The 72089-nt window shown below is 37.5% G+C and overlaps 1 long non-coding RNA gene across 2 annotated transcripts; it reads right to left on the bottom strand.

Annotated features, from left to right (window-relative positions):
* Window positions 1–41208: 41208 nt before the first annotated feature.
* LOC150012605 (uncharacterized) lies at window positions 41209–65032 on the bottom strand. Of its 2 annotated transcripts, XR_016510760.1 has the most exons (3): window positions 64986–65032; window positions 43979–46115; window positions 41209–42602 (listed from the first exon to the last, which is right to left on the bottom strand). It is a non-coding gene; the product is annotated as an uncharacterized LOC150012605 (long non-coding RNA). The 2 variants fall into 2 exon arrangements; XR_016510759.1 differs by having other exon boundaries at window positions 41209–46115.
* Between the last annotated feature and the right edge of the window lie 7057 nt (window positions 65033–72089).

The following is a 72089-nucleotide window of genomic DNA, read 5'->3' as shown; positions in this document are numbered from 1 at the left end:
TTCAAAACATGGACTATTGAGAAGCTCAATGAGCTCAGCGGAAACTACAAGAAACTCCAGAAAAACTACAAGAAACTTACTGAGAATTACACCAGCATGAAAAAGGACATAGAAGCTATCAATAAGAGCCAGGAGGAAATGAAGAATACGATCTCTGAATAGAAGAACACAGTAGAAGGAATTAAAAGCAGGCTAGAGGAAGCAGAAGATTGGATCAGCGAGCTGGAAGACAATGCAGACAAAATGTCCCAGACAGTGCAACAGAATGAAAAAAGACTGAACAAGACTGAAGAGGCTCTAAGACAGCTGCAGAACAACATGAAATGTAATAATATCCGTATCATAGGAATTCCAGAAGGAGAAGAAGAAGAGCAAGGGATAGAAAACCTCTTTGAAAAACTAATGACAGAAAACTTCCCTAACATGAGGAGAGAAAGAGTCATGCAAGTCCAGGAAGCACAAAGGGTCCCAAAGAAGATGAATCCCAACAGGCCCACTTCAAGACACATCGTAATTAAAATGGCAACATTCAAAGACAAAGAGAGAATCCTAAAAGCAGCAAGAGAGAAACAACTAATAACACACAAGGGAGCTCCAATAAGGCTATCATCAGATTTCTCAGCAGAAATACTATAAGCCAGAAGGGAATGGCAAAAGATTTTCCAGGCAATGAAAAAGAAAGGCCTACAACCAAGAATACTCTACCCAACAAGACTCTCATTCAAAATAGAAGGTGAAATAAGGAGTTTACAAGACAAAAGAAGGCTAAAAGAATACATCTCCACCAAACCAGAATTGAAGAGATGCTAAAGGGTCTGCTTTAAGAAGATGAAGAAACAGAGAGACACAAAGAGGAACACGAGTACAAAGGGGGAAAATGACAATGAATAAGTACTGAAAGAAAGAAGGAACTTCTACCATTTGCAACAACATGGATGGAACTAGAGAGAATTATGCTTAGCGAAATAAGCCAGGCAACAAAAGAAAATTACCTTATGCTATCACCTGTTACAGGAAACTAATGAACAACACAAACAAATGAGCAAAATTGAACCAGAGGTATGTAAACGAGGAATAAACTAACAGTAACAAAGGGGGAGATGGGAGGGAGAGAAGTGGTAAGAAGGGGAAGGGTCTAGTCAAAGAACATGTATAAATGGCCCATGGGCATGGACAACTGGGTGGGGACTGAATGTGGGAGAAGGGGGGGCAGGGTGCAGGGAAACAAGAGGGGGAAAAAAGAGGGACAACTGTAATGGAAAAACAAACAAAAATTTTTTTAGTGGGTGAAAAAATAAAAATATAAAGAATAGAAATGCATGTTCAGTGAATATTAGAAGGACAAGGATTTTCCTTCACACTATATATTTTTCTCCCTATCTGATCCCTCCAGAGTTTGGCATTCTGAGCAAGTAAGTAATGACATAAGTTTCTTTGCGTAAAACTAATAAGACCATTTGTCAATAGAGGTTTTTTTTTTTTGACTAAGACTTTGACTGGAATGTCATGCCTAAAGGAGACATGCCTGGGCTCTGGTTGTTACCAGAAAGCCTGGAGGAACTGGGATTGACTTTCAAAGGTAATAAAAGCCCACGAGATAAAAGGCCTGGTACCTTGGTTGGATTGCGGTCTATGGCAATCTTTCCAGGGAAGGAATGAAGGTTGTTTTCCTGAAAGATGGCTAGAAGGGACTTTAAGGCACAATGGAAAACCAGAAGGACTTGGAAAAGACAGGTGTGTACAGGCAAGGCTGAATGCCATGTATGTTGTTCTGCTTCTGTGCCCTGAAGGGCAGTCTGAAGGTCACCCTAAATGTTCCTTGCATAAGTTCCAGCAAAGCAGAACTAAAGATCATAAGTGATCATTTGCTGCTCTTGTTGTGTTTATGCAAATGAACAGGATAAATTAAAAATGGACTTAATGCAATTCCTTTAATGACAAGGAGGGTAATCTTAGGGAGAAAAATGACGATTCAAGGAAAATCACAATGCCCAGTGGTAGACTATAAAGTAGTGCAGCTAAACGTCTTTAAAGTTTATCTTCATTTAAAGTTTGTTTTGATTTGAAAATTAAACTATGTGGTATTATCAAAGATGTTTAATTTACAGGCAAAAAGAATGTCAAATGCCTTGCAACTGGCTGTCTTTCCGATAAGACAGTCCTACAGATTTAGAGACTTGTATGTGGGTTATGTTGCATAAATTAACATGTGTTTTCTGTTTTCAAAGGGCATAAACCTATGATCTCATTACCTGAGTGATTGTCTGTACGTATAGGCTTCACTTAATCCTGTCTGCAGCGCTGCCTCCTGAGACTCAATGGTTTGGCTGAACTAAGTGGCTGGGTTGGTGAAGAATGTGGTGGTCTGTGGACTTCACTTTAAAACTGGTTTCTCTTTTCTGTCCTAATGGCTTGGACAGAAAGAGCCCCAAGGTCTGAGAGGGGGGGAAACCTAAACTATTTCCCTCAGCCCAAACTAAGCATAATGGGCAAAAGGGTTTTGGACAGGTGAGCTGTGCCTGGCACATCTTCCTCTAAAGAAGCCCTTCTTTTCCTAATATGAGACATTGAAAAATTAATACCTGCCTTTTGTCATCTAGTGGTTATGGATTGAATGATGTCTTTTAACCCTGTTGCCAAATCTGTTGCCTCCAGAATACAACAAGGATGCCAGCCTGTTAAATCAAGCATGCCATTTTCCGGGGCAGTCCACCGACCTGGAGTCTGCATGATCCTTCTTCATGTGGGAAGGCCACCCCCGTCTCCACACCCCCACTCTTATTAGGGATTTCTGGCCCCAAGGGTAGGTAGGACGACGACCATGTCCAGCTTGAAGCAGCAAGAGGAGCTCGAGACCTTCGCCCATTGTCCTTTATAAGATTATAAAGGGTCTTAAGTCTGAGAGGGAGTGATTTTTATTTTTTATTGTTAAAATAATTAATTAATTAATTATTTTAAAAAAAGAAGAAGAAGAATATATGAAAGGGTGAGGCAGGAGAGCTTGTATGTATGACCCATGGGCATGGCCTTGGGGAGGGGGTATTGTTGGGGGAGGTCGGGTGCTGGGCAGAGGGGATCAAAGGGGAAAAATTTGGAACTATTGTAACAATATAATCAATAAAATATACTTATTTTAAAAAAAAGGAAGACTATTCAGAGTGTGCCTGACCTGATTAGGTGAATGTTTTAAGAAAAGGTGGACTATCAGACAGATGCTCTCATGTTTGCCTCAAAAATGAAGCAAACTAGTAAGCTATGACAGGGCCTACATAGGAGCTATGTGGCAAGGACCTGAAGCTGACTTGTAGAAGCTTACAGGGGTCTCCAGTTGACAGCCAACAAGAAAAAGTTTCCTCAAGCACAAAGCATGAAAGAACTGAATGCTGTCAATTATGTGAGCTTTGAAAGAGTTGTTGAGCCTCAAATAAGATCATAGCCTCAGCCAACTCTACAATTTCAGACTGGCAAACTCCTGACAACCCGGATAAGCCACAGAAATCTTGAGATGATACATATGTGTTATTTTAAGTCACTGATTTCATGTTATGCAGCAATAGAAAATGAACACATCCTCTCTTATTCTTTTTCTCCCTATTCCTCTCAATGCTTCAGTCACTCTGAACTTTCCTTAGTTTCGTAATTAAAACATTACTTCCACGGCTGTGGTTTTACAAGAAATATTCACTTTGCCTAGATCATTCTTTTCCTCTTTTCTTCCCATTAAATACTACCCATATTGACTCAGCCTCTTCTGGAACCCTTGACTGATTCTGTACTCTCACCATACCATATTTGTGTTCTCTGCCACTCTCCTCATGAATTAGTTGAGAGCAAGAATTTATATCATTCAAATTCACATCACTTACAACTAGGACAGTGCTTAGAACATAGTAGCTAATCAGTAAATAATTAATGGGTTAATACATCTGTTGTTTTCAATCTAAATGCTTTTAAAGTTTATTCAGTTTAACAAATATTTACTTTCAGGACCTTTTAGAGTTGCCATACACAATAAAAAAATTAGTAGGACATATTTCCTGTTTCAAATAAGCAGAATAAGAATTACACACTGATAATAATTGCAAGAGATGGAACAGGAGCCGTGGTACATAAAAAAACTGAAGCTGGTCCTTGGGGGTGACAGGGAGGGAGGGATCAGGGTCCACAGGGTGGAGGAAAGCATGCCTATGTCTTCCAGCCTCATTTGTATATTTTATGGAGAAACACTGGTCTATCATTGTCAAAGAGGTTGGGACAAGGAGGGAAAACAAGATGGCTGCTTCTATCTTTCAGGTAGCTGGATAGTGAGCATGTCTATCCCAGCAATTCACATTCTTCATGAGTAAATAAGAGCACAACAGTTATGAAAACAGAGGAAAAAGCAGGACACAAAGGAGGAGAGCATTGTTGAGCAATGTCAGCTTTTCCCTATGACCGATGGGAGGTGCTGAGCCACAGTCCTGCTTGATGCTTCATGTAGTGCTACTCACAGCAGCAGGCTCAGCTACTGGTTCAGCTGCCGTTGGTGTGAAACCCAAGGAAAATGGCCCTGCAGCTGCTGATGTCAACATTCACATCATGTGGCCTGCTTGCGGTGTGAGTCAGACACCCACATCCTGTTGCCTTACAATAACATTACTTCTTCTTTTAAATGATATATCAAGGAGGATATGTTTTACTATTTTTTTTTTCTCAATAGATGTCTATACTTTTCAGCAGAAAGGAGATATATGTATGGGTTGTAGAGGTCTTCCAAATGTGGGCCAGGCTCATTTCCTCTACAATGCTCTGAAGTTTGTGCCACACACAAAATGGTAACTGAACACACTTAATCATGTGGTATCAATTCTGCATTCTCTTTCAAAATTTTTCATCTACTTAGCTGGCACCATTCCAACAAACTTGCAGAGAATTACATAGAGTCTCTGTAATATTAAAATTCACTTAAACTTAAAACCAATAAAACATTTTGATCCAGCTGTTTCTCTGAGCTAACAAAATGTTGTGGATATAAAATCATGATTTATGTTTAACTTTGTCCCATGTTTTGGAACATCCATTTAATTAATGAGGCTGAAATAATCATCAGATTATTGGATTAATGTAGGTGTTTATATTGAGCTCTTTATTTTGAGTTAAGCATTTTTAGCTCTGGGGGGAATGGTAGAAAGGAAAAAAAAGCTCAATATTTTTTGGAAATAAACTAAGACTATTATTTTTATTTTGGACTATTACCTCTGTTACACTTCTTTGAATCATGTATGGACTAAATTTGATAATATCCTGGTTACCTGTGATAAGGGTCACAGAGAGGCGGCCTCTCCACTGTGGGACTTTCCAACCCTTTGCTCAGTCACTAATACATTCAATGTAATGAGGATGACACATGTCTTGGCAAAATGTTCCCATATGCAGAAGTAGAACAGCTCTGATGTTCTTGATTTTATTTTAGACTTCTACTAAAGTTATCTGCCCACCACAGTCTGACTTCTTTAAGCCTCATCTAATTTTTCCAGGCTTAGTTTAGTCAGCCATACTAATTTTCCAGGGTAGAGAAATAATATTTCCTTCCAGAGTTAAAGATAGATATTAGACACTCCAGTGTTAATCCATAAATCTCCAAACACTATGGTCTCATTTAATTTGGTGGATGCTTATGAGCCTATCATTGGTTTTCTCACAAAATTTCATGTGAAATATAGTTTATAAAAATATGCTCATGACTTGGAGGTATCAAGAAGCACTTAAAAATGGTCTATATTTTGCTTCTGTTCATTAACTGATTTTAACTTTTTTTTATGGACTTTTGTAATAAACCATGGGCTGACCAAGCTCAATTCCCAAAGTCTGAAAGATAATTAATTATTGGAAACAGGACAAACAAAAGAGATATTATGAAAAGCAGACAATTCTTAACTTTCACAGGTTAGTCGCTCCAAAATCATGTCAATGTACTTTCATTGGATATATATTAGCATCCTTTTTGGAAGTACATACACCAATTGGTAAATGAAGAAACACTGAATTCTCCAGTGATGGTACATGTTCGTTTGTCAACAGTTAAAATTTAGAAACACATACTTTTGTCTGTGTAGCTGAGCTTGTTTTACCACATTCTGTTCCTATTATTTTATTAAATGAATAAAAGTGAATAAGTGAAAATAATATTATGAATTATCAACTTTCTAACTCTAATATGAGTGAAAAGAGGTAAAATCGTTATGATAAAATAGCTTTGGATAGTTATACTAAATCAGACCAACTGTTTATTCAACTGTTAAAGTACAGAATTAAAGAATTACATAATATAATGAAAGAAGATCTCCAAGATTATTCTAATAGCAGAAAATTATTTATAAATATCATTATATTTATTTTAATCTCTGAAAATAAACTAGTGTTATTGAGTTTTTAATTTAGATTGCTGTGCTTATTTTCAGGAAATCATAATGTACAAAAAAGGATATTAACCATAGTTGTGTAAAAGATGGAGTTTGAAATCATACATATCTGGATTGAAATCCCAGGTCCTCTACTTACTTAATGAGAGGGACTAATTATCTTTGAGTCTCAGTTACTTCATCTAAAAAATTAGGATGACCACATCTTTTTTCTTAGAGTTGTTTATGAGAGGCAAAAAGTAATGTATCTTTTTGGATGCAAAAATGACTGACCATGGCACCTGGCATGTAATAAGCTTATACAAAATGTTAATTTTATATAAGAAGCTATAGAACATATATGTACTATCTGTGAACTGATATCTGTATATATTCTCAGGATAATCTGAAATGTATTTACTAAATACTAAATAACATGGCCCATCTTATGCTGGCAAACCAGGGAATAAGAAGTGTAGTCCTGCACAGGAAGAAAGGAGACACACTTGCTCTTAGCCACCACACCAACACCCTTACAAAAGCCCATGGAGGCCTTCATGCCCGCCTGGATTCCATGACCTACAGAGCCATACCAGGCAAACGTGCTCTGGCTCATCTCTTGACCGTCGTCGTCGGCAGCCGTCCGTCTCGAGAGACGATGGTGTAGCTTCTTAAGAGTCTATCTGCACCGCCGAGAATGGCTGTGCAGTCCGACTCGGGAGTGACACGGTATCTGTCTCCTCCCGTGTTGAATCGACATCTTGCGATGACGCTGGAGTGTCCTCTCCAGTGAAGCTGAAGCTACAGAGCCTGGGCAGGGTGATATGGAGGGTCTGCTGTTGCCCATGCAGCAGACCCCCCCTCTCTTCGCAGCTGAAGGGTCCAAGGGAAAGACGGAGTCAATACAGCTTGGCTTCAGGTGCGCCGCAGGAGTTGCCGGTGTTGACTACAACGTCAAACCGCCTTAGGGACTCCGGCTCCGGATTTTCTGTCGGGGTTTACTCCCTTAGCCTTTCCCCTGAAGAGGTATGCCGCAAGGCAGCGGAGGTTTTTTGGAGTCAGAGTTTTCCTTCTTTTCATCTCTTGACCAACTCACCTGAATTAAGAAGAGGAAGCATCCTGGGTTAGCCTGGGTTCTCCAGAGAAACAGAACGAATAGAATGTGTGTGTGCAGGAAGAGATTTATTTAAAGGAATTGGTTCACATGATTGTGGTGGCTGGAAAACCTAAAATCTGTACAGTAGGCCTGCAAGGTGGAGACCCAGGAAAAGTAGACGTCATTCAAGTCAGAGGGCTGTCTGCTGGCAGAATTTCTTCTTCAGTTCTTGTTCTATTAAGGCCTTCAACTGATTACATGAGGCCCACTTAAATTATGGAAAGTAATTTGATTTACTCAATGTCTACTGATTTAAATGTTAATATCATCTAAAAATACTTTCACAGAAACATCTAGAATAATGTTTGACCAAATATATGGGTACCAGAACCTATTCAAGTTGACATACAAAATTAACCACCACACATCCCATGAATACCATCCTCCACAGGCGCTGTTGAGTGCAGTGGTTAAGAGTTTCCGAGTCAAGCAAAAAATGTATTTAAACTGACTCTTCACCTTATTAGTTCTATGAAAACTATGTAAATTTTCAAAACTATCTGTAAAACAGGAACCAAGATACCCACAGCAAAGGATTTTTAGGATTGTTGCAGAAAGAAAATTAAATCATGAGGCAGTTGACATGTTTAGAATTTTACCAGGCATGCACTGTGCATTCAATAATGAATAGCATCTTTTTCTGGTGAAAGCAAAACAAGAAGTTTGGTTAAAAGAGGATTGGCCCAGATCTGTTGATGGCTCTGCCTTAGTTAGCTCCTCACCCATCTCAAATTATGTTTCCTTTAACACCCTTTGTTGTTGTTAAAGTAAATTTAAAAAGAGACTCCATTTTTACTTTGCAAAATGCACCACCCACTCAGTTTCTCTTCCAGTAGCCTTTCTCCCGTGTCTGTCTGCTCACTGCTATTCTCTTCTGCACATTTTTGTCACAGAGAATTGCCAGGTACAGGTCACTAGATGTCACAGGGATAACAAAGCAAAGAAAAATCTTTCTGCACTACCATCCTTGTAAGCACAAAAATCAATCACACTTTCTTTCTCAGTAAAGAAGCCAAGTTAGTCAGGCCTGCATTCAAACTTATTCTCCCAAAACAAATAATTGAGTTGGGAATGCTGGTTAATGCATTTGAACAGAAATATATTAGTGAAGCTTTTTTTTTTAAAAAAGGGTTTCTCTCTCCATTCTTGTACAATTAGACACACAAATAAATACACATTCACACACTCACAGTTCATACTAGTGTTGCAGAATATCCTGAGTGGCACATTTCCACACAAAGCAATAGCAGCCTTAATTTGCATGTTAATCCTCAAATTAACTTTGCAACAGTCTATTCTTCTTTCCAAACTATATCCTCAGAAAAACTTCCAAGTGTGAGTGACAGAGTAAAAAGTTTCAACTTTAGACCTTACCCAAGTTTACTGTAGTTTCTTTTTTTTTATGAATATGGACATTGCTCCTAGACCAAGTAGATCAGATAACAAATAATGATTATTCTTAGTAACCACATAGGTTAAAATAACAACAGCTACTACATCAACAGCAAAGTCTCCTAGAAAATCTTGTGAAGATTACAAAAGCTGGAGTATGAGCCATCAAAGACTAATTGTGTAGCAAATGTATTCTTATGTTTGTGTATCTGAAAGAACCCTGGACTAGGAGACTAGGGTGTGGGTTCTAGTTCTTCATTTGTCATGAACTGTTAATCTTAAATTAGTCAATTAATCTTTCTGGGCTTCAGTATTGATCCTGGTATCAGAATCCTTGTGAAGGTTAATTAAAATATTGTAAGTGCAAAGACTTTATACTGAAAGCACTTACAGACTAGTAAAAATGGCTAGTAATAATAGCTGATATTTATTGAACACTATGTATTACCAGATACTCTTTTAGTTTGTGGTGTGTGTGTGTGTGTGTGTGTGTGTGTGTGTGTGTGTGTGTGAATAAAGTAACTGAACAAGATCACAGCAATAGTAGGTGCTAGAAAGAGGCTTCAAACCCTGCATTCTGGCTGAAGGAGTCCAGGCTCTAATTTCTCCAATCTTTGAGGTCAAGAGATGGAAGACATTTACTCAATGTCTACTTGTTTAAATGTTAATCTCATCTAAATACTTTCACAGAAACATCTAGAATAATGTATGACCAAGTATCTGGGAACCACATGGAGAGCCCACCATGGCTCATTGTGCAGAAGATGACACTGAGGCAAAGTGAATGTGAGGTTCACACTGCAAAATGCTAGACACATACAAGACATTTCTCATACCATTGATGTCAATGTTTTCTTCTCTGAAGGGAGACAATAGCCAGGAGAATAATACTTAGGAAAGTGTTAACCAGAGTAGGGTGTCAGACCCATAGGAAGATTAAAAGGTGAGAGTTTACCAAGACAGATTGCAGGACAGATAGGGGGAAAAAACATGAACGATATAGAACCTTAGCGAGGTGGAGACTTTATTTCTTGGTCTGCTTTATCCCTGTGTTATTCTAGAAGGGATAGCAAAAAGCTAGAAAGTTCAGCATGAGTTTTGGAGTCAGGCTTGAGCCCAGATCCCCGGTTTATGTGGGTCATGGAGCATGACATAACCAACTTGCAGAATTTCCACTCTATGCTTAGATTAATAAATGGAACTTTTTTTCTTTCTGGATATACTCTTTTGAGCCCCTTCAGTACATATCTGTCACCACAAATACAATGAGAAATAATGAAAAATTAACAAGACAATGCTTTTAAGATTTTTCTGACAAGTTTCAAAAGCACATCTAACTGTAGATGCTTATCTGTAATGAACGATTGAACCCTGGAATGCGTGACTAGTTGAACCTTGTACATCGTGAACAGCAGCTTGAATAACCCAACAGTTGATGATTTACAAGGAAGTCCTATGGTAAAGGTAAGTATTAGCCTTCATTTAAAAAAATCTATTTTATATTTTGACCAATTCACTTTGAAAGGTTCTGTGTTTTACATGCAGGTCAGTAAAACATAACTCAAAAATTTAGAAAAATAAGTATCAGTTCTATTTTAAAACTTCAAAGGATGGAACTTTGACTAACATAATATATTAAGTATGGAGAAAAAAGTAGAAGAAATATTTTGATCACTACTTTTTAAATTTTGTTCCAAATATCCCAATCTAGGGAAGAATAAGTTATTTGTTTTAAGTTATTTATTCATTCCATTTTAAAATAATGCCTTTCTCAGTATATCCTTAAACATAAGTACAGAAAAAAAAATCAATTAAATTATACAGTAGCCAATACTGTTACAATTTTACAGCTTAAAGTAGTACATGAAAATAGCTTATTAAAATATTACTGTAGTAAAAGTTTCCTTCTTTTGAAAATTTAAAAAACTACTTAGCATTGGGCCTTGATGACCAGGAACTAGGTTTAAGTCAAACTGACCCAGGACTATAATCTTACTTCTGACAGAGAAAAATAAAAGCTTAGTAATAATTGGGACTATTTCACAAAGAGCAGCAGAGCTGTATTTATTACTATCCTAATGGAGAGTCATTCTGTGAGCAGTATTGTTTATTTCTTCTCAGGCTTGAACCCCCGGGGAAGGAGTTCCACTTGATCATATCTGTATTGCTCTCAAAGTAACAGAAGTTCTATGCAATGTAAAGGGATAATACTAATGAGAATATAACTATCATTTGGTAAGCACTATTATGGGCCTATAATTAAATAACATTTCTCATTTAATTTTAGTAACACTGTTTAAAAGGTCATAATTATTCTTATTATACAGATGGGGAAACTGAAACCTCAGGGAACCTATATAACTTGCTTACTGGTGGTATTGATCCTATAACTATTACAGTGATCATAGTCATTATCATTAAAAAGTGAAAGGGCTTGCTCCTGAAAATGTGTTGCAGCATGAAAGCTAGAAGCTCATTGTTTCACATTATGGAACATCTCATTCACTGAAATGTTAACACCCATCTGTGATTTTACAAAGTGAAAAACAGCTCTGGTAAACCAAGCAGGAATCTTAACATTTAGTCATTCAAATATACACTTTGATATGTTTCCTGGGAGTAGTAAACCTCAAAATTACGCTTTAAAGAAAATAGTTCATTCATGATATAAATGATTGTCTTCCAATAGGAGCCTCTGTATTCACAAATAATCTTTGCTCACTGTGCCTAAATGAACATATTTTTCAATCAGAATTGAACCATTGCCCAGGCAGTATCTAGTGGTAGGGACTTAAGTTCCCACTGAATGCTAGACAGGCAGGTCACCATTGAATAATAGATTCTGTGCTTATGACATAATTTGGCTGTTTAGAGTATTGGGCCTCAAACCTCCATGCCTTTCCCTGGAGGTTTGTAAAGAGATGGAATATTTTCCCTTTTTGAGGAACCTAAAAAAAAACCTAATTTGAGCATAAGTGAACCCCATGCCAGTTTAAAATAGCATCTGTGACCAGTTTGACATGGAACATACGACATGTCACGCGTGCTTCTTTCCTAATGACAAGTGCAGCACCATCCACCATGTACGGGATTCCATTCTTTTCTTCTTTTTCTTTTCTAGCTTTAATCTCCTTTGTGTCAGACCTCTCACTGTGCAATGGTAGGCTCACTAAAGTCATTGGGTGCTTATTGTTGTTTTTTACCATTTCAATAAAGCATCATGAAGGGAAAACATGTTTTCAAAAAACTAGGATCATTGATATTTACACATGCGCACACACACAGCAAATAAGTTTAATTGAAACCATTCTGTTTGCTGCTCAGATTGACTAACAAGAACCTATCTTGTAATTTTGTCTAATGATATTGATGAAAGCTTTTTTAAAAAATCCACTCCTTTCTAATTCTTAAGAATGAAAGACAAACACACAAATCTGTTTAAAAGGTTAAACTATAGAAACATTTAAATCTTCCTCCTAGAATATATTTAAAAACTAGTTTAAGAATGTTCTATTTAGAATCTTAAACTTGAATGTATGTTTAATATCTTAATTTCTGAAGAGAAGATATAATATTTAAATCTCAGCAAACCACTGAGAAATTATTCAGAGATATACTAAGTCCTAGGAATGCCAAATAAACTATACCTATTCCCACAGAGTGTTTCATCAAGTTTAGCAATGTATGTGCAGGAAGGAGAACCTGTCTGATAGGGTCTCTCTAAATTCTAAGATAAAATGAAATGTACCCCGGTGTAGTACAGAGCTCAAGCACCCTCCATTGTTCCATGGAACAGATGTTTTGGAATTTACATAATGACAGGCAGACTACCTTTTGGAAAGGTTTCTGGAATGAGAGCTTTGGTCAAACTGATCATGCCTGTATTAAAACTTTTCACTCATCAAGACAATTTCATTTTTACACTTATCTTGTCAATCTCATCTTGAGAAGAAGTCAAGTTTTTTTAACTAAATTATATACCCCATTTTTTTTCAAATCACATTCCTAGCATTTGAAACATTGAGTCACCAAGATTGAATGTAAACTTTAATATTTTTTTAGTTCCCATCTCCAAAAAAATAGGCAAATGAGGAAGTCTGTTCACTGGGATCCATTATAAGACAAAAAGCTTTGAATAACTGTCACTCCGACCTTTAAACAAGCAAGAAACAAACCAGTGAGGCTTCCTAGGTTCAGCTTCTTGTCCCAAGAGGGCATTCGGGGAGTCCAAGGGGTATGTGTCTATTGTGTGCCCTTAAGCAAGTGAGACAAATCATTCCTGCGTGTAGGCTGATGCTGACGCATCTCCTCACCAAGAATGCAACCTGTGAGCCAATCTCCTCCAGACTTTTTTGGCCTGGATTTTTGAGGAGACTGTTGAGAGTTTGGCTATTTTTTGTAATCGGATACTACTAATGTTTACTTAGCCTGACCCATACAGTTCCTGGGTGTGAGGTATTTTTGGAGACACACTGACTCATTCAGGCACTTTATGTACCATTTACAACATTGCAACACTAATCTATCAAATGCTACCTGGGACTGTGCTTAGTTTAGTAAATATCCCCAGTTCCTGTACTTGATTTCCTTGAACAGGAGGGACAAAGCATGGCCTTCACAATAAAAATGGTCTGTATAAAGTCTTGTTTGAGAATTAGAACTCAAAATTCTTGAAAGGCTTCTATTACCTAACTTTAACTCACATTACCCCAGTGGAATCAATAGATTATTTTCTGATTTTACACAATTCCAAGAATCAAGTGGATCAGGCTGTGCTCCTGGAGCTGAGTACAGAAGAAACTAGATCTTCAGAGGAAATTTGCTACTTTTAAGTCTTCTCTGGTCATAAAATAATTATCATTAAAACTGCTGTATGGGACCAGAGTCCTAGAAGTTTGTCATTTATCATTCCAGAGAATGGGTTGTAAATTCATCTGCTGGCTTCTAGAGATTTATTTAACACATTTTTATGAATGTGCATATTGTCATATTTGCATAGTATCTGAGATGCAGGAAAGCAATTGCAAAGAAGACATAATCCCTGTTTCTTAAAGAGATGACAATTTAATTGGAAATTATTTAACTCCATGTGATAGCTATTATCACGTTGGCACTAGAGCCCAGAAATTGGTTTTATGCAACCTTAGAGTATTTCAAATGGAAAAGATATTTATTTATTTATTTACTTAATTGTTGTTCTCTTAAAGTGGAGGAGATTTTCAGAGGAGTACTTCCTTACTAGTAAGATAATGTTTAAGGTAACTTTTACTGTATATAGCATGTCTACAAAAGACAAAAACAAAAATGAGCATTTATATCATTCAGGTTAATTACTCAGACACTTGCTCTGGGCTTTATATGGAATTTCTAGTTAGGTAAGCAGTCCTTAGCAGCAGATTTCCTATCAGAACCAAACTTAACCTTTGTCAGAAAATGGAAATCTTTAAACGATAAAAATTAATCTTGACTTTCTAATATATATGCATAGAGTTTACGGTAACAACTAAAAGATTGGAACTCTGAGTTTTAAGTTGCCATGACCAATGACTGTGGACAAGTCAATAGACTTCCTTTTCTTTTCAGTTTTCAAGGGGAAATTGCAAAATGTTTGAAATCAGAAATACCTAAGTTTTGAATCTCATCTCTGCCCTGTATTAGCTGCGTAAAGGTAAATAAGTTCAAAATGTGTGTTTGTTTTCTAATGTTTACCAGTGAGGTAACAGGAACTCTCTGAAGGAGTTTCTTTGTGAATGAAAAAGAAATAACATATAAAGTTCCTTACATCACTGGCACTCTAAATAAATGTTAACTTCCTCTTGAGAAAATCCAGATAAAAAAGACTTTGAAGAATGTATAAACTGTATTCAAACTTAAGAGGTTACTATTATGATTTAAAGCCTATACTTAATAACTAAAAATTAGTAACAACAGAAAACAATGTTCTTTTTTAAACTTTATTATTCAACTATAGTCCATATTCAATATTATTTTGTATTTGTGTCAGATGTATAGTGCAGTGATTAGACAATCATGTACCTGACAAAGTGTTCTCCCTGATATATTCAGTACCCACCTGGCCCCATACATAGTTATTACAATGTTATTGACTATTCCCTGTGCTGATTTTACATCTCTGAGACTACTCTGTAACTACCAATTTCTTTCTTAATCCCTTCACCTTTCTCACCCACCCTCCTGAACCCCTTCCCCTCTGGCAACCAACAGCCTGTTCTCTGTGTTTATGAGTCTATTTCTACTTTGTTTATTTATTTTGTTCTCTGGATTCAACATATAAATGAAATCATATGATATTTGCTTTTATCTGACCAACTTATTTCACTTAGCATGATACCCTCTAGGTCCATCCATGTTGTTGCAGAAGATAAGATTTCACTCTTTTTATGGCTGAGTAATATTCCATTGTATGTATGTATCACCACTTCTTTATTCACTCACCTATTGATAGGAACATGGGTTGCTTCTATATCTTTGCCATTGTAAATAATGCTACAGTGAACACAGGAGGTCATATATCCTTTTTAATTAGTGTTTTGGGTTTCTCCAGGTATATATCCAGAAGTAGAATTGCTGTGTCATAGGCAGTTACATTTTTCATTTTTTGAGGCCCCTCCATACTGTTTTCTGCAGTGGCTGCACTAATCTGCATTCCCACCAACAGTACATAGACATTTGAACATAATTCTAATTATTAAATACCACATGTCCTGTTATGGACCATGGTTAGTGTTTGATCTTTAAAGATGACTTTCATAAGATTCTTATTATTTTTTTTGGTCCAAATATATGTGTGTAATGTATACACATATACATATATAAAAAATAAGACAGTAATGGTATCCCTGATAATTAAATCACTTTATACTAAAATACATAGAATATATAGAATATCAGGTTAGAGTCAAGTATATCTGAGTTTGCAGCAAGCAGGACACTCTCAAGATTCCATATTTTTATATAATTTTGATTCATATTAGGCTTAAATGCTCCTGTTCCTAAGTGTTTTGACTCTATTTTTCTCATCTTCAGCCATTACAGCCAAAAAAAAAGCCCTGAAATGCTTTCTTTCATAAAAAGTAAGTAGAAACTACAAAGTGTTAAAGAGTTAGTAGTAAAATTTTCCTCCTAGATGAATTGAAAGAAAACTCTTAAAAGAGGAAAAACCTTCACAATAAATATTGGCAACATTCCCAAGCAGTTTATAACAGCAGCTGAAACATAACTAATTCTTTAATTGTGGGGAATCCCCAATTATCAACTCATCAATATATGGGACAATATCTCAAGCATGTCATCTGTCTGCAGTCTATTTTATTAAAAATAAAATTATTGCTGAGGTTGCTCGATGTGGCTCAGTAAGTGGCCAGAATGGAATTATATACTCCAATGTCAGTTAAGTACCTATGAGCATGTCTCTCTGCTAGGTGCCATGAGGGACACAAAGATGAACAAGCCTTGGAGTCTATGTTCCAGAGAGCTGGACCTTAACCACAATTAACTATTGTACCAGGTACAACATGGCACTCAATAGGTATTCTTTTAATGCATCTACTATTGCCAGTGTTCTGAAAGAAATATAAACACACCGAGGAAATGTAAGAAAGGTGAGGTGTATTAACTAGAAGATCAGAGAGAAAGTGGCACTTTGAATCGAGCCTTGGAGAATTAGTACAATTTTCAGTGGAAAGATCTACTGGAGGGAAGGTACGCAAAAGTAGGACTGTGAGAGAATCTGTCCACACGAGCCCTTCCACGGCAGTCCAGCACGGCTACTGTAGTTCTCAAGCTCCGTGTACCATTCACTCAGGGGAAAAAACCCTAATCTCCTCTCTGATTGTTAAAATGAAAGATGATTTGCCTGCTGATTTATTCAAACGTCCTTGAGTTCCAGTTTTCTCATGTACGCACTAAGGAGCATAACCCACATCATGTAAAGATGTCTCCGCATTAACTGAGGCACGCTGCCTGTCACGGTGTCCGGCACCTGCAAGGTTCCCAGTAAGATGAAAGAGTAGAAGTTGCAGCAATAACAGCTCTAGGTTGCTTGAAACTTTAGATTTGCTTCCAGAAATTAATTGTGGGAATGCCTGAACATAATCAAAGCAACTATTCTTTTCTTTGAATTCAGCTCAGCTGTACCATTTTTTTTTTTCTTTTTTTCCCTTTTAGATTTCCTCTGAAGTTCAGGGGCAACATCACATGTTAGTTTTGTTCTCTCAGAGTCTTACATGCATGTTCTTAGATTAACTGTTACACATCTTAAAGATTAAACATAATTCATGTAACACATGTAACACATAGAAGCAGCTTCATCTGATATTGGCATATTCATTCATGGTGTTACATTTCAGAGAACTTACAATGAAAGGCTTTCGGCTTCAAGTGTTTATGGTATAGATTATAAAAGAGCATAAAATATCTAGATTCCAGGCTTGGTTAGAATGGTAAAGTATGAAAAATATCACCTCAAAATGGCAGCAATTGGATAGCCAAGGCATTCTCTGATTCATTGTTTAGGACAAAATATCACTTTCATTATTAAATGCCTGCAAACACTACAAACTATATGTCAATTGTTTCATATACACTGGAGTATATAAACCCAAATAGATTGTTTTAAAAACTATTATTCTTTGTCAATCAAAAGAGTATTTTGATTTCAGCCTCATAATTAGAAAATATAAATCAAGAGCAGGAAATTTAAATTGAAAAAACTTGAATAGGGAACCATAATTTAAAAATTACCATCCTTATTAAAGAATACTCTTTTGGTTGAGTAAAAGAAACTGAAAATTCATTTATATACTCTCAAAGAATAAAAAATAAGAAGGGGGTGAATATCCCCCTACTCTCAGAAAATTTTATGTCATTTGGGAATGACACGACAAACATTTACACAGCAGTAAAAAAAAAAAAGTCATAATTAAGTGTCTAAAATTGTTATTGTTCCCATAGGTGAGAACAATAATGCTTACTGTGGGTAAGGCATCTTTACTAAATGTGGTGATTTTCTGCATTTTTTTTTCAATCTTTAACTTCCCCAGATTGTAGATATGGCTTGTCCTGAAGTCTTTGGCCAAAGCACAGGAGATTGCAAAACAAGATATTGGGTGAGTCATGAGAAATGAAGGAAAAAGCTTATCATGCTTTTTCTAAAATATCCTCTTCTTATGAAAACAGAAGGGAAATCAAAACTGAAGAGCCTTAGTCACAAAAGAATGGCATATGTAGGATTTAGTTTTCAAAACAAGATTGCCTTGTGTAGCTGCAGAGTGCGCTAAGACACACACTAATATTTCTGTGCGTTAATATGAAAGCGAATGCTAGTATGCTTGGTAGTACAAATTCTTCTTTTTTTAGAGTTATTTTACAATAAAAGGTGAAAACAGAGTTGTTCCTCCCCCTGTTACTGAAGCTCACACTGAATTACTTTGGAAAGATTACAGCATAGTGATAATATTAATTAAAATATCAACAGCTATCATCCATATAGTATTTTAAAGTGTTTGTTTCTATTTTATCTTGTTCAGTCTCAGAAACCCTGTAGGGCAGGTTGGGTAGGTGTTGTTATTTCCAACATACAGGTAAGGAACCAGGAATTTGGAGAGATTAAGTGACTTACTCAGGTCACATGCTATAGTGGCCCTAGAGTTCAGGACTCCGTCCCTGGATCCATCCTCTCCTAAGCCTCCAGTGAGCTTCCACATGAAGGATATATCACCTTCCCCATACATAAAACAAATTTTTTGAAGGAAAATATTTGAAGTACATGGATTATAATTGGGAACTTCTTTTCTTTTCCAGCAACTAAGTAATGTTCCTCTCTCATAGAGCTTATCAAGCTTTCAGGGTACCTCGAGAATTGTTGTCAAAGCAGTTCTCAAGTGGAAAACTTATGGGGAGGTATTCTAAGAAAATCAAATTAAGTTTATGTCTTCTGTCTGTTATCACTCAAGCATCATATACTAAGAGTAATATAAACCCCCATGTCAAAACCATGAGAGCAGATGCTCTAAATCGGCTTTGTCTGATACAGTAACAACTAACCACATGTAACTATTAAATTTTAAATTAATTTTAATAAGCAAATGAAATAAATGACTTCTTCTATCATATTAATCGTATTTCAAGAGCTTTATAGCCACAGGGGCTAATGACTATTGTATCGGACACTACAGTTATAAAACATTTCCATTATTGCAATAAATTTTATTGGATGTTGGCCTAAATTCTAGCTGTTGTTATTAGTGTCAGCCTGTATACTTCTCAATTCTAACTCTATGGAGCTGTCCTCTGGGGTCAGTGATATCAGCTGTGTGTGTGTGTAAAATGAACCATGATTCTATTCTCTCAGACAATACTAGGAAGACCAGCAAGTTACAAGCAATCATGAGCTACTTACATGGTTTCTCTTGATGTGGGAAGAACCCCAAATCTCTATCTTAATATCAGTCAACCCTTAAGACCATTTCAATGACACACTGTTGTATTAACAGCTCTGTGTGATAAGGAGGCTGAACAGAGCACCTCCAGTTCCTAGAGTTTTGTGGATACAGAGAGGTCAAATGAGAGGGATTAGCCTGTGGAGGTGAGGTACCTGGGACAGGGACAAGGAGAAAAGATCCATTGCACGAGAGAGGCCCATGAGAAAAAGCTAGAAGGTCTAGGAAGCACCAGGGAGTAAGTTCCATCAGCTGCACTGGGAAATTCTTTTTAAAGAACCAGACGGTTCGTTGCCTTCTCTGAGGGGGTGAAAGTAGAGAAAAAGAGGAAAAACTGAGGAGAAAAGACTGAATATTGTTCTTATTGAACTATCTGCCACAGATGGCCAGGCATTGCTGAACTTTTAAAGTAGGTTCATCTGAAAAGGCAATAGTTTGGGGAGAATATCCAGGCCAGGATCTTCCATCTGCCACTCCCCACCTCTCTAGCTTTTGTCACATTTAACTTCTATGGGCCTTAGTTTCAGATCTCATTTGTTCTACTGAAGGCTACCCATGAAAAGGGCATGATGTTTAGGGATGGTGACAAAGAATTCACACAAATAGATACTTATCACATAATTTCATAGATGCAATGACAAACACATGTACAAAGAAAGACTTGTGGTGGAGGATGTGAGGTCTCGGCTAAATGGTTAAGGATGAAGAGCAATTGAGGGAGGGAGGGATAGTTCATGGAGGGAAGGGAGCATGAATAAAAGAATGGAGGAAATCATATACATATGAAAAACATTTACATAAAAAAACTAGATCCTTTCTCAGTGTAAAAGGAGAGAGACATTTATAGAAGAGGAAAATACTTTCCGCCTAAACAGATAGAGTTAAATTAAGGAGAGAAAAATCATTGTTTGAAGAAGAAAGCACAAAAAGAGTGGCTGGAGATGCTGAAAAAAATCCTTTCTCACCAAGAAAGAAAAACTTTTTCCCCTTTACATGATGATGCCTCTGTCTGCAGTTTATTTGCATCTGTGCAAGACAAGGTAGCAGCTGTGTTCATGGCAACTCCCTCTCCTTACTGGTCAGAGAGTTTGCACCAGTGAACCCTTGATAACAGACACATAAGGCTGGCAAGCCTTCCAAATCTCAGGCAGCCAGCACTCCCTCACGGCAGGCTTCTCAGCGCCCTGCCTGCTGTCACCACCACCAGCACTAGAAATCCCCTCTCTCACTGCTCTCAACCTCAATGCTGTGCAGTGTTTTGCCCCTTTCTGTATGGCCAGATCAAACTATTGAGAGACAAGCTTTCCTTGGATTCCCTCAGTTTTAAATACTAACCAGAACCTACAAGCTCATTATTCACCTCCCTCTGATTCCAGATGTCTCACACAACTCCAGTTTTTGGTGTCTAGACATCTATTATTTGGAACCCAGACCCCCTGGGTGATATCCAGAGAACGACATCTCACTGTCTGACCCCTAGAGAAAGTCCCATGAGAGCCATTGGCCTATTCCCCTGAGGGGCTGTCCTTTCTGGAAGCAAGCGTTGAGATAATGTAGTCTCAAGGAGATTTCTCCCCCTCTCCATGATCTCCATTTTTTATTAACAACAAAATCTAGAAAACACTAAATGATTTCTGATACTATTTGCTATTGGTTATTTTTTTAATCCTCACCTGAGGACTTTTTCATTGCTTTTTAGAGAGAGAGAGGAAAAGAGAAAGGCAAGGGAGAGAAACATCAATGTGAGGTGGAAACATCAATTGGTTGCTTCCCAAACACGCTCTGACCAGGGATCGAACCTGCAACCGAGGTACGTGCCATGACCAGAAATCAAACCTATGAACTTTTGGTCCACTGGACCATACTCTAACCAACTAAGCCACAATGACCAGGGTGCTATTGTTTATTTTTGATACTTGAATTACAATTTTTAAATTAAGGCTCCCTGAGACTGTTAATAAGTTTGTGGATTAAGGGGAAGATTTACATAGTTTCTCTGGATTGTTGGTGGATAGGGAGTTGTAGGCAGAGAGGAGATTTTTATTTGTCATCACAAGTCTCTCCACTGTCCCCACCACCACTACCACTCAGAAGCAGTAGAGACAGATCAACATCCCATTCACATTTTGGAAGGAGACTTGGGTCTATGGGTGATGTCAGCAAACTTTGACCTGCAGGCCAAATCCAGCCTCTTACCTGTTTTTGTAAATAGCTTATGCAACACAGCCATACTCATTTGTTTACATATTGTCTATGGTTGCTATCATGCTGGTAAAACTAAACCATAGCAACAGGGACTAGATAGTCTATCAAGCCTAACATATTTACTATCTGGCCTTTTACAGAAAAGGTTTGACTTCATCCAAGGTAAAGCAGAGACTTAAATAGGGAAAAGTTTGCTCAATATTTATTATGTTTTAGTTCGTTTGACAAATACTTGTGGAGCACTTCCAGCATTCTAGGCTGTGAGGACACTACAGGGAACAGAACCAATATAGTCCTCTTCTTCTAATAGCTTACAATTTTCTTAGGTATTATTACAATGGCCCCTATTCAACTCTTATTCTTCTACTTATGTTTGGAGGGCAGAGACAAGTGTTACAATACAGTAATAAGCATAGAATAAGTTACTGAATAAAACACAGAACACCTTGTTAAATTTAGCAAATATGTACTAAGTTGTTTTTTCTTTTTAAGTTTAAATAACAACTATGAATGAAGTCAAATGCCCAAATGCTGTGAAATTATTCTCTCTCTAAATGGTGCATCAAGAAAGGGCCAAAGAGAACTACTCAATGGATTAAGAATGTTTTATTCTCATTATCAAGGCAATATAATGTAGCGATTGATAGAGGTGCTGGACTTTAAGCATTAGGACAAAGCCATCGCTGGTATCAAACATGTCAAACTCTCTAAAAAAGCTAACAAACAATTCATTTTTAAAAAGATTAACAATAAGGGGAAATATGCAAAAGAAGAGAAATTGCTTTATCCTTTCTGGATAAACCAAGTTGAATAATTCATGAGTGTTGAAAAATGTGATGAGTGCTCTGGGTACAAGTTCATATCTCCTACTAAAAATGCCTGGCTTAACAAATCCAGGCTTTTAGTCTTGTGATAACAAGAAAAGGGACAGAGACTATCTGGTGGTGGCTGAACTTGTCATGTCAGTGTAAAACCTAGACCCAGAGTATCACATGGGCAGAATGAAAACCATTCTCGCCGCATAAAAGTAAGTCCTGCACAGCCAGTCCCTAAAGACAGAGACACGCAAAAGGAGGTATGGTGTCTCCTGTCCAAAGCAGATGAAAGCATTAAGCCTTCTCATCAAGTTGGTATTTGTGTTTACAAGCAGCAGCAGATATTTAGCTCACAGAGATAATGGATAAAACCAAACAGAGAGACAGAGTTCACTGTGGGTGTTTTAAAGTCAAGCCTGGGCTCTATTAGCTAAATCTTAAGCAATCACTAAATTAAAAACATAAGTAAGAAATGGCTTGTTTTCAGGTCACTACTGAGGGGCCTTCATTGGGTCTTCAGTTTGTCACAGCATTTCCCATGAAGGATTTTCCAATTTGTCACACGTGTTCCCATTCATTGGGCCAGTGCCCTGGCAGAACCAGATTCTAAACTTGTCCGGAAAAGAGTTTCATAATTCATCATGCATACCACTCTGCTTGGCACTGAGAGCAGTGGACTGATCCAAGTGCATGCTCTTGGACATTCACGGTTGACTAAAGGGACCAGATTTGTGATCAACTAATGTAGGACAAAGGGAAAGAGCCTGATAGCATGGGCCGTGTGCTGGGATAGAGGAGGGAGAAAGATAGAAGGAATGAGGATTCAGGGGGTGGGGGGATCCCCATGAGACAAATGTTTGAGTGCACTGGCTGAGGAAGGTTGCTCCTTGCAGCAAGGAGGTTGGGGTGAGGGTATGCTAGAATAATGGCAAGAAGCGTGGAAGGATCAGAGGGGTGCCAACAGGAAAAAAGGGAAAAAAGGAGAGCCTGGTGAGAGAGCAAATGTTCCAGAACAGATCATTTTGGTAAACATGGTGCCTGCCAGCCATCCCAGGAAGTTCATGTTGAGGGCCATCCTCAATATAGGGCATTCGTTAACCTTGGCTTTGACAAGGCTGGAGGAGGAGGAAGAGAGGTAATGGAAATGATGCGTGGGGCCCACATCTTGCCAATATTCTCTGAAAGTGCTAATTTGTCTACAGAGGTAAAATATTCTGAAAAGTTTCCCATTTTCACTGTGTTCATAATGATTTCAGCAGTGAGCCAACTGAATTCAAAATTAAATTTTACTTTCTTTGAAATGTCTCACCTTAGAAAGATAGAGCAGAAACATAAGAAAGGAATATGTTTAACTATTGTTAAATCTAAGTATTCAGCCTTCTCCTGCTGAATATTCAAATTGAGAGCCACAGAGGACAAAGAGAAAAATAAATGCATTTCTGATTAGAAAAAGCAAATTAATGCCCGCATTCTGCCTAAATTTCTCCAATATATTCTTTCAGATGTTTTCTTTCATTATCATCTGACTAGAAAACTTACGTAATTTCTTTTGGTAGGTAGGTGAGTAGGAGTCTCTTTGTAAAATTTCTTATTTAAAAAAATGTTAATTAGAAAAATGCAAATTAAACCTAGAAAATAATAATTAAGCTCCAAGACACTGATAATTTCCCAGGTTGCTTAGTTGTGACAAAACAGAAACTCCAAATAATCTTGATGGCTTTATTAACTGATATTACAATTTGAAAGGACAATTTGGAAGTTTATCTACAGTTTAAATCCTTCTGTCCCAGGAATTTTACATCATTGGATATACTTTACTGAGATAGTAGCCTAACTGAACAAACATATGAAAAAGAATATTCACTACTGAATATTGCATAAGTGCAAAGAACTGGAAATAACTAAAAATGTCCACCATGAGAGAACTAGCTTATTAAACTCCTGAGCAGCATTTAAAGGAATAAGCTACATTTACATGGTTTAGCATATATCCTATGTTCTTTCAATATATTAAATGAGAGAACAAAGAGTCACAGAATAGCATTATGATATGATGATTCTAATCTTATTTTTAAAAACAAATCAATTGATAGATTTTATGAATATTTTATGGGACTGGTAAAAACATCTCACAATGAAGTGTAAGCAGTGGCTATTTCTGAAAAGCAGCAGGTTGAGTTTGGTAGAGATAGGAAACTTATTTTTTCTTCTATCTACACTGTATTTTTTCCTTTGTTTTTAAAGGCCTGTATTCCTTCATTAAAAAAAAAAAAAAAAAAAAGGTCAGTGTACTTTCTCAGATACTTTAGTTCCCTTTTCTTTTTTTTTTTTTTTCAGGAAAAGCCTAGGATTAGCAGATTCTCCCAGGTGTCATTCCTATCTGAAAAGTATAAGGTTTACCATTCAGTACTGATCCTGCCACTTTGTTTCAAATGACCTTTACTGTAGGCTCCCGAAAGGCCCTGGAATCCACAGCATCCTTTCAAGTCAGCTTTTCCATCTTGCTTCTTTTCTTCACCGTAGATCCCTCTACCAGCATCACACACAAGCTTCTAGGGATTCTCATAGAGAAAGCGAGGTGCAATTCCAATATCTCACCACGGAAAAACTCTGCAAATGTCATCTCCAATAATAAAGGTTGTTGACCAATGATTATATAAGAGATACTGTTGAATCTAGAAGTTAGAAGTATAACATTATCCAGTTGGGTGATTCACAACCTTGACTGTACAATAGAATCACCTGAGGAGCTTAGGGAGCATTGAGATGCTCTGGCTGTCCCCTGAGCAGCTGAAACCAAGTCTATTTTTAATGCATAGCAACCATTGAGAACCTTGTCTAATCCCTTATCAGAAAGATGAGGACACTGGCAGAGAGGATGGATGATTTGCCAAAGGTCATTCATGTGCCAGTGGGAAGATGTTATTGACAGGATTTTAATTGCTTGTCTAGGCTGTATGGTAATGAAAAACTTAGAAAGTGGAATGAAGCATAAATTGGTCATTAAAATTAGAATATAGAAAGGGATTTTTTATTTCAAGATATATATTGTTTGAAAAGTACCATTATTGATAACACTTGTCCAATATCAGGAAAACAGATCTCATGCTGCCTTGATTATAAGTAAATAATTTCTCAGAACACTGTGTCTAGGAGAGCTTAATAGCCTTAATTGCTTGCATCATAACTCATCAGCCCATCAAAAGCTTTGGTAGAAAGGCTCAACAGCAGATTTAAATGTCTTAATAAAACAATATTATAACAGCCTGTGTTGTCTGGTGTTAGCTCAGTATAAATTAGGTCAGAAGAGTAATTTTAAAAATTCCCTGTGGATCAAATTCCCACAAGGATTAATACACAAGTCTTAAGTTTTGAATTTTCTGCAAACAAATCCTAGGGTATGCCTAATTATTATGAATATTTTAAAGAATTCATTTTTCTTTCTGAAGTATATTTGTAATCTCAACCTTATAATCAATGAAGAATTTAAATGCACTTTAAGTTCTCAGGCTAAAGGTGAAGGCACCCCTCCCAGCCACACATACAAACATCACTGTTGCTCAATTCAGATATCATAGTTGTTCAGCTTTCAGGCTAAGTGAGTTTGGAAGTTAGAAACTAATATTCAGTGTTTCAGGAAAAAATCTAAAATTTTTCCTGTAGGAATCTCAGCTTCAAAATCTTAAATACCTCTACCATGAAGCCTGTGCCATAAAAGAGAATTGTAGAATAAATTCTAAGTTGTAGAATAAGTTCAATAATTGTGGAATAAATTCTAACCCTTTGGGTTATCTTCCATCAAATATGTCTTAATGTAATCATAGCTAGAGCTAGAACAAAAGCTAATAATAACACAAGAAAGGATGAAACTCTCTGGTGGAATTATAACACACTTAGAATTACAACTTTCCCTGGCTGGTTTGGCTCAGTGGATTGAGCGTCGGCCTGCGAGCTAAGTGTCGCTGGTTCGATCTTCCAGTCAGGGCACATCAGAGAAGGAAAACTCTGACTCCAAAAAACCTCCGCTGCCTTGCGGCATACCTCTTCAGGGGAAAGGCTAAGGGAGTAAACCCCGACAGAAAATCCGGAGCCGGAGTCCCTAAGGCGGTTTGACGTTGTAGTCAACACCGGCAACTCCTGCGGCGCACCTGAAGCCAAGCTGTGTTGACTCCGTCTTTCCCTTGGATCCTTCAGCTGCGAAGAGGGGGGTGTCTGCTGCATGGGCAACAGCAGACCCTCCATATCACCCTGCCCAGGCTCTGTAGCTTCAGCTTCACTGGAGAGGACACTCCAGCGTCATCGCAAGATGTCGATTCAACACGGGAGGAGACAGATACCGTGTCACTCCCGAGTCGGACTGCACAGCCATTCTCGGCGGTGCAGATAGACTCTTAAGAAGCTACACCATCGTCTCTCGAGATGGACGGCTGCCGACGACGAGAATTACAACACACCTAGAGAGGATATGTCTTTGATCTATTGTTGCTGTTGTTTTTTCTTTCCAGAGAAAACATGAATCCTAATAAACACTCCAAAATTCTCCACAAACAATATCAATAAATCTAGATTCCAGCTTTAAGCAGTAAGTACTTTAACTTTCCCCCTCTTTGAAAGGGACACTTTAGTCACTGGCTTAGGAGAACCCATTATCTTGCTCCTGTTTTGTTTCAAAAGTCATTGTTTTTATTTATCTTTACTTATATTTGTTTCTTGCTTTCTCACATGAGGAAATACTTTAAAAATGAGCCTCTATTTGTGTGTTTGGGTCAGCCTCATTAAATCTTTCCAAACATTAAATTCCTCATCTTTTATTTGCCTTTCAATAATATGATAAATCTTGTGGGTCTTTGCCTGAGCTAGACAATGTGGCATTTATTTATTCTGAAACATTTCCAAAGAACCACCTAAAATTTTTCTAAAATCCTTAATAATATTATCCTAATCCATCTTGCAGCTTGCTATTTGCATAGTCATTTCATTGGATAGTTTATGATAAATGAAAGTGAAAGGATTTTCTTACGCTGTCATTTCTCACTTTCTTACCAGAACACAAGAGGTGGTTTCCTCCTGAGACCCACTTAAGTTGGTCTCAACTTTCTGAAGGGATGTAGGGCTGCCCTGAGAACCTGCTGGTCTTGTATACTAATCTCTGTCCTCCTCATCCCACGATGACTCCCTGAAGACAATCTTCTGGGGGAAAAAATGGTCCTGAGATGTTTCATTTAAGTCTATGTAGCTGAGAGCACAGGACTCCAGATGCTGTCATACCGAAAGCTTCTATCAGTCAATGAATTTATAGTTCTTTTGTCACCTCTTTGCAAGTACCTTACAACCTTAACTTGGCCTGTCCAAACTTCCCAGAGCACATTCATCAACAGCTAAAGAACATTACTGTTACGGGCTGAATCATGTCCCTCTAAAATTTCTATGTTGAATCCTATTTTTTAGTACCTCAGAATGTGGCTACATATAGAGATAAGATCTTGAAAGTTAATTAAGATAAAATGAGATCAGTTGGATGGGCCCTAATCCAATATAACTGCTGTCTTTATAAGAAGAGGAGAATAGGACACAAACTTCCATAAAGGGAAGACCATGGGAAGACATAGAGAGAAGACAACCATCCACAAGCCAGAAAGAGAGGCCTCAGAAGAAACCCTGCCACCATCACTTTGATCCCAGACTTCTAGACTCCAGAACTCTGAAAACATAAACTTTGGTTGAGTAAGCCTCTCAGTCTATGGTATTTATTATAGCAGTTCTAACAAATCCGTACAACCATTTTTCTCTAATTTAACTTGGAGCACATATTAGAGGCCAAGGGGAACTATGGCAAGAAGTAAGACTGGAGAGAAAGGCTGGGTCAAGACCTTGTATAGTCTTAAAAGTATGGAAAAGGATTAGAATTTCATACTAAATGAGATGAAGAGCACTATGGAATTTCATATTAAGGACAAACACTTTGAGAAGGTATAATCAATCTGAGCAGCTTTCATACAGCAGTAGTGATATAAGCCAGACATGCAGTGAATTAAAACCTAAAGGGATAGAGGGAACATAAACTCTGGGAATGTAGGTGAAAAAACTACCTACATATTCCCTCTAAAGAGAACCCAAGTGATGGTAGCTGGTATGGGAAATTAAATACAAGTTTAATGTTTTGACTAAATACAATGGTTCTGCTTCTTCAATGGAGAAGGAACAGCAGTGCCCTGACAGATGATTTGCACCTACGACCTAAATATGCATGTTCTTTTCACTTGTAGAGTTGATTACTCATAAAACAAATTATAATTTCTCCACATCTTACACTTAGGATCATTGAAAAGCATGTTTTCCCTGGAAACTTGTATTTATGGACTTGTACTATTATGCTATATAGATGTAGAAAGTTAGAAAACAGTGGGTCAGGACACTTTTTTCTTTTTTTTTTGCCATCAGGCATTAGGTACCATATTCTTAGTCACTGATATTTCTTTCACAAGTGAAAGTTAAAAATCATATATGTGCTAAGTTGTGGTTTTTCTTTCTCACATCAAAATTCTCCAGTGTTATATAAAACTTTAACTTTAAGTAGATCATAATAACGACCAGAGATGATCATCTGCTTGCCTGGGCACTCTTGGAAAATAGCAATACATATTATAAATAGGAACTTTGTTTCAGCTCACCTAAGTGAGATCAGTCCTAATACAGTTGGAATTTCTCTTAAAAGTTTGAAGTGGTAGCCAGAATCAAGTCTTTAAGTTTTCATGAGATGTTGGTTGTGGTTTAGACATCTAATTAAAATTCAGGAAAACTACACAAAATACTTAGCAGAGTATTTAGTGGATATTCAAAATATGTATAATGACTGAGCTGTTGAATGAGTAACTGAACTATAATAGGGAAAAAATGCAATTGGTTATAAAGGAGACTAGAACCATGTTCTAGAAAGTTGCCAGGAATTCAAACCATATCTTTTTTTTAAAGTATATTTTATTTATTATGTTGTTATACTAGTCCCAATTTCTTTTCCCTTAGCTCCCCTCTTCCCACTACACCCCTTCCCTGCAGCAATCGCACCCCCCTTAATTCATGTCCATGGGTCACCCTTTCCTATATTATTCTTAATTTCTCCCTGTCTATTGTGTACCAACCAATTATGCTTCTTAGTCCTTGCACTATTTCCCCATTTTTCCCCTTCCCCCTCCCAGCTGGCAACCCTGCAAACAATCACCTATGATTCTGTTCCTGTTCTGGTTGTTCACTTAGTTTGTTTTTGTTTTTATATTTTAGATACAGTTGTTGATAGTTGTGAGTTTGTTGTCATTTTATTGTTCATAGTGTTGATCTTTTTCTTAAGTAGGTCTCTTTAACATTTCATACAATAATGGCTTAGTGATGATGGACTCCTTTAGCTTTACATTGTCTGGGAAGCACTTTATCTGCCCTTCCATTCTAAATGCTAGCTTTGCTAGATAGAGTAATCTTGGTTGTAAGTCCTTGCTTTTCATCACATTGAATACTTCTTGCTAGTCCCTTCTTGTCTGCAAAGTATCTTTTGAGAAATCAGCTGACAGTCTTATAGGCACCCCTCTGTAAGTAACTCATTGCTTTTCTCTTGCTGCTTTTAGGATTCTCTCTTTATCTTTCACCTTTGGCATTTTAATTATGATGTGTCTTGGTGTGGTCCTCTTTGGGTCTAGCTTCTTTGAAACTCTTCGTGCTTCCTGGACTTGTATGTCTATTTCCTTCACCAAATTTGAGAAGTTTTCCTTCATTATTTTTTCACATAAGATTTCGATTTCTTCCTCTTCCTCTTCTCCTTCTGGAAGCCCTATGATTTGGATGTTGGCATGTTTAAAGTTGTCCCAGAGGTTCCTAAGCCTCCCCTCATTTTTTTTCAATTCTTGTTTCCTCATTCTGTATTGGTTGACTGTTTTTTTCTTCCTTATATTCCAAATCATTAATTTGAACCCTGCTTTCCTTCTCTTCATCATTGGTTTTGTGTGGATTTTCCTTCGTTTCTTTTAGCATAGCCTTCACATCTTCTCTTATGCGTTTGCCATATTTAAGCATATCTGTCAAGTCTGTGAGCATCTTTATCATCAGTGTTTTGAACTCTACATCTGTTAGGTTGGCTATCTCCTCATTTGTTAGGTTAGTTATCTCCTCATCGCTTAGTTCTCCCACTGGAACCTTGATTCATTCCCTCTTTTGGACCATACTTCCCTGTCTCCTCATCTTGACAGGCTCCTGTGTTTGTTTGCCTCTGTGTCTTAGGTAGAGCTGTCACACCTGTTATGTTGTATGGGGTGGAGCCTTAGGTAGTCATCAGTACAGAGCAACTAGTTTCACCACGTTGTGGCACTGTGTGTCAGGGGGTGGCGTCTGAGAGGGAACAATGCCACTTGTTCAGCACTTGCCCCTTTTCCAGACACTTCTCCCACTTCCATATAGGCCCAGTGCCTCTCTAGCTGTTGCTCTGGCTGTTGTTCCCAGTGTGGGTGGGTCTGCAGACATTCTAGGACCGTGGGGACCCTTTAAACAAGTGACTCTGCTGAGAGGCCAGCAGTTTCTGCCTCACCCCAACCCCCACTGGTCTGCATAGTCAGAAACAATGAGGCCTATTTTCCCTGGCGCTGGTACCATGAGCTGTGCGGTCTAGTCTGGTGCTGAGAACACTCCCCAGGTGTCCCTCCCCTAGGTTTTAAAACATGTGACTGCACTTCTCGCTGGCCTGCTGCTGCTGTCACTGCTGCTGCCACCACACCGCGTCCTCTCTGCCCTGGCTCCACCCCTCCTAACTGTCTGGGTGAGTATTTCTTCTTTATATCTTTGTTTGTTGGACTTCAATGCAGCTCAATTTCCTGGAACTTCCAGTTGTTTCTAGTTTTGAGGTAGTTGTATTCCTTCTTAAGTTGTGGAGGGAAACGTAGCATGTCTGTCTAGGCCTCAATCTTGGCTGGAAGTCCTCAAACCATATCTTTTATCTGCCTTAATTTGTGTTTCATTATTCTCCTTCTTCACTCACTAGCTTTCTCTGATGCTCTGTTCCCTTGGGTTTCCCCACGTTCCCAAGTTTAAATATTTTAACATGTAAATAGATTTTGATTCACCCACCCCTCAGAAACTGACTTTCATTCCCAGTTCTAAATCTCTGGGATAAGCTGATTGTTCAGCTTAAATCAAATGTTCACCAAAAATCCAACAGGCTTTCCCCAAGAAGACAGTTTTTCACATGAAATTTTCTATATAAATGGAAGGACAGTTTAGTTTCCAGAGAAAGAGGAGTTGTGTTAAGTTGGGCAGACAACCAAAAGGTGTCTTCTGATGATAGGTTGTGGTGACAGGAGTGAAATTTTTCTGAAAGATTAATAAATAAAAGCACATCAGTTTAAGATACAAAGAAAAGATGAGAAAATTATGACTTGGAATCAAAATGGGAAAAAGATTTGGAGTCAATATGACAAAAGAATCATTTATAATTTAGTGGTCATGGTCTTAATGGACTTTAAGTTTTGTCAAACATTTGTTTCAAATTAATGTATTTTTAATATTTTATTATATTTATCTCATTAAATATATGTGATTTGTTTTCAAGAAATTTATACATATAGTACATACAAGGACTAGGAAACATAAGTTTAATTTATAAATACTTTCACATTTTTGTTACTTCTTGTACATTTATAAATCAAGGAAAACACAAGAATCCACCTCAGAATACACTTTTTACATTCTTTCACCATTGAATGGAAAGTAGCTTATATTGGTTTAAAAATCAGTTAAACTTGGGTTTCTGCTGAAACAGCTGAGAATTCAAGATGCTCTAGGCTACATGCTGAAGTTTGGAAAAAATTCAACCTGCTGACTTTTATCCTCTCTTTTGGACAAGATGGCTATGGCTAATTTAGGCCTCTGGCTATGAAACACGAACCTGTCTATCTGCATTATTAATGGATGCTTGATGGGATGAGCTAACTGTGACTTTGGTTTCATCACAAAAAAAGGCCAAAGAAAATTTTTTGAGATGGAAAAAGTCAAGTAGACAGAAATAAGGTGAAAAGAACAACTAATATTTATAGATTTCTTAAGATGTGGTAGGCATTGTGTTGAGTCCTTTAAATGATTTAATACATTTAACTTATGACATAGATACAATTACTATCCTATTTTAAAGATTAGAAAACCAAGGTTTGAAGAAGTTAAGTAGCTACTCAGGGTCATAGCACCTAGGAATAGGGTACAACTGAAATTTAATCCTGTTTAATATAACTTTAGAACCAGTATACTCCTATAGATTTAACTTACACTTTACCGCATCCCTCATGTTGAGGATTAAATTCTTGGCAAAACCAAAATCATGGAAGTAATGGGTCTGAAATTCCTTTTTCTGTGCCAAAGCATTCTTTGATTTTATTGTTTTCCAACAGGAGATGAAGAAAGACATAGAGAAAATGACATTGGATACAGATAGAATTAAAACCACTTTATAAAATTCACAAAATAGAAAGTTGAAAAGGTTTTATGTTCATTTATTCCCTGGTTAATATAATGTACAACAAGCATTTAGGTATTACTTGCACTTCGGCTGTTTCAATTGTACTGACACCCAAAGCTGGAAAACCTCATTCATGGATAGGAAAAGAAGCATCAGGAGAAGGCGATGGAGGGGTTATGGTAAGACTGTAATTATGATAATTCTCTGCAGGAAACACCAAGAAACTATGCCAGAGAAGGGAAGGACATTTCTGACCTTCCTTTCTTTCTTACTCCATAAGAAGGAAAGAGGGTTCTAGGTAGGTTATAAACCCAGATGGAAATTTACTTACAACCTCCAACCATAAATCCAGTTATGACTTCTGCCCATGATGAAATCATATTATAGTTTTTTGGGATAGAAATGGCACATTTCTTCTTAACCTACAAATATAAATATTGATTTGGCTATATAAAGATACAAATATATTTAAAATATCATAAGCAAACATTTTTGTATAATTTGCATTTTTTTAAATTCTTAAATGAGATAGGCATCTATCTTAAAGGTGAGATCTCTGTAACCTTGATTGCCATGCCTTGCTTAAAATAATGGTCATAATTTATTATTTTCATCTATTCTTACAAGGAGAAAAACTAAGACATGAGTGTTCCAAGAATTTTAGTCTCATTTGCTTACTTTCCCAGTGATATCAATGCACATCCCTCACACAAGCTTCAAGATTTGCTCCTACTGTGTAAATGGAATAAGGGGAAGAGAAACCTTTTCCCAGGGGCACACTAAATATGGGACAAGGGAAACAAGGTCAAAGAGATTTTCATGGGAAAGAGCAGATGGCTTTGGCTTTAGCAGTTAAAACCAAAATCCTGAACCACAGATTTTTTTTAACCCCACCACAGAAGTTTTCATCAAGAATACTCTGATCTTAAATCAAAGTAAACAGCAATCACCCTAGACCTTCTTCTTTGTCATATTTTTTCTAGGATAATGTATAGATTCAGAATTTTTAAAAAGTAATTCAAATATATTGCATAAAGTATTTTCAAGTATTGTACAATCCAAATTTGAAGAGAATTTGAATGTAATTATTGGCTTTTCAGCTACATTGCTTTGCATTAACTTTTAGTGATCTATTCTTTTGTGATTACTTTGGAATTACAATGAGCACCTATAACTTTCAGTCTTCTGAGAGCTAACATTGTGTTACTCTACATGAAGTGCAGACAATTTTAATCATATAGATCCATTTATCCCTTCCCCTGTCCTTCTTATTATAACTGTGATATTCATTACATCGTTGTGCAGTAAATACCTCATGAACAATATTATGTTTTCTTTTAAATAGTTATACGTACTTTAAGGAAATTAAGAATAAAAATTTCTTTATTTTTCTAAATCAGTTCTAATGCTCTTAATTATTTCTGAATATTCGAGTTTCTATCTGCTATCATTTTTCCTAGCTCTGAAAAATTTCCTTTAGCCCTTTTTGTAGCACACATGTGCTGGTAATTGATTCTCTTTATTTTATTTTCTGTGATAATGTCTTTATCTTGCTCTATTTCTGACAAATATTTAGATATTTTTTCCTGGACGTAGAATTCTGTGTTAAAATTTTATTTTTTTAAGTACTGTGTGTTGTTACACTGTCTTCCAGCCTTCAGAGTTTTTGTTGAGAAACTAGTGGAATTTGATCATTGTTCCTCCACATATAATGTGTCATTTTTCTCTAGTTGCTTTTAAGTTACTTTTTCTTCTCAACTTTGATTTTCTGATAGAATGACTATGATATGCATAGGTATGGTTTTCTTTACATTTGTCCCTTTGTAGATTCATTGATCTTCTTTCACCTGAAAATATATGTCTTTCACCAATTGGTGAAATTTTTTGTCCATTATTTCTTAAAATACATTTTCTCTTTTTTCCTTCTAGAACTCCAGTTACACACATACTACACCTTTTTCTGTTGTTCCACAGGTCCCTGAGATTCTGTTCTTTTTTAAAATTGTTCCTCGAGTTAAATAATACATATTGCTCTCTACTAACATTTATTAATTCATTTATGTGTCATGTCTATTCTCTGTTAGTCTATGCATTATATTTTAACTTCAGATTTAAAGTCTTCAGTTATAGAATTTACATATGGTTCTTTGCTATAATTTCAGTTTCTCAGCTTAGTTTTCTATTTTTTTTCTGGTGAGTATATTTTCCCTTACTTTGTTGTACATAGTTATAATAGTTACTTTAAACTCTTTGATCTGTTTATTTCAACATCTGATTATTCCTTAGTTTAGTCTTGGTTTATCATCTTTTCTTTTGAGACTGACCCATGCTCTCCTAAACCTGTGTATGTCAAGTAATTTTAAGTTATGTGTGGAACACAATGGACGACTCAATAATAATTTTTATTGTTTTTACTTTAGCACATAAATTATTTTGTTACTGTTTAACTGAAAATTCTGTCTTTTGACTGGTGACTAAAATATTAGCTTGGTCATGTGTCCTCATTAGACTGCTAAATCTGTCCCACAAATGTGTGGTTTAAGAGTAGTCTAAGATTTAGGCAGAATTTACATACAAAATTTAGAGCTTCTTGACTCTGGCTCTCTCTTTGCCTGGGTTCCCTCTTCACTTTCCCAGCAGCTTTCATTTCTCAGATCTCTGTGCTTTCTCATTTTTTATGGTAGAAAGACCAGCGCTATCTGTAAAAATGGGACACTCAACCATGTCATTCCATTCACCCAAATGTCAACTTCTGCCCAGAATTTGCCCAATTTTCTTTAGTCTCCAGTGTGTAAAAACTGTTTTTTTTTATATTTTGTCCAGAGTATTATTATCTTTCAGAGAGTTGTTCTAGTAAAGGGTTACTTGCCATACCAAAAGTTAAAGTTGATGTTATAAAATGTAAACACTGATTTCTTTTGTTATAGCTTTCTCCTCCTTTTCTTTCTTTCTTTCTTTCTTTTTTTTTTTTTGGTGATTACAGAAATAAGTGTTGAAGAACATAGTTACATAATTTTTTGAAGATTTTTTTTGTTTTTTGTTGTTATTTTAGTTTTTTCACCTCTTTTTGTGAAAATGGTAGCTTCTCTTTCAAATATATGAGGCAAGTTTACTAAGACAATTGAAATATCCGAAGAAATTTTAATAATAGAAAAGAAAATTTCATGACAGAGTCGTCGTCGTCGGCAGCCGTCCGTCTCGAGAGACGATGGTGTAGCTTCTTAAGAGTCTATCTGCACCGTCGAGAATGGCTGTGCAGTCCGACTCGGGAGTGACACGGTATCTGTCTCCTCCCGTGTTGAATCGACATCTTGCGATGAAGCTACAGAGCCTGGGCAGGGTGATATGGAGGGTCTGCTGTTGCCCATGCAGCAGACCCCCCCTCTCTTCGCAGCTGAAGGGTCCAAGGGAAAGACGGAGTCAACACAGCTTGGCTTCAGGTGCGCCGCAGGAGTTGCCGGTGTTGACTACAACGTCAAACCGCCTTAGGGACTCCGGCTCCGGATTTTCTGTCGGGGTTTACTCCCTTAGCCTTTCCCCTGAAGAGGTATGCCGCAAGGCAGCGGAGGTTTTTTGGAGTCAGAGTTTTCCTTCTCTGATGTGCCCTGACTGGAAGATCGAACCAGCGACACTTAGCTCGCAGGCCGACGCTCAATCCACTGAGCCAAACCAGCCAGGGTATTTTTAACATCTAATACACCATAAAGACACACTTGAAAAGCTTGTCACAATAATCTTTCTGAAGTTACTTGCCAGAGATAATCTGGGAAATAATTCAAAACAGGTTAATTTATTTCTACAGCACCATCTGATCTCTATATCATGCTGCACCAATAACAACTGACCAACACAAGAACAAGACAAATAAATAACCTAACTATAACCTAAATAACCATAATAAACAAAAGTCCCAACTTTAGTTAGAATAGAAGGGGTTGTAACATCCAAAGGATACTCCTGTAATCAGCAATGCTGGGTGGGCTACCATAGTTGATTGGTGACTCAGGTGGTCTTCCACAATGCAATGCAGCCAGAGCAGATCCTTTCCACACAACATGCTTGCAGCCTTTTGCTACTGTCTTCCTCTAAACATTCTTCTTCATGAATATTAATCCATGTCACAGATTCTGGTAGGTCCTGGGATGCTCCTTCCCGGTTCAGTCGGTGCGCCGGGGCAGCAGCTCTTTCTCGGCCACCTCGCGGATCAGCACATGAGCCGCCTGCTGACAGGGTCCATCTTCCAGGAACCGGGCGATGAGGAAGTAGAGCTCCGATCGCAGCTCCGAGAGGCCTTTCCTCTCACAAGACATGTTTATGGGTCACTTAAGGGCCGCTGGCGGGACACCCCGCCGCCGAGGGGAAGCGGGGTTGGTGCCGCCGCCTGCCCTATAGCTGTCCCATGACAGAGTAGAGTAAGAGTTAATTCCAAATACACTGCGGATGCATCAGATGATAGAGAAGTGATGGATGTAGGAAAAGAGAACCAAGAAAAATTTGACCAGAGCTCATAGGCCTGGTTGAATTATTCCAAGGTCTATGCTCTTGACCATTGTTCTATACTGAGGAAGACTATTAAAACTAAAAATGGGAAAACACCATTTACCATGGAGAGGGGAAAACAGTATAGAATTTGTTCAAAGACCTTGAGAGCAAAGTTATTTTAGAAAATATTAGAAGCCCATTTAAAGGGTGATTTCTGAATTCTAAAGTTAAAATGGGAGTCTCTGTATGTTGAATTGGACAGGGATCTTGAATATTGTATGGGAAGAATAATGAGATTTCTTAAGTATATTTAAGGAAGCATTATTTCTTTGAGATGTCATCTTTATTGCTCCTTATTATGACTTGCTATTATTGTAGAAAATAAGGTAAAGTATTTTGACCACCTACAAGTGGAATTTTGAGTCCCAAAGATAGCTGCAGCAACTTCTTTAGGAATACCTATTAGTTTATCAATAGAAAAGCACCTTTTAACTCCCTGTTTACATGCATATGCTGCTATTGAGTCACTGACACATTAAAGACCCCATTGATATAGGTTGACAGAAACAACCTAGTGATCAACCTGAACAAGTGTTTGCATTAAATAATAGTTTATATTCTGCATAAGCAAAAGCAAGTGCATTCACTGTGGGGTGGCAGATAGAGAGACTGGCAATTCTTTGTTTAGACAGAAAGACCTGACAAGGAAGAGCTCATTAGAGTCTCTGGAGAGTGGCTGACAGCTAAAGAGCTGTCAGCTCTGTCAAAAGACCTTTGAGAATAATTCTTGTTTTTGAATCAGAATTTTCTGAATCACCAGCAGGATGCCAGAAGCACATTGTTTGCTTCCTTGACTATTTCCTCACCCTTCAGTGCTATCAGAATGTGCCCTAAGCCTTAGCTGCCTGAGAAACTGTTTTGCTTTGGCACGCATGCCACACTGACAAACTGGAATTTGTTTGCTCATAAATCCTTTTATTTTCCCCTGCTTCTGTTCCAACTAACTAATGTCAGGCTTCACTTTGAAATGTGCAGTTACTGACAATATGGCACAGATTGATCTTGATATTGTGTCTCCAAGATGAACAAAATGAAGATAGTGGGAGTAAAGTGCTAAGCTTGCAAAAGGAAAATGTATTTAGATGACTGTCATTTAAAATAAATAAATAAATAATTGCTAAGACAGGTCCAGTCTAAGTTACATACTTTAATGGCCTGCCTCTGATTTCTTCTGCTCAGGCACAGCAGATTCTAATTTTCTATCCCAGAATCATGCTCTGATTCAGGATACATGTCAGTGCTCAGCACCACCATTCCCAGACTGCATGCCTATTCAACTTTGATATCTTATCTTCCCATGCATCTCCCTCCCTCCCCACTCTCAGTATGCCCCTCACAGCAGTGTTACCTGCAGTGCCAACCTCTGCAGCTTTGTATTTCCTGACAGCTTATCCCAGCACTTGGCTGAAGTAAGAAGAACCATGCTCATAAATATGTTTATGTATCTTTCTGTGTGTGGGGAAAAAAGGCCTTGAAAACAATTACTATAACAGGTAATTTATAGTAATAGTAATGGCTGATATGGCTCAGTGGATTGAGTGCTGGCCTGTGAACCAAAGGGTCACAGGTTCAATTCCCAGTCGGGGCACATGCCTGGGTTGCAGGCCACGTCCCTAATTGGGGGCACACAAGAGGGCACCACTCATTGATGTTTCTCTCCCACTCTTTCTCCCTCCCTTCGCCTGTCTCTAAAAATAAGTAAATAAAATCTTTTTTAGAAAAATGTATAAGAATGTTTATCTCCATGTGCCAATAAACAGAACCAAGAAGTGTTCATTACTGGATCAAGGATATATTGTCAATAAGAGACAAAGTCTAGATTCCTGCTCACACATGACTCTTAAACCTTTGTTTTGTCTTAATCACTATATTAGACTGCCACCCCCAAGCAGGCTTCTCTATCCTTGGTTGGTAGTTGTATTTCCATGAAGTTACAGTATATATGGGACCTTGCCTCCAAGATTCTGAGTAGTTCGAGAATACTTTGGAGATACTCCTATCACTGCTAGATAAATTTCTTTAATGAAATCACAAAACCTTTGTCTCATCTTTTGTATATAGTTACTTTGGTTTTTTTCACTATCTGATAACTTTGGAGGTGTGGCAGTGGTTGAGCTACTGGTCAACTCGAAACAGATATAGTCATTATTTCCATGTTATAAAAGAAAAAAAAAAATGAGGTTTAATAGAATCATGGGCAGGCAAGATCAAAGTTAAGGTGTACTTGTCAGCAAAACTGCTTGTGGAAACTTCGTCTATATGTTGGTCAGCATTCTAGTCCACACCCAACATAGCTGTTAACTTGGATTGCCCTAAATAACTGTTTTCAGTGCAATCTCTTTCCTGTGACAATTCTCTCATGTAGAATAGAAACCCCAGTATGTTCCAACACATTCTGCCCTCTCTTAAAATCCTTTTTACTTCCCCCTGCATTAGTCAAAGTCCCTACATAAAAAAAAAAGAGAGATCTTTAGAATTTTATAGAAGTATTATTTTTCAGTAACGTGAGTAGGGTTAAAAACACCATGCTAGTGGTGAAGAAGCACTCAGGGACTCACAACAAGAGGTAACTATAATCACCTGCTGAGACAATAGAAACAATGAAGGATGGTGTTAGTGCAACTGGTGGAACAGGGGCTACCCAACAGGAGCTGTGGCTGTAGGAGAATGGATGCTCTCTCTTCAGTGAAGAAACAGGGAGGCAATAGAAGAGATGAATACTCTGATTCTCTCACTTTCTCTCTCTCTCTCTCTTTCTCTCTCTCTCTCTCTCTCTCTCTCTCCCTCCCTCCCTCCCTCTCTCTCTCTCTCCCTCCCTCCCTCTCTCTCTCTCTCTCTCTCTCTCTCTCTCTCTCTCTCTCTCTCTCTCTCTCTCTCTCTTTCTCATCTCCCCATTCTGCAATCAACTGTTGGGACTTCCATTAGCTGAATCCAACCAAGATACAAACTAGGATGATTTAGGGCACAGAGTAAGAAAGAGAAAAACAGAGAGTCGATCTAAAGGGCAAACAGAGAAGCACCAGTACACCTCCCATCAAAACTACCCTCTCAGTAAAGTGTGAGCGTTTTCTACTAAAGCTATGATCCAAAAATTCCACTTCTTGGTACATAGTTAAGAGAAGAAAATGCATATGCCCACCAAGCCAAATGTACAAAAATGCTCACAGCAGCCCTAACTGGTGTGGCTTAGGTAGGTGCAGCTTCATCACATAACCAGAAGGTTGCTGGTTTGATCTCTGGTCTGGGCACATATGACCCCCGCCCCCGCCCAGGAGCATTTGGGAGGCAACCAATTGATAGTTCTCTCTCACATTGATGTTTCTCTCTCCCTTCTTCTCTCCCTTCCTTTCTCTCTAAAAGCAAAAAAAAAAAAAAAAAAAAAAAAAAAAAAATGTCCTGAAGTGAGGATAAAAAGTATGTTCATAACAGTTTTATTTAAACTAATAAAACCCTGGAAACAACCCAAATGACTACCAACAGTAGAATGGGTAAATTGTGTTATATTTATAGACAATTATACAGTAATGAAAAAGAACAAGCCACTGATAAATGCAACAACATGAATGAGTCTCAATGATATAATGTGAAGCTGAAAAAGCCAGACACCTAGGAATACACACTGAATGATTCTATTTATAAAAAGTTTTAAAATAGGCACACCCAAGCTCTGGTGATAGAAGTCAGAATAGTGTTTACCTTTTAGTGTGTGTCGGAGGGAAGACAGAACTGAGCATTGACTGGAAAAAGACAGGAAGGAACCTCTGGGTAGTGGTTACTGGGGTATAGGCACATGTAAAAATTTATTGAGCTGAACACTGAACACTCTTCAATTCATACAAGTTATATTTCAGTTCAAGCAACAATAACAACCATCAGTGCTATGATTACTACTCTCCCATGTACCAGCATCATTCAGAATTAGGTTGTTTGCCAGGTAATAACAGCAAGTGAAAGATTTAACCAGCAAACTCTTCTTTGTAAACTGAACATTTTTCACTGATAACAAAAAAACAAACAATATTAAAAATAAAAGGACAAAGACAAAAATACTTTCAACTCCAGAAACCATTTGGGCTGTGAATCCAACTTTCAGAGACAATATGGGACAGTGGGTGGAGTTATTATTTTGGGGTGGGCAGACCTTGGGGCCCCTCAAATCATGCCTGGCTGGCTCTTGTTTGTGTAAGGCTGGCTCAGAGCTCCAGCCTACTATGCTACCATGCCACACAGGGTTAAAGATTTAGACAACTATGACAGATAATCTATTTTTATAAAAATTGTCCCAAAATATTGCATGACTGATTTTCAAACAGAATTTATTTATTTTTTGCCTGGTAAATTGGGTAGAACATAGAATTGAGTGAAATTGTCCAAACTTCCCTGGCTTTCTGTTTTCTCACTTACTATTAGGTTGGTTTTCAATGCAACAGTCAATGATATTAACATTTCTAAACAGGTGTCCTATTACATGGTATTTTAATATCTTGACCCGTGAATAAGAATTAGACAGATATCTTTACTACGCTGCTATCTCAATGGTCCTGATCCTATAGTGAAAGAAAAACCACACCCCAAGAATAAATTGTTCACCTTAAGAGTGAAATTAATGTCTCTAAGCACCATGGCTTCATTTTGTAAATCACTTCTCCATGGTATATTACTGGGCAACCGAAGAAACTACAACTGGTGTTGGTACTATATGGAAGCAAAGGTTTTAAGGATGTTCTCAAGACCAGAAAAGGAATTTGGGCTATAATTTATGTGATATTTACATGACCCATGAACTCAGGGCTACAGTAGCTTGCAGACACAGAACACACAATATCTCCCTAACCGATTCCAACAATATCTGTGAGAGCTTCACCCCAAATTTTTCTCAATTTCATGAGGGATTCCCCAGTAGTCTTCTCATATGTGTTCCACGAACAGACCCACAAGGCTACTGTCCGTTGTTCACCCATTCCCTCCTTCCCAGCCAGCTCACTCTGGGCATGCCTCCTGCAGACCTGTGCTGTGCTGTGGAGCCCTGATGTGCCGCTGAGGGCAGGGTCATCCGTCAGAGTTGTGAACGGCATTGCTGCTCATGTCCCGGTGTCTTCCCAATGGCACAGAGAAACTTCAGTGAAACTGCTGTTAGCTTTTCTTCAGCATCTCATAAAATACATGCTGCATACAAAGGAGTATCATACGTAAATATTCTGAAATAATAATACTAATGAATTAAATAAATAAAACAAGCCTCCTGTATCCAAAGCATTCTCACAGCTTTGAAGCCTCCTCTCCATTCCTAAACCCTTTCCTCTGCTCTCAGCGTTCACAGTTAAACTTTATCTGGGACTTACTATTTGAGGACTTTTGATCTCCTAAGTGAAAGAAAGATCTTGGTCACTTCCCCTGCCACTGAAAAAGGATTAGCTAGGGCCAAACTAGAGGGGAGACCAGATTGGAGCAGTTTGCCCTAAGCAGGATCTCACGACAACCAAATGTTCATACCCCATTTTAGACCTTTCTGTTCTTCCCTTTATTATTTCTATCCTCTACTTCCTTTGGCTTATTCTGTTGCTATTTTCCAACCTTTTCCATTGAATAATGTTTCAGGTATTAGGTTTCAAATCCATTTTCCTGTGTCCTGCTTTGTGAGGACAGTTCCACAAACAACACAGTTCTCTGTTGTCAGAAGGCCTACTGTTAGTTTCCATCAACAGGGGCAACCCGGGGAAAGAATGGATGGCAAGGGAAGAGGAGGAGAGACTTGCTCATCTATGCTTGTTAATTTTACTACCAGATCACCCTACCTTGGCCTTTTATCCTGGGGACAGAAGAATAAAAGCTCGCAGCTTCCCAGATGCTCCTACTACCAGCTTCATCATGCCCCTTCTCAGCACCAGGTAGACAGTGCCTATTCCTGGTGTGTCTGAGCCCCAACAGCATAGGAAGGGCCTCTCTCGATGTTCTGAAGTAACAGTACCAAGTGGACAGCACCCCTTATTTAGAGACTAGAGAGCCCCATTCTATGTGTCCCTCCTCCAAGCCCCTAACATACCAGCAGCAGCCAGACAGGTAGCAACATTCTTGACTTTTTGAATCCTAATTCTGTAGGCCCCCCTCCATGAACTTCTAGATTTTAATAATCTTAGCCTCTTCTTTTTATCGCTCTGCCCCTAAGCATGATAACAGGTTTTCTGTAATGATCCTTTTTAATGATCTCCTTTGTTTTTTCAGTCCTCCAGCACTTGATTAACAAATTCCCCATATTACATTCTCCCTGTTGAGATAATGGCTGATTTGTTTTCCTGGATGAACCCCAACCAGTGTAAGAGCTCAGCTTATTTATTTCATGCTTTTTCCTATTATAGAGATTTAAAGATTATGCTAGATTTTCTGTCGCCACTCTTTCCTAGCCACAACTACTTGGAACTACATCTCCCAGAACAATCTTCTCCATATGTTCTGTGTTTGAATGTGAATTAGAATTTCCTTCCCCAAGAAAAGAAGAGAGGCTGTTACTAGAAGCATGGGCATATGCCTGATACAAAACTCACAGTAGCTTCTGGGTGATCTTGTGATTGTGTGCTTTTAAAAATTAATCCCAAGCTCTTTTCCTTTACTTCATTTACTCCTTCATTGGCCTCAGTATTGAAGTATATTTTATGAAGTCACCTGTAAGCTTTGAGAGGTAGGCGTTAAAAGAATAAATAATTCCTCTTGCATGACATCATCTTCCAAAACAAGGATCCTTTATTTTCTACATGATGTCCCTGACTCTGCTTATTTCAGAATGCTAATGATAGGCTTATGAAATCAACATGTTGGATTATGTATTTCTATTTTATAAATGCAGAGTAAGTTAGGAATGCCAAAAGGCAATGTCTCAATCCTTCTGTTTCTGCCAACTTATTTGCCTTATGGACTCAAATATGTTGTTCTCGAAGCAGATGGCTCTCCATACCACTCCAGGTTATTACATAAGAAGGTGGGGTGCAGTGGATTGAGTATGTTAATTCCCAGGAAGACTAACATGATGCATGTGACAAAGCCCCAGGTGTAGGGGAAGGAACAGAGCTCCTGAGCCAGATACGCCTGGGTTTAAATCCTGGGTCTGCCTCTTTCTCATCATGAGTAGTTCAGCAACTCAGTTCACTTGGCCTCCATTTTCTCTTCTCTAAAAACAGAGATAATAATATCTGCTCTGTGTGCACATGGGAAATTTGAGTGATGTGTATATTAAACCACTGGCACATACAAGATACACAATGAGAGATTTGCTGTTTTAGAATTTCTGTATTAAAGAAACAGAGTTTCTCCTATGCTTCCTCACAAATGGCATTTGCTCTGAATTGAAGCAGTCACCTGATAAGATTTCATGTCAGCACAGGTCAGCAATCCTTTTCAGGAAACTTGTCACAATGGTTGTTATCACTTTAAACACAAACAGACTGAAAACCCAGTCTGTAAAGGATGATGCTTATGTGGGTTTTATTTCTCATGGCACTGAAATCTTGATTCTGGTGGTCTATCTGGGTTCAACCTTCAATTACCTAAGAAAAGGTCTGTACTTGCGTGTGTGTGTGTGTGTCTGTTGTGTTGGGGGAAGATTTAGGATGTTAAAAGAACCCCAACATAATTTGACAAAAATTACTGAACACACTCAATGAAATGAGAACTGCATAAGAATATTTAAACAATTAATTTAAATATACTTACAGAAAAACAAATGACAAATAAGTAATGGGGAATTCAGAGTCATTTCCAATTTTGACCCTGAAGAGCAATTAGTAAATTTATGACAATAATCAAGGAAATGGTTCAATCGAAATACCACCTTTCATATTCTGCTCGGTATGCTGTGTGTCCTACACAAGCAGAAGGGAAGGGTGGTTTTTGAGTTAGAGCCTTTGTATTGTTTTCAAAGCTTTTATCTTAAACAAATTTTAAAGATGACATTTGTATTAATTTACTTCTTCCATAGCTGTCAGAGTCAACCTCGGGAAGGGAAAACCCTGCCTCAGCTGTATCAGCTCCCCCACTTTCTGCCCTCAGACCTCTCTGACACCTGGCGTTGGATGCCTATGGGAACCCGGTCAGTTCTAATGTCCGCATAAATCTGATTGGTTTTCTACAGGGTAACCTTGGCCAATGAAGAGTTGGAGACAGTGGGTGAATCCCCCTTCTAATGACAACTCAGAGGCAGATCCTACATGACCCCTACGAGTCACAGTGGGACTGAGCCTCAGTTGTCCACTGAAATGCAGAGTCGCAACCCTCACTATTCCCAGAGGGCTAGCTCTGAGACTCTCCTGTTTAACCACTTAACCCACAATATCGTTTAAACATTTCCCCTCAAAGTTGCGGTCCCCGAATCTGTTTCCCATATCTTCTTTCATCACCCTCAGTAAACTTTTTCTCCCAAAATTTTTACTCAGTATGGCTTTTCTGTCAGCTGGAAAATATCACCAAACCCTCAGAAATAGAAAACGATGGCACCGGGTGGCACCTTCCTGGCAAAATGCTCCTTTAATCTTCCCCTTTCCTGCTGGAAGACTTTGCAAGACCTGCTCCCTCCCCATCTGCTCTGAGTCAGGGAGCATCGTCTCTGCTGCTTGTATGTTTGCGCGTTACTGTAGGTGCTGCTGTGCTTTTCCCTGTTGCATCTCTCAGGGGTGGGTCAGGAGAATCAATCTGAAAAAGAGGAGAGACACCCATTTTATTATGACCTAAAATATCTTCTGTTCTCTAGTACGGCCATCTTTGCTTCCTCCTGTTAATTAGCCATATGTTTTCACTGGGTTTTATTTTGTTTTCACCACAGATAGTTTTTCTCCCCCTTCTGCCAAAACACTGGAGAATTTTTTCCCCTGACGACTTTGTTTATCTTACTTCAGCTCCCAATATAATCTCCCTTGTTCAGTATTTCTTTTCTTTACTTCAGCACACAGAAGCACAAAAAGAAAGTGAACTTTGGAGTCAAGAGTGGCTTGGGTGCTAATCAGAACTTTCTCATTTACTATCTGTGTGAATTTGAGCAGGTGTTTCTACTTCTGACCCTGTCTTTCTTTCCTTGTATTGTAAAATAAAGATAGTGTATAACATGGAGTCACAGAATTTTTGCAAAGAATAAATAACACTGGGGAACACAGTTTTCATTGAGTTACATCCAACACTTGTTTTTGACTAACTTTTGGCATCTGAATCCAAAAATGATCCCAGTTTTTCTCTATCACATCACTTTTTAAGATACAGGATACCCTCCCTTTGTCCCCAAAATCATACAAAACATACATACAAAGGAAAATTTTTAAAAATTACCGGAATATACTGTTTATTTAATTTTATTCATATAAAGGCTATATATTTTACTATAAGTCAAATTGTGTACAAGTAGTAAAGTTCTGCTACCAAACATACATATTAAGGTATTTTATTTTTTAAATAACAGGCTAGGAGGTGCCAAAATGAGATACTTGAAAAAGTCTCCTTCAGTTGGCAAAGCTTTAACAAATTGCTTCATGAGACCCAGTTTTATATGCAGAGCTGGGAATATAATATTCTTTCTGTCAACAAGTGGCTCATGTAGAATGTTTGGATCACCAGGTTTGAGGTCAGATCTTGGAGGCCAGTTTGACTCCACCCAATGCCTCTCACAATCTCTGCTGTCCCACATACACAGAAAACAGGGGTACTTCATGTATCCATGTTGCTAACCAAGAAGGAAGCAGACCATCTGAAGGTCAACACAGGTGATCCAATTGTGCTTGTGATATTGCAACAGACAATGACTCTCTTTATGTCTCCATATTCTTCATGAAAACAAACTGAATGGCCAGTTGGGACTGCACTAAGTAAGTTGCCATTGTGGGGGAGGACATGCTCTGCTTTGAGCTATCGATGAATAGTCGCCATTCAGTTGCATTCTGGATTGGAATTTCCAATTCCTCCATTCAGCCATGTATGTTATGGCAATGCACAAAGCCACCATCATTTTGAAAGTCCTGCAGAAATGCACTTTCTCTTCATTGAAAGTACGATGACTTTGCTCCTTTTTCAAGCAAGTTTTTCTCATGCAGTCTTGATGCTAGGACTTCTGAAGCATTTTTGGATAGTCCCAAGTATCATGCCAAATCATTCAACTCTTGTGCTCAAATCCCTTATGAACTGAGTCATCTTCAATTTCAAAATCTTCATCATTGCCGTCACTTAGTTCTTCACCATACTCCTGTTTTTCGAAAGAGGGTGGTTCAATGAAAACTAGCACTGGGATTTCAGTTGAATGAGGCACTGGGTGTAAAGCTGATGGTAGACTAGGATACTCTATTTTACTTTTTTTTTTTTTTTTTGCTATATCCTGATGTTTTCACTATACAAAAGTAACAGTCACTTGAATGATCTCTGGGCTCGCGCCAAACCATAGGTATACCAAATGGCAATTTATCACGTGTTCCCTTCATACACATCCATAAACTCTCCACATACTGCTTGCACACATTGTGAGGGGCCCAAGACTAATCTTGGTCACCAAGTTTTACTTTAAAATATGTAAAATAGGCTTGCCTGAAATATGTGCTTATGTTTGTCCTTTGGGAATGGTAAAACTGCCACAGATATAACAAAATGAATCAGTGTTGTATAGACACTGGCAACAAAAAATAGCAGAGGCAGACATGATCTGAAGGAAAGGAAATAAGTATGTATGTAAATAAAAAAATAAATTCTGCTAACTTCTTGTATACAGACAAGAACTCAGACTACACTTCGGAATACGGTTCACTATATAGAGCGACACACAACCTCTCACCACACTGTCTCATGTGTAACTGAATAGCCTAGACAAGTATGAACCTGTCGTTGGTCTCCAAGGTCATCCTCCATCCCTCCCCACTCGAGAGAGGTTTGCTCTCAGCCAATAGGAGAGCACTAGTGCTTCCCTCCCTCCAGGCTTGATCCAGCCTAGAGTGGTAGCATTAAGATAAGCTGTAGAGAAAAACTTGGCGTAATAGAAGAAAACTAACTGCAGTTGTGAAATCAGCATGCCCATTTAAATCTAAAACAGCTGAAAAGTTGAACTCAACAGGAATTTTGTTAAAAATTGTTCCCCTGTGTAATGTACAGGGTAAATGCTCACAAAATGACTCTTTATTTCCCTCTGTTAGTAACCACATTTTACTTGAATACACAGTCAAGAATACCTCACACTACTTGTTTATTATAGCTAAATCTGTTTTTTCCAGCCAACTCTGCTACCCTTCTCCTAGGTTTGATGCTCACGCTGTTTAGGCTACCCCTTGATCCATTTTCAGTGAATGCCCTTGGCCTCTTACAAAGTGTCTTGTATGTTATCATAGGAGTTCTTCATTGCTGACTATTGAAAAACATGTAATACTTCATACAGTTCCTGAGAGTCAGGAAGCCAGGAGCACCTTAGCTGGTTAGTCTGGCCCAGGGTCTCTCACAAGGTTGTGCTCAAAGAGTTGGCTGGGCTGCAAGGCATCTCAAGGCTCTACAGGGCCTGGAGAACATAGCATCTGTCATAAAACCCATTCGCAATCAAGCAAATTGTGTAACCTCAAGTTGTGGTCATCATAATGTGTATTGATTGACTCACTGTGAGCTTATAATCAGGCTCCTCCCACCTAGACAAGGAATTCCTACATTTGGACCCAATTGTTCTTCTGATTTGGTTTGAAGTTCACAAAACCTAATTTTTGGACTGTGAATGTTCACCTTATCTCCATGCCAGGATTTTTCTCATGAAGCCACTTTGCATGCATTCCAGCTGCTGAAAATGAGCCTAGCAGGTTTAGAGTCCTGCACCATCTAGTTGAGCAGAGATGATCAGGGCTTGCAATGTATTCAAAATCCATTTTAACAGTTCTCTCACTGACTATGGGGGAAAAAAAATATGTTGCTGGCTGCCTTCTGTCTGCTCTTTCAAATCTTTTCTTCAGTGTTCTGTGTCTAAAAGGCTGACCTTCGTGCACTCCATCAGCAGGCTCCCTTGACTTCAGGCTTCTCAGCTAGGGTCTAGTCAATTAGAAGCTTTGGAAGGCGGTTGAAAGAGCAGGAAGAGAGTGAGGTTGGGATATTTATCCCCCAGCACCTTCCTGGCCAGACTGCAGCATTAACTATGTCTCCCTACCAAAGGTCACACACAGCTCCTAGCAGGAGGTCTTCTCAGCTCCGTTCTCTTTTCCAGGTTCTGAAGTCACAATCTCCCCCTGCCCATTCAGGCTTAGAAATGATAACTGTTTTACCACATTTACTAACTCCAGGTGCTTCATTTTCATCTTTTTCCCCTAATCCCTGCCCACAACCTTGTAAATTGTCCTTTCTTAAACTCTTCCCCATACCCGGTTTGAATGTGTCCCCTATTTTCTGACAAGACCCTACCTGACAGCTGCTGTGAAGTGGCTGCTTTTAACAGCTTAGCCTCCCAGGCTTCCTGCAGATGTACTGTAAAGTATTGTCACAAGTAATTAAAAATATGTGACTATTGAATTACCTAGTAGTTATTTGAGTGTAGCAGGAGTTTTAATTTCTAGAAAATCTATGTGAATAATCATTCATTGCCAAAAGCTATAAGAGCTGAATATTTATTAATTAAGGGTTATTCATATTAAATCCAGCAAAATGTTTTATGATTTAAAATAATAGGGAACAGCCTTGACTTGGTGTGGCTCAGTGGGTTGGGTGTTGTCCCACAAACTGAAAGGTCTCCAGTTCAATTCCCAGTCAGGGCACATGCCTGGCTTGCAGGCCATGTCCCCAGTTGGGGGCTGCAAGAAGCAACCGATCAAAGTTTCTCTTGCACATCAATATTTCTCTCCTCTCTCTCCCTCCTTTCCCCTCTCTCTTTTAAAATAAATAAATAAAATCTTAAAAAAATAAAGTAATAGGTAACTTGTATTAAGTACTATGTGAAGGCATTACATCAAATAATTTACATTTTTAAAAGTTCTTGCAAATTCTAAATTCTTTTATCCTCACAATTATTCTGAGGTATATTATTTTCGCTATTTGGCAGGTGTAAAAATTGAGGCTTAGGGAGAAGAACCTTGCCCCATGCCACATAGGCAGCCATTGCTGAAGCTGGTATTCAAATCCCAACCATCAGAATCCAGAGCCTACAGGCTACAGGCCACTCAATTTCCTCTTTAGTTAATGAAGAAATAACTTTAAAGAAAGACAAAGGTATGTCTCTGTTTAAATGGGAAACATTTGCTAATTTCTGTATGGTATAAATAGGCTGTTTAGAATTATAAATTACACTGCTACTTGTAAGAATTTTATTTTATTTACTCCATGCTTCGTAGTTGATTCTGTGTAATAAAGGGAGCCAGAGCTATTGTGAATTTCAAGTGTGGCCCACAAATACAAATAGTTCTGAATTTACCACACATGTAGGAGTCTAACGATACTAACTCTATTGCTTAGCAGTTCCCCAACTGGGAAGCTGTTAGTCTTGGGTCTTCTTATAAATCTCCTTATAAATAAGGGTTGTGTTTACACAACCTGGAAATACTGGATTTTTTTATTGAATGAGTCATTGTTTTGGGATAATATAAATAGAGCCAGTGTTAAGGAAAAGGGTTTCTTTTTTCTAGTAAAGCTTTGAACTTTAAAACAGCTGCTTAGCTTCACTCCAGAGGTGTTTGCATTTCATTGACAGATGGAGTAATTTCAAAATGGTTTTTAATCAATATATACTAGGCAAGCAGTTGAGAATTATCTCTAGGAGGAGAGGGGGAGCAGAAAAAATGCAACTTAACCATGGTTTCTTATTTATTTTTTTAGAATCTGTAATTAAATAACCACCACAAGAACCACATGTTGGGATGTGAAATTCTATGCAATGGTCCATATTTAAAGTTGTTTATTTTCATGCCATTTTGTAGTTTATGTTTGTATGTTCTTGTAATTTCATTTTTTTTAAAGACAAAGCACTGTGTCTGTAGCATAGTTTTACCCAAATTCATGCCCATGTTACTCTTTACTTTGGCTTCTCTAAGAGGTGTCAAGTTATTAAATGTTATATATAATTCATATGTTAGCAATATTTCCAGAAATTTAAAAATAAAATCCACAAGACGTTATTATTGCCATTTTTATATTTCCAATGTTCACTTAGATATAAACACGTATTAGCCATCTTCTTTGTTCTTCATTTCTTCTAGAATTCCTCTCAGAACATTTTCCTTTTGTGTGAAATATATCCTTTAGAATTAATTTCCTGAGAGGTTGCTGGATGCATATTTTCTTTTCTTTTTTTTTTTTCTGTTTTTGCCCGTAAATGTTTTTATTTTATATTTATTCATGAAGTATATTGAGTGGCTATAGAATAGTAGTTTGGTAATTACTTTCTAAGCACATTTCTAGTATTATCCCACAGTCTCTGGCTTCTGTTCTGGCTGTTGATAAGTCAGCTGTCAGACTCAGTATTTTGAGCCACAGGGGACTCTGTTCTGTGCCAACAGGATTTCTTTGGGGGACTGAATGGATTTTACCCTCAGATACTGAGAGTGGTACCTCGGCTGACACCCCATAGCTGTCAACCTTACTGGAAATTGCTCTCAACTGAAGACATCCATCTCAACCAAATTCATGTCCCATTTCTGGAAGCTGGCTGTATCTAAATACTTTTCTGTCCCACAAGTCAGGTGAGAGGAAAGGCTGCCAGCTTTGAGTGAGGCTTAGAGTAGGAAATGGCTGGGTGCAAGTGATCTTGCCATTTGGGCCATCTGACTTAAGTATATCAAAGATTAAAAAATGGTGTAGGAATGGTGTTTAAGGCAAGTCACACCAGAAGAATCACACTTAGAGTTCTGAAACAAGGTCATGCCAGCTACAGCATAGAATTATATTTCTTGTTAAAAACTGCTTAAGTGTGCTACTTGGTCCTGATAAAGACTACGTGCCTGACCATGAAGTATAAAGTGACCACATGCATAAAATTTCTAAACAGAAGCTAGATTCTGCCAGACACACCAAACTGGGCAGGCCCAGAAACGACAGTTCATAACTAGAAGTGAAATATTAGGATCAAAGGCAAGGCATGGCCAAAGGAACAAAAGTGAGGCACTAGAAGGTGGACCCATGCCACCCATCATGACCCCACCAGTGCCTCCTTCAGTGTCAAAGCTGAAGAAGGTGGAAGAGAGCCAAGCTTGGTTCAGAGAGGGGCTATCTCAAGACCTTACTGGGTATAAGCTAACACTGGACTTTGGCCACACTGCATCCCTCTCAGAGATGGATGTGAAGGTGAGATCCATGAGGTGAAATCCCCCCAATGAACAGAACTTTAGGTAACACATCTCACATTCTTCCATCAAAAGAGATATACTCTATGCATGGACTCAACAAATAGCTTAGCTGGTTAGTCAGAAGCCTGGAAGAAGAAATATTAGCTCAGGGACAAGAAGGTCTGGAATAGAAGCATGTGGATAGATGTTTGGTTTTGAAGAAAGAAAATCTTTGCTTTTGCCTTGCATTGTTACTACTACCATGGAATATCCTCCAAGGAAGAGGCATTAAACAACAAAATAGAGAGTATGACACGGCCAGATGACATCAGTGAGCCCCTGTCATCAGCTATTCCAGTGCTGGAACAATGGGCTTATCAATGTGGAACCATGGAGGCAGGGAAAGAGGCTGGGCCTGGGCCCACCATAATGGATTTCTACTCACTAAGGCTGCTGGTGAATGTCAAGCCTGCCAGTATTATTCACTAATGCTGATTCCCTTATACAGAAGTGTCCCACAAGGACATCAACAGTCCACTTAGCAGTGTAAGTTACCTCCGTTGAACCCATCCCATCCTGGAAGAAACAAAGATTCATTTCGACTTGTCAGCAACACATATTCTATATATGACTTCTTATGCTCAGAGCCTCAACTAGCACCATTATTTGAGGACTTACAGAATTAAAATCACCCAAATGGGATTCCCACATAATATTACATCAGATCAATGGACGCACTTTTATGACAAATACTATGCTTTGATGGGCAAATACCCTGAGATCCATTGGATTTACAATATATCACCCACCGGCTTCAGACTCGAGTGACATAAATGCTGAGTAATCTAGGGGATTGGGGGAGACTTAGTGTCTGAGAAAAGAGGGTTCAAAGGGTCCATACCTTGATGCTACAGGGCACTAAGAAAGCTGTGAATAGCAGTAGAAAATTCTGGCACATTTCCAGAGGCCTAATAGTATAGTTTAGTCAGATATAGCAAGGACAAGATTAATACCAAAGTTCTAAGCAGAGGTAGAGAGAACCTGAGAAGAGTGTGTAGACCAACCTATACCTCTCTCAACACTATGATGTTTGTAGCTCCCTGGGTGGAGAAAAGCAGTAAGGAGAGCCAAGCCGAGAACAGCCCAGATAGGCAGTTTGACCTTTGAATTAATGAGTTTAAATCCTCAGTAGAATCACCAAGTTTTAATTACTTGTACTGTTTAGAAGAGAGCATATTACTTTTCAGCGGCAAGATTAGGAGCTTTTTAACATCAGCAGAAATGATGGCACCAGAGCTAAGTCAAGCTCAGTAACTGAAAATGCAAAGTTACAATTCTGCACAGCTAAGTTGTGACTACTTCAAAACACTGCACGTGTAATCTTGCATGTGGGTACTCTGACAAGCAGCTTTCAGAATCTCCTGAGACTTGACTCAAAATTATCCATCCTGGTTTATTTTCATGTGGGGGGGGGGGAAGTGTGTGATAATTTAATCAAGGAGGGGAAGATAAATTCATCTTATTTTTTTTTTAAATCCATTTTTTTTTTGCCACCATTCAAATGACATTTAATGATTCATTTATAGGCACAGACACCTTTACAAACACAAAATTCGGCAGAACTGCAGAACAGCAACACTTATATATTACTGATAGAACGGGACACTTGTTCAACCACTGTGGAAGACAGTTCGGTGGGTCCTCAGAGAATTGTCAAGTTAAGCACAGAATCACCACATGACTCAGAATTACCATTATTCTATTCATAGGTATAAACCCCAAAGAATTGGAAACAAGTACACAAATATCACAGCAGCATTATTCACAATAGTCTAGTGCTGGAAGCAACATAAATGTTTTTCAAAAAAAGAATGGGTAAATAAAATGTGGCACATACCATATAATGGAATATCATTCAGTCATAAGAAGGAAGGTAGTACTGATATATGGTACAATACAGATGAAACTTGTATACATGCTAAGTGAAAGAAGCCAGTCACAAAAGGTCACATATTACATGATTCTATTTAATTTAAATACAAGCAAATCCATGAAGACAGAAGGCAAACTGGTGGCTTCCAGAGATTGTGGGGAGGAAAGATTGATTAGTGGCTCCTAATGGTTATAGGATTTCTTTTAGAAAGATGAGAATGTTCTGGAATTTGATAGTGGTGGTGGTCTCACAATGTCATGGATGCACTTAATGACACTGAATTGTATACATAAAAATGATTTAAATAGTAAATTTTATGTAATGTATAGAGCCAATAAAACATCCTCAAAACTCAATTAATAAATACTTTCTTGCACCCACGAACCATTTTACTTCTCAAGGAATGTTTCCTGCAGTACCAACTAAAATGGGTCACCAGTTTTTACTTGTGGGAGGCAACCTAACTCTGACTGCGCTGAGTAAAGTTGGTCAGCTGTTTTACAAGGAAAACACCTGGCACCAAATACTGGCCTCTTTAAAGAACTGCCAGCTAAGCCTCTTTCCCAAGGTAAATTCAGGGAGAAGTGCTATGAGTCCAAGCTTGCCAGGTTGGTGTGGGCCACACCCAGCAGTTAATAAGTTGTTCCGAACTCCACATGCCCCATCTCAATAACCAGTTTTCTTCCCAGTTTGTAGGTTCCCATAATCATGTGGCTACTCAAATGAAAACAGCAAAAACCACTATCAATTTGGAGATGAGAAAAAGTCCAGAAAAGGAAGAAAAGTCATGAAAATATAAATTTAGCTTGAGGTGTTCCATGAACACAAGGCAGAGACCTAGAATTAGGGCTTGTTATAAATTTCAAAACTGGTAAAATAGTGGCTTCTCTGAAAGCAAAGTTGTTTGGATAAGGAAATTTCTCAAGCTTCCATCTGCATGAGTATGAGGGAATGAATCAAACAATGCAAAATTTTGAAATTCAAAACAAAATTTTGACTTTTTGGCCCACCCAGTGACAATTGATTAGAATAGTTTACCATACTATAAATCTGAGAACACTGACCTATAAGTACTATGGAAAACTAGAGCTTCCTCTACCCCAAAATCATAGTTAAGACTACTAGCTTTTGTGTTAGAATCAGTCAGCAGTCAGTGGGGGTGGGGTGGGGGGGAGTATAGAGAGGTAGGCAGGAGCCAGATAATGTAACACCTTGAAGTCTGAAATTTCTTGTATGTCCAATTAAAAGATGTTGCAGTTTTAAGCAGAAATATTGACATCATATAATTTACATTAACAAAAGATCAACAGCTCTCTCTGATGTGGAGAATAGACAGACTGCAGAAACCTGAAAACAGAAGCAAGAATAATTCCTACGACAAAAGCTAGATGATGGTGGCTTGGACGAGGGTGGCAGGGGCTGACATTGGACTGGGTTGGTGGGGAGGGTGACAGTTGAGATCTGGAGAAGCAGATGGATTCAAAATGTTTTTAGGAGAAGAGTCCATAGCGCATGTTGATGGAATAGAACATGTGGGCAGTGAGCAGACAGGGAGGAGTCAGGAATCACTGGGGAGATTAAGAAGGCTGCAGCACCTGGACTTCTGTTGCTATCGGCAAAGCCAGTGCCCACCACGTAGAAAACCTAAACTGCATCCTATATGGTCATGCTATGAGAGAAGAAAATGGTATCTCATTACATATTTTAAAATTAATAGTGAGGTAAAACACTTGTTCATGTATTTGTTGGCCATCTGTGTTTCCTATGTTTGTTAATAGAGTGTTCTGTTTTCTTACTGGTGTGTGAGACCGGACCATCAATCCACTGGAAACCCTTTGCCTTCCTTAACTTTCTTGACACTGCCCTCCTCTTCCACACTGACAATTCCTGCTCAGTCTCCTTCCCAGCCTCTGTGTCCTCCATAATCTCCCTGGCTCCACTCCCACCTTGTCAAGCTTCTGCTTTCAGCCCTCTTCTCTTCTTTTGATGAGTGTCCCCAGGTGATATCTTCCATTCACATAATTCAACTATGTTCTCCACATTATTCATACTAAAATCTTTATATCCAACCATAACCTTTTTGCAGATGTTCAATGCTGACTGTATACTCTGCCTTTTCATCTCTACCTTCACCTGACACATTTATTAAAACATCTCTAAAATAAAATCTCACCCACTCATTTTTTTCCTGCCAACTTCTCTTTATTTTCTATTTCCATCAATGGTACCAAAATTATCTGAATATCTCAGATTATAACTTCCTTCAACTGTATATTCACTTTTTCAATGAACATTTATAAAGTATCTGCTATGTACCAGGCACTGTGCAGGACCCTAAAGTTTGTATTCCCTAATCTCCTTCCCTGTATTAATTCTATTACTGAATCTTGTGAATTTTCTCTTTGTGATAACCACTCAGATTTATTACCTCCTTTCATTCCTGATGCCATCATCTTAAATTAATATCTCCAGCAGGTCTTTTACATCTCATCCATAGTCTCATCACACTCGTAACTCCTCGCACCTGAGCAGATGAATAACTGTAGAACATAGCTCTGATCATATCACTTCCTTCTTAAAACCCGTCTTTGACAGCACATTTCTAAGGAAAACAAAAATTTAACTCTTCAACTTACATTAATGGTCATTAAACCATCTGCTCTGCATCCCATTTGCCATGAACACACTTGCATATGCGGCTTTCCTCCTTCTTTTTGTATCTTATTACTTTACTTACTACATCTTTTTTTTATAAAGGCATACTTTAGAACCTTTAAAATGAAGAGAGTTTAAATGTACTATGGATGACTTTTGACAAATGTATACACTCATAAAACCCACAGTCAAATCAATACACAGAATATTTCCAGTAAACAAAAAATTATCTTGTGCTTCTTTTCAATCAACTTCAACCCCAGCCACAGGCAAATACTGTTCTGATTGTTATCAACAGATTACTTTTGCCTTTTTCTTAGATACCATGCAAACAAAATCAAGTATACGCATAGTGTACTTTTTTGTCAGGTTTCTTTATCCAAATGTAATGTCTGCAGAATGTGTGCAGGTTTTTCCTTGCATCAAAGGTGTATTCCTTTTTTATTGCTGAGTAATATACCTTAATATATAGAATATAATTTGTTTATTAAGTTTCTTGTTGATGAACATTTGGATTGTTTCCAGTTTGAAGTTATAAAATCACTGCAAATATTTACATACAAGTTTTTTTTTTGTGGTCCCATCTTTTTATTTACTCTGGATAAATACTTAGAAATAGGATTTTGGGGTTCTCTGGTATGTATATGTTCACTTTATAAGATATTATTATACAGTGTTCCAAAAACAGTTTTTCCATTTAACACTCCCTGTAGCAATGTATGAAAGTCTCACTTGCTTCACATTCTCACCTATATTTTCACTTTTTATTTTAGACGTTCTAGTTAGTGTGAAGTAGTAACTCAATGTGGTTTAATGTGCATTTCCCAGATAACTAATGATATTGAACACTTTTCATATGCTTACTGTCAATTTCTATATTTTATTTTGTGAAATGACCCTTCTAATCTTTTTTCCAATTTTTACTAAGTTTCTGTATTTTTATTATTGATATGTTGTGGCTCTTTATGTATCTGAATACAAGTACTTTATCAGATATATATATTGAAAATGTTTTCTAAGTCTGTATTTTACCTTTTCACTTTTAACATGACTTGTGATTAGCAGAAGTTTCTCATTTAGACAAAGTCTAATTCATTATACTTTTTTTTCATTTAATGTTAGTGCTTTATGGAGCCTCTCTGAGAAATCTTTGCCTAACTAAATAGGTAAACCTTTGCATGATTGTTTTACAGAAATAAACAGGTTGATTCTAAATGTTGCATAAAAATGAAAAAGAATTAGAATATCCAAAAATCACCTAAAAATGATAAGCAAATTTAGAGAAGAGAAGCTAGCTCAATTCGAGATTTTTTTTTCCCCCAAACAACAGCAATCCAGACAATGGTGTGGATTTGTGTAAGAATAGACCAATAGGTCATTGAAACAGAATAGAGTCCAGAAATAGACCCACACATATAAAGTCAGTTGATTTTTGACAAGAGAGTCAAGACAATTCAACAAATATAGAAAAGTCTATTCAACAAGTTGTTTTAGAATGGCTAAATAAATATATGTAAAAAATAAATATTAACTTTTAGTTTATACCACACACACACAAATTTATGTGGTGGACTGAGACCTAAAAATGAAAGCTAAACTATAAAGCTAGAAAACAATCTTACTATTTTCACCTAGTTTTTCTCTTTCCTATATTTTCTTTTGACAGATTACTTATATACTTCAAGGCTGAGCTCAAATATAATCTTCAGGAGCCTTTTATGACTGCTCCTATCACAAATAAGTACTATCTTTTCTAACTCTCCCAGCACTTTCCTTACACCATGGTAAATGCTGTATTATGTTCAAGTGTGTACATGTGTGTATATGTGGACACATCATAACCATCCTTCTAAATGGTGTGTTTTTGCCCAAGTTTTATTCTTCACTGAATCCCTTGAACCATGCAGCAGAGTATTTATTCATCCATAGTAAAATATCAATAAGCAACTGATCTCAAAAATATAATTCCATATCAAAGTATTTAGGGAAAAAAGAAGTAAAGGAGGGAAGAAAAAGAATGGTTTGCTGTTTGCTTATAGGATAGGGAAGTGGGTTACAGGACTGAGGTAAAGATAGATTAAATACAAAAAAAAATTAATAAATGTGTCAGCATACATTTACACAACTACTAATAATTTTAACGAGAACATCTCTTCAAAACTGAACAGAGTCTTTGCATGAGACTTTATCAAAAAATAATGTAAGCTTTACAAGTTTTTCTTTTGATACAAACCAAGAACATTCATAAATAACACTGTCTGGAGAAATCAATTAGCAGTAAATGTAAACTTCCCCTAAATAATTTCCTATATACTTCTATTTATAGCAAACACTTAGGAGATTAGAATTGTGAATAATTTTGTTATCTTTGCCATTGTGGAATATTTTGCTCAGAAACCTATTTTTATATATAAAAAAACTCCTCAGTTTCTTTCAAAAAATTGCATTGTCTCAAAAAAGTTCAGTCAAGAACGTATTTAGCTTCATGTATCACCCTAACTCCAGAGAGGGTATGACATGGGAAAAGGAGAATTCTAATGAACAAGATGAAACAGGGAGAAAATAGTGATGGGAGATTTAAAGAACTGCTCAGATTTTTAATTTCAGTTGAACAATATAATAAAGCCCATTAAAATCTGAATTTATTTGTGAGAATCAATTTAGACCTCTCTCAATCAAGCCCCATTTATTCTCTGAAACCATACCTTTGTTTCAAAGACTGAATCGTTCCAGCTACATCAGTATCTCAGAATTCTCTTTCTTTTCATATAAAACTATACTTGTGTTTGTACCTAAGATATTTCTAAATAGCTAAGTAAAAATAGCTTTATTGCCATGGCACACTTATTGTAAAACACATACGGTCTACAAAGTATCTAAAAGAATAAAGCAATTGCTATCCTCTTACTGTTGTTCCTATCACTGCTGGTAATAGATTCTGTGGAAATACTGAATTAGAGGGAAAGCCATCATTAAAAGTCTTGATGTGATTTCACAGCCCTAGGCCACCTGGGTCACCTGCCTGCTCACTAGTCTTCCTCCCCGACTGGTTTCTCCTTCATTTGTAGCACATCCAGTTGTCAGCAAATTAAGGAAGAGGGAGGTGGGTAACTGCAACATCTAGGAGCCAGCCTCTGTTCTTTTCCAGGGAAGCCTTCGAATATTTGAAATGCATCTCCTTCTAGACTTCTTTTTCTCAGAACAAAATTTCCAGTTCCTTTAACTAGTCCTTATCTGACAAGTTTAGAAATAAAACCTCCTGGCTTCTCATCTATATACACAGTAACAACTTTTAAAGCAAAAGTTACCTTGCTTTTCTATTTACTTTCCATGTTATACATTAATGTATATTCTTTCTATTAAAAAAATTCAATTTTTATAACTGCTATTTCAGGAACCAAATAGAGTGAGCACCCCCCCACACAAAAAAACTCTTTATTCTTGATTTTTTTATATATGTTTTGTTCTATGTTTGTTATATGTTTCATCTATGTTTTGTTCTATCCCTGCTAAATGATAAAGAACAATTTTATTATATTTGATTAAACAAGTGAACATTCAAAATTTATAATATAATATATTTCCAAGAGTATCACTTTTAAATAAAGAACACTCACATAATGAATTATAATGCAATTCCTTTTTTACATATAAATACACTCTGGTTGTGTTATCTGAGATACTGTATTAAAAAATGTAAAACCTGCTCTGTGCTACTGTTAATGAAAGAAAAATCATTCTGAAACCAAAGTAATTCTGACTTTTGGGTAGAAAATCTCTGTAGATAACCTTCTGTGACTTTAGGTCTTTATTCATTGAAATTAATTTTTAATGATTAAAAGTATATACTCTGAATATATATGCATATTCCTCCACTGAGAATAAATATGTCTTCTACATTGTTTAATGTCTGCTGCAGCGTGTGATAGTGAGACGTGGGGGCTCGGCGGGAGAGCAGGTTTGGAGATGTACACGAAAACGACACAAGTATTTCTTACTAACATGAACATGGAAAACAGTTTTGAATCTTCATCTGTTAGAATTCATGATTTTTAAAGCAAAACCTGAATCTAATATCAGTCTCAATGCTTACTGAAATGTTTTATAGAGTTCACATCACGAATTACAACAATATGTCACTCAGAAGTCACATGACTGAAATAGCTAATTATTTCATATCTCATTGTTTACATATAATATTTTCTCATAATGACAAAAAATGAAACATCTCGGGAGTTGGATGAATTGGGCCAAAACTGGGGACATGAGGATTTACTCATCTATCCCTAATTCAACATTCAGATAATTATTTTACTTAAGCTATAATGAGAATCTTAGCCTATGCTGAACACTTCATCAGACCAGATACTAGATATGCATTCAATCATAAGACATTATTTTTTTAGTCCATTTAATATATCTTCACTCCAATTTCATATTATAGTTTCCAAGACCTCCATGTGTCCTATTTCTGAATGCTGAAAATATCTTTAGCCTAATCTTGTGTTTTTGCCTGAGTCAGATAATTTATTCTTAAGTATGACATGCTTCCTCAAGTTGTAAAAGCAAACATTTTCAAAAATAGGTATAGCAAAAGAAGGAGAAAAAAATTCCACACATCTATAAGTAAGTCAAGGCTAAGAATCTTCCAAATGATAAACTAGCTACCTGCTTGAGCATGCAAGGATGTACTTTTATATTCCATCTAATTTTATATCCTTGCATGCTCAAGCATATAAAACTCATCATATAATTAGCCATGTTTGGTGACTTCCAGCACTATGTCAGACTATATGCCATGACAAAGATAGTTTAAAATTTATTCAAGTTTGCTTCTAGAAAACAGTGTACCTTATAAGTGAAAGAGATTTTATACAAAAATAATGAGAGCCAGAAATGGGAAGGGCACTCTGCTAGGCCCAGAGTAAAAAAAACATGGTCTTTATTCCCCAGGAGGTTACAGTCCAGTGTCAGGATAGGAATTAAAATAAATCATTATAATAAAAAGTATGGTCTATGTGGCAAAAGCCATGTCTAAATATTGATTAATTTTGACAGGGATGGGGGTTGAGAAAAGCTTCCCAGAAGGAACTAACATTAAATTTGGCCTCAGAGGAGCAATTAAACAGAGAGAAGAAAAAAATCCTAAAGACTGGGATTGGTGATTTCAACACAGAGTCAGGAAAAAAGTAAAGAATATTCAGGAATCAAAATTGTGAATGGGTAAAATATATGGTGATTTGAAAACTGTAAGGCCAGACATTAGAGTAGAAAGGGGGTTGAGATGAGAGGTTAAAAGGCCTTGAGAAACAGACAGAGGTATGTCAGCTCTATTCCATAATCAATGCCCTAATTGGGAAGTAACACAGTCTGAGTTTTGCAAAGACAGTTCTCTTGGCAGTGTCTATAGCAATTAGAATGAAGACAGATCACAAGCAGGCGAGAAGTCAACTGCAATTGCCTGGGAAAGAGGAAACAAGGTAAAGTGGGCTTGAACTGAGGACGTGGCAATGAGAACAGAAAAGAGTAGATGATTCAAGAGACTGTAAAAATGTTACTAATAAAATATGGTGATGTGTCACAGGAGTGAAGGAGAGGCGGCTCAAAGATAATCTGCAAGGTTACTTGCCCCACTAATTTGGTGCACAAAGATCAGCCACAGTAACATCATTGTGATTTTGAAAAGCTCTTCCTTCATCCTAAACCATCCTATTTACCCTTTAGATACTCCAGTCCTCCTTCAAAGCTTGGGTCAATATCCTACTTCCTGCATCGCAGCTGCCCAGATTCCCTGCCCTATACTCATCCACACCCAGAATTCATCACTTCTATTGTAATTGCACAACATAGTATCTTTACTTCTGCTTTCTGTCATAAGTAATTACGTACATGTGTATTTCCCCATGTGTATGTAAGAACCTTGAGAAATTTTATTCCACTCATTTTTGTATTTTTCGTAATACCCAGTATGGTGATGTTCAACAAATAATCTCTATGACCATTTCATTTGTGACATTTCTGGATTTTGTCCCTGACTGAGGTGGTCCAGAGAGAAGCAATACTAAGTAATGACTCAAAATGTGATATGTGTACTGGGGAAGTATGGAAAATAATTTAGAATATGGAAGCTTTTTAATAGTTCCTGTTTTGTATTTGCAAAATGGAATAATACCCAAAAGTAAAAAAGTAAATAAATAAAATGAACTAGTGATACATGTAAAAAATGTAGATGAATCTCAAAATTGTTATGTTGAAAAAAAAAGGCAAACATAAAAGAACACATACGATTTTATTTGTATAAAATTCACAAACAGGAAAAGTTAACCTATGTTGCTAAGAATCGGAACAGTGCTTACCTAAAAGAGTGGGATTTGACTAGAAGGGTGTGCAAGATAAATTTCTAGGTGATGGAAATATTCTATATTTTTAATTAAGATATTGATTTTATAGGTATGCACATTTTTTCAAAAGATTGGTGAGTTTAATTCTAAGTAAACTATCTCTATTAAGGAAAAATGTTAAGAAAATTTTAATATCATCTTTGGCACCTATTGATATTAAGGAATTACTAATTATATTAAATTATGATGATAGCATTATGTAAGTACATGTTCATAATATTTAGAAATATGTACTGAAGTATATATGGGTGAAAAAATATAATGCCTAGATTGCTTTCAAAAAATTCATCAAATACAAAAAATGATTCAAAAGTAGATAAAGCAAATGTGTCAAAATACTGGTAAGTGTAGAATCTGGGTGAGGAGTATATAGGAGTTCATTTTACTATTCTCTCTAATGTGTATATTTAAATTTTAAATATAAAAATAAATTTTATAAGAAATACTTTGTAAGACATACATCCATCGTCGTCGGCAGCCGTCCGTCTCGAGAGACGATGGTGTAGCTTCTTAAGAGTCTATCTGCACCGCCGAGAATGGCTGTGCAGTCCGACTCGGGAGTGACACGGTATCTGTCTCCTCCCGTGTTGAATCGACATCTTGCGATGACGCTGGAGTGTCCTCTCCAGTGAAGCTGAAGCTACAGAGCCCGGGCAGGGTGATATGGAGGGTCTGCTGTTGCCCATGCAGCAGACCCCCCCTCTCTTCGCAGCTGAAGGGTCCAAGGGAAAGACGGAGTCAATACAGCTTGGCTTCAGGTGCGCCGCAGGAGTTGCCGGTGTTGACTACAACGTCAAACCGCCTTAGGGACTCCGGCTCCGGGTTTTCTGTCGGGGTTTACTCCCTTAGCCTTTCCCCTGAAGAGGTATGCCGCAAGGCAGCGGAGGTTTTTTGGAGTCAGAGTTTTCCTTCTCTGATGTGCCCTGACTGGAAGATCGAACCAGCGACACTTAGCTCGCAGGCCGACGCTCAATCCACTGAGCCAAACCAGCCAGGGGGAAGACATACATTACCACATGGATAATATCAAACCCGCTACTCAATCCAACAGTAAATTCTGTTGCCTCCAACTTGAAAATATATACAGCACAGAGCAATTCTTACCACCTCTACTGCTACCTCCCTACATTAAGCTACATTCATCTCTCAACTGAACTATTACAGTAGCCTCCTAACCACTTCCCCTTTGTCCAGAGTTTCCTCATTGTGTCTCTATTCATGCTAAATTCAGAACCATCTTTTTCATGAACAAGTCAGGTCATATTATTCTACTGCTCAAAATCCTCTGATTTCCCATCTCTCGCGAAGTAAAATTCAAATTCTTTACCTTGGCTACTGAGGATTGAAATTACCTTCTTGTTTCTTGCTTCCTCTCTGAACTTAATTCCTACACTTCCCCTTTTACTCACTCTGCTCTATCCACATGGGTCTCCTTGTATCTAAATAAATAAATAAATAAACAAACAAACAAGCAAAAGCCTGCCTCCAAGACTATGAACTTGTTCTTTCCTCTTACCCCAGGTTACATGACTCACTTCTCCTCACTCTCTGCTCTTACATCACATGATCAGAGAGACTTTGCTGGCCAATGCATATGAACTAGCACCATCCCACCCACACCATGTACCCTCTACTCTCCTTCACCTGCTTTATTTTTTCCTGTCCTTCATCACTGTTGGTCTGACTTGTTATATACATTTTCATTTCTCTGTCTCCTCTGATTAGAATGAAAGTTCCGGGGGGACAAGGTCACTGCCAGTTTTGTTCACTGTGGAATTCTAAGCACCTAGGATAAATTGTGTATGGCACATAGCAGGTACCCAATAAATATTCATCATTGAAAGAGGAGGCAAATGGGTCATAGAACCACTTTTAATTTGGGATTTTAAAATTCAGCTTAGAATCCTGACCAAAAAGAATTCTATATTTCTCTCATCTTAAAATAGTATTTCCCACCCAGGAGAAGGATGGAGAAGCCTTGGATAATTAATTCACATATTGCATGGCAACAAGATTAGGATGCAGAGTAGATAAGATCTCAAACTAAAAAGGGGCAGGTCCCTAGAGACTCTCCCTGGAATTCAACCACCCTCCAGGCATATGATTCACTCTTCCCCAGGCAAGGAGGTGTAAAGCTGCAAGAAGGAGGTTGTAGAGGGAAACACCCATGTTATCTTCCTAATGCAGTCAAGAAAGCCAAGCTCCTATTTGTGGGCCAAGGGAGAAATACTAAAAAGGGGATAGAACATTTTCTACCCGCAATGAAGATAATGATGATGACTGTAATAAAGAAGATAATGATGGGCCTTTTTCATTTTCAATTCCCTTCTAAGCCTATCAGAAACAAATTGGATTACAGAAGGATGGGCAGAAATCATTTTGGGGTTTGAGTGGGGGGTGCTTCTCTACCTACCAGTTTGCATCATTTGTACTCTAAACCTAGAAGCTCTGCCCACTTACCTTCAGCTATGCACACAAAGGAAATTGGGTATATTGTACTGAAGGAGATGATGATCCTTTCTAAGAAGGTTATGGCTATATGTTAGATAGGAGAGTGATGGATAGAATTTGTGGCAATGAGTGTACACTGAGAATTTTCTGGAAGCCAGATAAGAGTTACAACTTACTAACTGTATAACTTTACAGAAGTTACTTAGACTGTCTGTGATTCAATGTCTTATCTGTAAAATGGATAAATAATAATACCTCCTTTATTGAGTTGTTCTGAGGAATAAATACATAAATTTACATATAAAACACTTAGAAAAGTGCCTGGCACATGTAAGGACTCAATTAATATTAATTATTAATATTTAGTTCTCTGTAATCAACATTAAAATGTTTTATGAGATCCCAGAAGATGTAATTATGTATTTGTTCTAGACAAATAATGAGATATTTTCCTAGGAGCAATGTTAAATAGAAATTTTGCTTTGTAATTATTAATAAAAGGGCTCTGATATAATTAATAGAAAGTGGCAATGTTCTTATATTTTTTATTTAAAAAGAATACGTATTTAACCAATTTAACCCCTTAATTCTATGTTGGCTGTTTAATAATGAAAGAATCATACTGATGCTGTAAAACAAAGTTTCATAAAGGATTAACTTTACATTGTCTTTTAATGAAAGCATTAGGTAAAATATTTGTGAAGTAAAAGATGTAAGACAGGGAGACCCTACAGGCAAGAAGGGACTGGCAAGAAATATTCAAAGTAATGAAAATCCAAAACCTACAACCACGAATACTCTATCCAGCGAAATTGTCATTCAGAATAGAAGGACAGAGAAAGTGTTTCCAGGACAAAATAAAACTGAAAGAGTTCATTAGATCCAAACCACTGTTATATGAGATGTTAAAGGGACTGGTTTAAAAAACAGAAGCTAGGGAGATGAAACAAAGGCAAACTAAACAGGCAACGAGAGTGGAAAAGGAACTGTGGGTACGGGAAGCATATTGGGGGGAGGTCAACAGGGAGGGGGAGTGGGGAGAGGGAGGGAGATGATATAGGAATTGGGGATCATGGTAGGAGGGAATGGAATAGACGGAGAGAGGTTGGGAGGAACTGTATGCACAACTAATGGACATAATCTAAAAGGGGGGGACAACTGGAGGGAGGGGGGCCACCGGGTGGAGGGGAGCAGAGGGAAGGGAAATTGGCACAAATGTAATATTTTAATCAATAAAACACATTAAATCTGAAAAAAAAAAAAAGATGTAAGACAGTAACTGGACTCTAATGCATAAGTTCCATCTGCGACAGAGCTATCTGGCAAAGATGGCTTTATTTTGGCAATTTAATTTTTTAAAAATGAGACATTACATGCTAGAATATCACCCCCAAGCTCTAGAATTATTTCATAGGATCAGTACCAATCAACATTGTCTGTTAATGATTTGGGTAGAAACTAAGTTGGCATGCATATCTAATCTTCCAGTACCACACAAAATGGCAAGATAATGAATAACATTGATGGTCAACTGAAGAATATTTTTAAAAAACAAGACAGTCTATAATGTTGCACTAACACAAACTAACTATGATGAAAGATAAATGTGGAATAATATTTATAAAAATGTAGAATCATATAAATAACAAAAATTCCATATAGTGGTTACTCATTCACCCATGTCCTTTGTTAGAAGATAAAGACACAAAAAATTAAAAATATTACATCCTAGTTCCTCACAGTATTCAGTTTAATTGAAGAAGGAGAAACATTTTAAAAAGTACAATAGGCATAGTCATGCACGGACAGAGAATTAACATCAAACTTAGATTGATATTTAGTGCTTTAGAGTTTGCAAAGCATCTTCCCAGGTATTAGCTCATTTAATTCTTACCATAACTCAGGTGCTGGGGGGTGGGGGTGGAGGGTAGGAGGCTTTATTACCTCAATATTTCAAGAGAGAAAGCAAAGAAATAAGGAGTTTTAACACCCAAGTTCATTCTTACAGATTTTATCTGTCAAAATTGAGGCAGGAACTTGGTTCTTATATTGTCAAATTCTATCTATTCCCTTTACTCCTTAGATGTTTTATGTAGAGTTGATGACCTATATCTACCAATACCCAGTGAAAATAAATAGTTAATGGCACATCACTAATTCCAGCTAGTTGGGTACTAGAAATATAAGGGGAACACTTTTTAAAGTATATGATTGTCTAACCACTATGCTGTGTACCTGAAATGAACACAAAATATTATTGAATGCAAACTGTAATTGAAAATATTTTAAACATTTTTTAAAAAAGAAGAAAATATTTTAATGCTTCTTAAAGACAGGGATGTTATACTTTTTTGTTTCCAAGAGTGGGACTCAAAACTAGTTGATTGTTTGTTTAGTGTGCTTGTATATCACAACACAAATGCTATATTCTTAAAGAGAGCAGTGGGACAACTGCATGAATAGACTACATTTCTGCAGTTATGCTGGCTTTTGTCTTTTCAAATCCTTTTTACCTATACCCTATACTAGCAGCCATAATTATGTTGAAACATTATTAAGGTTGCCCACAATGAAAGCAAGTTTCTGTGTGTAATTTTCCTTTGCAAAGCCAATTTGTCTATTCTGTTCCTTTGTAAGGTTCAGAAAACCATTATTAAAAAATGGTCAAGATATTCAAATTAAAAGTATTTTCCTTAAGATAAGGAAGAGGACAGGGATGTCTGCTTTCACTTCTGTTATTCAACATAGTACTGGAAGTTGTAGCCACAGCTATCAGAAAAGAAAAAGAAATAAAAGACATCCAAATTGAAAAGGAGGAAATAAAAGAGTCATTATTTGCAGATGACATGATAATGTATATAGAAAACCCTAAAGACTCCACCAGAAAAATACTAGATCTAATATACGAATTTGCCCAATAGGATACAAAATTAAAATTCAGAAATTGGTGGCATTTTTTAATACACCAATAATTATCAGAAAGAAAAACTAAAAAAATAATCCCACTTACTACTGCAACAAAAATAAATAAATAAATAAGGTACCTAGAAATAAAATTAATCAAGGAGGTAAAAGACCTTTACTTGAAAGATTATAAGATACTGATGAAAGAAATTGAAGAAGATACAATAAGTGGAAGGATATACTGTGTTCATGGATAGGAATAATTCACATTACTAAAATGCCCATACTTCTAAAAGCAATCTACAGAGTTAACACAATTTCTATTAAAATATCAATAGCATACTCACAGATCTAGAACAAATATTCCAAATATGTATGTAAAGTCATAAAAGATCCTTAATAGCTTCAGCAATCTTGAGAAAGAAGAACAAAGTTGGAAGTAGCACACAGATTGCTATCAAACTATAGTACAAAGCCACTGTGATCAAAACAGCATGGAATTGGCACAAGAACAGACATACAGCAATGGAACAGAATAGAGAGCCCAGAAGTAAACCCACCTCTTTATGGTCAATTAATATTTGACAAAAGAGACAAGAGTGTACAATGAGGTAAAGACAGTCTCTTTAAAAATGATGCTGGGAAAATTGAACAGATACATGCAAAAAAATAAAACTAGGTCACCAACCTACACCATAACAAAAATAAACTCAAAATGAAATTAAAACTTAAATGTAAGTCACAAAACCATAAAAATTCTAGAAGAAAACATAGGCAATGAAATCTTAGATATTTCTTGTAGCAATGTTTTGGTCAATATATCTCCTCAGGCAAGGGAAACTATAAAAAAACAAGCAAATGGGACTACGTCAAACTAAAAAGCCTTTGCACAGCACATGAAACCATCAACATAAGGGAAAGGGAACACACTGTATGGAGAACATATTTGCCAGTGATACATCTAATAAGGGGTTAATTTCCAAAATATATAAAGAATGTACTTAACTCCACAAAAGAAGACAAACAACCCAATTTAAAAATAAGCAAAGGATCACTGGCCAGGTGGCTCAGTTGGTTGAAGTGTCATCCCATACACCAAAAGGCTGTGGGTTTGATCCCTGGTCAGGGCATGCGCGTAGGTTGCGGTTGGATCCCTAGTCAGGTCACGAACAGCAGGCAACCAACCAATGTTTCTCTCTCTCTCACTGATCTCTCTCTCTCTCTTCCCCCCTTCTTCTTTCTAAAAATTAAAAAAATAAAAATCAATAAATCTATCCTCAGGTGAGAATTAAAACAATAATGAGTAAAGGACCTGAATAAAAACTTCTTTAAAGAACACATACAGATGGCCAATAAACATGTGAAAAATGTTCAGTACCCCTAATTATCAGAGAGATGCAAATTAAAAACATGATGAGATATCAGCTCACACCTGTCAGAATAGTGATCATCAATAAATCAACAAATAGCATATGCTGGCAAGGATGTTGAGAAAAGGGAAACCCTTGTGTACTGTTGGTGGGAATGCAGACTGGTGCAGCCACTGTGAAAAACAGTAAGGAGTTTCCTCAAAAAACTAAAAATTGAACTGCTTTTTAATCCAGCAATTCCACTGCTGGGATTATACCCAAAGAATTCTGAAACATCAGTTCAAAAGAACCTATGCACCCCTATGTTCATAGCAGCACTGTTTACAATAGCCAAGTGCTGGAAACAGCCTAAATGCCCATCTGTGGATGAGTGGATCAAAAAACTGTGGTACATTTACACAGTGGAGTACTATGTAGCAGAAAGAAAGAAGGAACTCCTGCCATTTGCAACAACATGGATGGAATTGTAGAGATCTACATTTAGCAAAATAAGCCAGGCAATGAGAGACAAATTCCATTTGATCTCACTTAATACAGGAAACTAATGAACAACACAAACAAACAAGCAAAATAGAACCAGAGGCATGTAGACAAGGAGCAGACTGACAGTGATCAGGGTGGGGAGAAAAGGAGGGGGGAAGAAGGGGAAGGGTACCATTAAGGAACTAGTATAAATGACCCATGGACATGGACAACGGGGTGGGGAATGACTGTGGGAGAGGGGGTGGGTTGGCTAGGGGAGGAGCAATGGGAGAAAAAATGGGACAACTGTAATAAAAAAACAATAAATAAATTTAAAAGAAAAAAAGAAAAAAAAATGGAACTTTTATTATCCAGAGATCCTGTTTTGGGGAATATATCCAAAGAAATCTGAAACAGTAATTTAAAATAATATATGCACCCCTACATTCATTGCAGCATTATTTACAACAGCCATGATTTGGAAATAACCCATGGTCATCAATAGATGAGTTGATAAAAGAAAGCTGTGGGACATTTACACAATGAAATACTACTTAGCTGTTAAAAAGAAGAAAATCTTACATTTTTGGACAGCATAGATGGATGTGGAGATTATTATGCTAAGTGAAATAAGACAGCCAGAAAAAGAAAAAAGTACCAAATGATCTCTCTTATATGTGGAATTGAATGAACAGAATAAACTAACAAAATAGAAACAGTCATGGATACATGAAGCAGATTGACAGCTACCAGAGGGAGAGGGGCTGGAAAGCTGGATGAAAGAAGGTGAAGAGATTAAGCAAAAAAACATTCGTAGAAAACATACAGGCACAGACAACAGTGTGGTGATGGCCAGAGGGAAAGGAGGGAGGTGGGCAAAGCAGGGATAAGTGGGGATGGAAAGAGACCTGGCTTTGGGCGATGGGTTTGTGATGCCGCGTGCAGGGGGTGTTTTGTTGAATTGTGCACTTGAAATCTGTATGGTTTTGTGAGCCAATATCACCCCAATAAATTCAATTAAAAACAATATTCAGGCTATTTTGCCAGATTATTTACTTTATTTTCAAACTTAAGATCAGGTCTGATTTTTAGTAATTTGTAGAAAATAATGTTATATATTTGAATTGTATAACCACAAAGTTTTAAATAAAAATCATCATGTTTCTGAAAACTAGTAAACTGTTTGTAAAGAGATGGGGATGGGTAAGAAGGAGAGATGATGGAGGGGTCTGTAAAATTTGATT

Source organism: Furipterus horrens, unplaced genomic scaffold (assembly GCF_987537825.1).
Source record: "Furipterus horrens unplaced genomic scaffold, mFurHor1.1.pri manual_scaffold_4, whole genome shotgun sequence".
NCBI classification, from domain to species: Eukaryota; Metazoa; Chordata; class Mammalia; order Chiroptera; family Furipteridae; genus Furipterus; species Furipterus horrens.
Note: the sequence above shows the minus strand (reverse complement) of the source record. Positions and strands in the feature narration are given on the sequence as shown.